This window comes from Oncorhynchus kisutch, linkage group LG19, assembly GCF_002021735.2.
Source record: "Oncorhynchus kisutch isolate 150728-3 linkage group LG19, Okis_V2, whole genome shotgun sequence".
Classification (NCBI taxonomy): Eukaryota; Metazoa; Chordata; class Actinopteri; order Salmoniformes; family Salmonidae; genus Oncorhynchus; species Oncorhynchus kisutch.
In genome coordinates, this window is record NC_034192.2 from 52271340 (window position 1) to 52343428 (window position 72089).

The following is a 72089-nucleotide window of genomic DNA, read 5'->3' on the forward strand; positions in this document are numbered from 1 at the left end:
GATTTTTCACACACATGTCAAAGCATCACAAGACAGATGACAGTCACAGTGAAACAAATAAAGCATCTTTCTTTCTTTCTCTTTTTATCCCTCTCCCCCTCTCTGTCTCTCGTTTTCTCTCTCTCTCATCTCTCTGACTCTCTGTCTCTCTCTCTCCCTCCCCTCTTTCTCTCTCTGTTAAATAGTTTGGTCTGTTCTCAGCAGCTCAGAGGGCGTCATGGCGACGACAGATTTATTAATCACATCCATCATCTCTAACTTCATGGCGACCAGAGAACTCTAATCTCTCCTGAAGGGCTCTCTACTGTCTGCATTAGCCTGACGTGGTGACCAGAGTGTGTGAGAGAATCGGCTTGCCTGTCAGAGTATTCAATGTTTGTGGGGAATCCAACAGGAAAGGCAAGTAGTTTTCCTGAACTTGTTTATTTGAATTTGTCCCCTAAACTTTGTTAGTCTTGAAAGTTTGTCTTGAAGGATCTGTTTCACCATGTCCTCAGAGTTTTGCAAGCCAGGGATGTTTTGCTGAAGATGAACAAAAAGTACAATTATCACTGAATAAACTGTGCTCTCATAACTAACTAATTATCAATTAATGTAAGAGAAATCAAAACTAAACATGCGACATTTGAGCTGAGCAAGCATATGGCTAATGATTAGTTAATCAAGAGGAATACAGTGAGATGTGCTGTTAGAAGATCTGTGGTGTATCTGTGACAGTGATGAGGTCAATACAGTCATTCACACTGGATTGTAGACACATGCACACAGATGGTGTTTCTTCCTCATGCCCCTAGTGGAGTCTTCAGAGGTTCCCAACTATGATTCCCGGCTATGGTTCCCGACCATGGTTCCAGGCTATGGTTCTAGGCTATGGTTCCTGACTATGGTTCCCGTATATGGTTCCTGACTCATTCTTTCCTCTCGTAATATCTCTTCCTCCTTCCCCCTTTCACTGTAAAAGGTCTTCTCTGACTGATTTTCCTCTCTCCTAGTGAACTATCTAATCTTTTAGCCCACTCTGATTTGTCCTAAATCGCGCCATGTTCCCTTTATAGTGCACTACTTTCCCCCCAGGGCCCATAGGGATTTGGGACAAGTAGTGCACTATATTGGGAAAAGGGTGCCATTTGGGTTGGAGACTAAGCCATTCTTGTGTTCCTATTGTCGTTTCTCTATTAACCATCTCTCTCTTTCCATGGCCTTTTATAGTTTATTTTCTCTTAAGTGGCTCTTCATGCACACTTCCTCTTCTTAAAATCATCCTCTCTTCTCTTTTCTCAAATACATTTTCTACCAGTCATTATGCATCTCTACTTTTCCATAGTCTATTGTTGTCTTTTTCCCCTTGGCTCCCTCTCTGGATTTTAGCTACAGTATTTCACTCTTCACTAACTGATTCTGTCTTTCGTCAGTTCTCTCCATCTTGTAATATACCACTTTCTAGTGTCCTCCCTAGCTTTCTCTTTCTAGTCTCATCCCTAGCTTTCTCTTTCTAGTCTCATCCCTAGCTTTCTCTTTCTAGTGTCCTCCCTAGCTTTCTCTTTCTAGTCTCATCCCTAGCTTTCTCTTTCTAGTGTCATCCCTAGCTTTCTCTTTCTAGTCTCATCCCCTATTTCTCTTTCTAGTCTCATCCTTAGCTTTCTCTTTCTAGTGTCCTCCCTAGCTTTCTCTTTCTAATGTCATCCCTAGCTTTCTCTTTCTAGTCTCATCCCTAGCTTTCTCTTTCTAGTGTCATCCCTAGCTTTCTCTTTCTAGTGTCATCCCTAGCTTTCTCTTTCTAGTCTCATCCCTAGCTTTCTCTTTCTAGTCTCATCCCTAGATTTCTATTTCTAGTCTCATCCCTAGTTCTCTTTCTAGTATCATCCCTAGCTTTCTCTTTCTAGTGTCATCCCTAGCTTTCTCTTTCTAGTCTCATCCCTAGCTTTCTCTTTCTAGTGTCATCCCTAGCTTTCTCTTTCTAGTCTCATCCATAGCTTTCTCTTTCTAGTCTCATCCCTAGCTTTCTCTTTCTAGTCTCATCCCTAGTTCTCTTTCTAGTCTCATCCCTAGCTTTCTCTTTCTAGTGTCATCCCTAGCTTTCTCTTTCTAGTCTCATCCCTAGTTCTCTTTCTAGACTCATCCCTAGCTTTCTCTTTCTAGTCTCATCCCTAGCTTTCTCTTTCTAGTCTCATCCCTAGCTTTCTCTTTCTAGTCTCATCCCTAGTTTTCTCTTTCTAGTGTCATCCCTAGCTTTTTCTTTCTAGTCTCATCCCTAGCTTTCTCTTTCTAGTCTCATCCCTAGCTTTCTCTTTCTAGTCTCATCCCTAGCTTTCTCTTTCTAGTCTCATCCCTAGCTTTCTCTTTCTAGTCTCATCCCTAGCTTTCTCTTTCTAGTCTCATCCCTAGCTTTCTCTTTCTAGACTCATCCCTAGCTTTCTCTTTCTAGTCTCATCCCTAGATTTCTATTTCTAGTCTCATCCCTAGTTCTCTTTCTAGTATCATCCCTAGCTTTCTCTTTCTAGTGTCATCCCTAGCTTTCTCTTTCTAGTCTCATCCCTAGCTTTCTCTTTCTAGTCTCATCCCTAGCTTTCTCTTTCTAGTCTCATCCCTAGCTTTCTCTTTCTAGACTCATCCCTAGCTTTCTCTTTCTAGTCTCATCCCTAGATTTCTATTTCTAGTCTCATCCCTAGTTCTCTTTCTAGTATCATCCCTAGCTTTCTCTTTCTAGTGTCATCCCTAGCTTTCTCTTTCTAGTCTCATCCCTAGCTTTCTCTTTCTAGTGTCATCCCTAGTTCTCTTTCTAGTCTCATCCCTAGCTTTCTCTTTCTAGTGTCATCCCTAGCTTTCTCTTTCTAGTCTCATCCCTAGTTCTCTTTCTAGACTCATCCCTAGCTTTCTCTTTCTAGTCTCATCCCTAGCTTTCTCTTTCTAGTCTCATCCCTAGCTTTCTCTTTCTAGTCTCATCCCTAGTTTTCTCTTTCTAGTCTCATCCCTAGCTTTCTCTTTCTAGTCTCATCCCTAGCTTTCTCTTTCTAGTCTCATCCCTAGCTTTCTCTTTCTAGTCGCATCCCTAGCTTTCTCTTTCTAGTCTCATCCCTAGTTTTCTCTTTCTAGTGTCATCCCTAGCTTTCTCTTTCTAGTCTCATCCCTAGCTTTCTCTTTCTAGTCTCATCCCTAGCTTTCTCTTTCTAGTCTCATCCCTAGCTTTCTCTTTCTAGTCTCATCCCTAGCTTTCTCTTTCTAGTCTCATCCCTAGCTTTCTCTTTCTAGTCTCATCCCTAGCTTTCTCTTTCTAGACTCATCCCTAGCTTTCTCTTTCTGTCTCTAAACCCTGCTCTGCCTTTCCTTCTCAGTTCATCCTTTACTTCCTCCACTCCCTCTTTCTTCTGTCGTCGTTTGCTATTTCCTCTTCCTCTCTCCTCTTTTTTCTCCATCTTTCCTTCCCTTCCACTTACTCTCTGCCCTCCACTCCTCTTTCCCCTCTCATCTCTTCCATCACTCTCTTCTCTCCTCCGCAGCCATCACTCTCTTCTCTCCTCACACAGTTTGGTAAACTATTACTTGGGCAGTTATATCAGCCATTTTGAAACTCTATCTGGTTGGGCCAACAGTCAACATATTTCACTGTCATCTCACCACGCTATGGACAACAAGCTCTCACACTCTCACTTCAGAATTAGACATACATCCATGTTTCTCAAACATCACATTGAGAAGTTGTCCCAACCGCGTGTTTAAGGTTAAGTTTAGGCATTTACTCTGAATGGTTAAGGTAAAAGGGTTAAGGTTTGGATAGGCTTAAAACAAAAATCGCAAAAATAACTTTCTATCGCTGGACTGAAACTTTGGAATCAGAGGCAGATGCTTACTGCACTCATTGTTGCCCCTAGTGGCCAGTTTCTATATAATCTCCCAACGTCCTCAGACATGGATGGACGTCAAATACTGACTTGTATCATGGGTGAACTGGCTGGCTATGGAACTGAACAGCATGAACTTCCATTGGTAGGCTACTTAATAGTGTACTCTCTCCTCTCTTTCTCTCTCTCTCTTCCCCTCTCCCTCCCATTTCTCTCTCCCTCTCATTTGGTACAGATACAGAGGGTTTCTATTAACGATCTTATCAGTCTTTCCAGGCAGCAATTTGTCTTGGTCATCCCCCCTGTGGCTAGCCAGCCGCTATCAGGCGACAGGCTTTGTCCTTCCTGACACACCAACCAGGGTTGGCTAATGAAGGTTAGGAGGCCAACAGTTCTCCTGTGCACACACACACACACACACAAATCCCGTTCCACCAGATCTCTCTGAAGGCACACAGTGGATTCCTTCATTTTCATTATTCTCAATGTCCGCCTCATGTTCAGTTGAACCAAAGCTCCTTGGGACATGGTCAACTTGATGCTAATATGTTGCAACATTCTATTCTTGGTAACGCTACGCTCTTTTATTTTTGTGTCAGTGGAGAGGTGGATTACTGCTAAAAGGGAGTGAATGTGTGGTGTATGTTGGGTTTCTGCTTGTGTTAGTAATGATTTGTATCTATTAAATGATATATTGTGTTAGTAGTAGTAAGGATTTGTATCTATTACAGTTTTTCCCCAATTGGTAAAACACAATTTTGCAAACTAGGCTGGTTTTATCAAAATACTTAACACAATTCACAAAACAACACCCCCAAACTGCAAAAAACCTCATATATCCTGCAAAATGAAGCCATGCAACCAAAACTACATATAGCATTATCGAAATCAAACGTTTGCATGAAATGGCACACACTTCATTCATATAACCAGATTTTAGTCTAACCAACTACACACTGTTGGGCATAATGAAAAGCACTCTCATCTTCAGTATGCTTTGCCATACTACAAAAAATTTTGAAAATTCTTCAGATGCACAGAAATATTTGCAGATACACACACATGCTGTTGAAACATTTGATTTTTTATATTTCACCAAACAAGTCAGTGCAACATATGCACAGCAGATATATTTACATTGGACTGAACAAAAATATGCTCACAAAAAACAGTAAACTGAAAGAAATTTGCAGAAAATATATATAGAAAAAAAGAGGCAAGAAAAATAATTAGGCAGCATCTTGTCGCACAGCTGGTTCTGGCCACAATGCCTCGTCCACATCACAGGCAATATCTTCCCTTGCCAGACATTGAGGGAAGAAGCGCCTTGAGTGCCTTATCCATCCCTGAATCGCACCCACATCAATCTCATCACATGCCTCTTCCATAGCCTGCACAAGAGGCATGCTCACAAAGGGCTGCCGGTCGTATACGTTCCACCGCCATGCCGAAAATAACTTTTCTATGGGGTTCAGAAATGGTGAGTATGGTGGGAGATATTGCATGAGAAATGGTGGGTGGTCAACAAACCAGTTTTGGACTGGGGCTGCACGATGAAAGCTCATGTTGTCCCATACTACAACGTACCGGGTACTTTGATGATCTACATCATTAATACGCTCTGGTGGTATGAGAACGTTGTGGAGTCTGTCCAGAAATGTGAGAATATGGGCTGTGTTGTATGGTCCAAGGTTGGCATGACGGTGGAGGACACCATGCGTATTGGAGATGGCAGCGCACATTGTGATGTTCCCACCACGTCGGCCAGGAACATCTATAATGGCTCTGTGGCCAATGACGTTTCTCCCACTTCTTCTGGTCTTTGCTAGGTTGAACCCAGCCTCATCTATAAAGATGAACTCATGTGGGATTGCATGAGCATCCATTTCCAGTACTCCCTGAAAACAAAGAACAAAAGCAGTCAATATGGTGTTATCCAGTACACTGGGAAACAATGTTGTGTGTAGTGTACTGCAGTCAATATGGTGTTATCCAGTACACTGGGAAACAATGTTGTGTGTAGTGTACTGCAGTCAATATGGTGTTATCCAGTACACTGGGAAACAATGTTGTGTGTAGTGTACTGCAGTCAATATGGTGTTATCCAATACACTGGGAAACAATGTTGTGTGTAGTGTACTGCAGTCAATATGGTGTTATCCAATACACTGGGAAACAATGTTGTGTGTTGTGTACTGCAGTCAATATGGTGTTATCCAATACACTGGGAAACAATGTTGTGTGTAGTGTACTGCAGTCAATATGGTGTTATCCAGTACACTGGGAAACAATGTTGTGTGTAGTGTACTGCAGTCAATATGGTGTTATCCAGTACACTGGGAAACAATGTTGTGTGTAGTGTACTGCAGTCAATATGGTGTTATCCAATACACTGGGAAACAATGTTGTGTGTAGTGTACTGCAGTCAATATTGTACTTACCTTCACATATGCTCGTCTGACCTCTTTGTTTCTTTGAGAGTTTCTCTCAAATGACACCTTATAAAGTTGTTTCATTCTGATTTGGTTTCGCTTGAGAATGCGAGCCAATGTGGACAGACTGACTCGTTGAATGTTGTTGAATATGGTGTTGTCTTGGATGATGTGGCTTTGAATTTATCGTAATCTGATTTCATTATTTTCCAAAACCAAGTTTACAATGGCAGCTTCCTGTACCCCGGTGAACATTTGGCCCCTTCCTCCACCATGGTTGGCCCCTTCCTCCACCATGGTTGCTTCTCTCAGTCCTTTAGAAAAACAGAAAAACTAAAATATAGGGCTTGTACCATGCAGCCTAAAGATATTTCCCCCACAGTAGAGTAAATTCTACAGGAAATTTGTGCAGTTAGTGTATGACATCAGCCATTCATGAAGTAAACAGGTGTCACCCAACTGATACACTATGACATGGGGTGTACTACATAGTGTGAAAGAAATGTTGGTTAAATACCTGTACTCCAGTCTAAATGTCCGGATGACACAGGCGACAGTAAAACGGCTCAAGTTAGGCTGCACTCTCTGTCCAGCCTCTCGCATTGTCAGCCCATGGTTGATTTGAAAGTTGTTGTCTTCTTTGGCCATGAACTCCTTTACCAGCTCTACCCCTACCTCTCACTCTTCCTCCCCCTCTCATTCTCAACCTCCCTCTTCCTCTTCCTCTCTCTGCAACGGCTTCCATTGTTGTTGTAAAACAAAAGGTGCTCACCTGTGGTCTTTTCATAGTGCTTACTTCCTGATTGAAGTGGTAACATTTAACCAGAGGTGTTTGGCCAGGTGGCACATGTGTTGGCCAATTAGCTCATGTAGTGTCATTTTGAATGGCTGTGTTTTGAAATGGCAAACATGTGACTTTATGTCAGATTGTTGTGTCTTATGCAGAGAACTGTGTGCAGTGCATTTAAAAAGTGCCATTTTGAATTGCAAAATGTGTGTAAAGCAGAAAATGTGTTTAGACTTTTGGAGACTTGAGAAGAGGTTTTGCTCTCTGTGTGTCAGTTTAAATAATTGTGCTGTGCATGTCATTTTAGTGTGTTAGCAATTGGAAAAAACTGTAAATTATATATTGTTTTAACATTGTTTATGTTTGAAAATGACTTTTAAAACATTGGGATGATGTGTGTACTGCTGGAGTGTGCAGACGGTATACAGTCTTATAGCAGGTCTTCTAAGGGAAAGGAGAAACCAACATACAATCATTTGGGCCAAGTCCCAATTGGCATACTATATAGTATATAGGGACTCAGTCATTTGTTCACTCTCCTGTGTAATCAGATGATCTTAATTAATTTACAATGGTGTCGATGCGGCGTAACCGCCTCTTTCACTTAATTGTTATAATGCAAATGAAAACACAAATTACAGAGCCTTAATGTGGGCTTCCTGTTACTTACTGTTCAACTGGGGGGAGGAGGCTGGGTTCTGTTCAGTAGGGTACAATGTAAAAAAAACTGTTTGCAACAAAAACATGTCATGGAAATCTAAGAGAGGAGAGTGGAGGAGGAGAGAGAGGGATAGGAGAGGAGAGAGAGAGTGAGGAGAGGAGGAGAGAGAGAGGGAGAGAGAGAGAGAGAGAGAGAGAGAGAGAGAGAGAGAGAGAGAGAGAGAGAAGAGAGAGAGAGAGAGAGAGAGAGGAGAAAACATTTGAAAGAGAGAGAAGTCATGCAGAAGAACAGCTCCTGACTTGTTATAACTTTCTGGTTGTTAAGAGTGAGATTGACATGATTCAATTAGCAATACATGTATAGGTAATCATATTGTACAACTGAAGATAAACACAGGAGGAAAAGATTGACAGAGAGTGAGATAAAATAGCAATCTTAATCGTGCTAGCTAGCCAAATTCAAATCTGTTAGCTAGCTTACCATCTAGCTCCAACTGTTTACTGGTGGTAACCATAGCAACATGGCCACTGAGGCTTTTGGAATTTACAGCAGAAATCAAATCAGAGAAAGGAAGAATCCATTTTAAACATAGAATTCAACATTTGTTTGCTGACTGCTCACAAAACAGGACTATTAGAGACCTGTTATTTTACACAGACCACACTACTGCCTGGCATACAGCTGTAAACAGGCATTTCAGCTATACCACAAAGAAAGGCATCTTTTTTATTTATTTTTTATTTTACTAGGCAAGTCAGTTAAGAACAAATTTTTATTTTCAATGACGGCCTAGGAACAGTGGGTTAACTGCCGGTTTGTAACGGGATTCTTCCGTTGAAGGAGAGGAGGGCCAAAATGCAGCGCGGTAATTGTCCATGGTTTTTAATGAGAAAAAACTGAACATGAACACATTTTTTATTTTTTTATTTCACCTTTATTTAACCAGGTAGGCAAGTTGAGAACAAGTTCTCATTTACAATTGCGACCTGGCCAAGATAAAGCAAAGCAGTTCGACACATACAACAACACAGAGTTACACATGGAGTAAAACAAACATACAGTCAATAATACAGTATAAACAAGTCTATATACGATGTGAGCAAATGAAGTGAGATAAGGGAGGTAAAGGCAAAAAAGGCCATGGTGGCAAAGTAAATACAATATAGCAAGTAAAACACTGGAATGGTAGATTTGCAATGGAAGAATGTGCAAAGTAGAAATAAAAATAATGGGGTGCAAAGGAGCAAAATAAATAAATACATTAAATACAGTAGGGAAAGAGGTAGTTGTTTGGGCTAAATTATAGGTGGGCTATGTACAGGTGCAGTAATCTGTGAGCTGCTCTGACAGTTGGTGCTTAAAGCTAGTGAGGGAGATAAGTGTTTCCAGTTTCAGAGATTTTTGTAGTTCGTTCCAGTCATTGGCAGCAGAGAACTGGAAGAAGAGGCGGCCAAAGAAATAATTGGTTTTGGGGGTGACTAGAGAGATATACCTGCTGGAGCGTGTGCTACAGGTGGGAGATGCTATGGTGACCAGCGAGCTGAGATAAGGGGGGACTTTACCTAGCAGGGTCTTGTAGATGACATGGAGCCAGTGGGTTTGGCGACGAGTATGAAGCGAGGGCCAGCCAACGAGAGCGTACAGGTCGCAATGGTGGGTAGTATATGGGGCTTTGGTGACAAAACGGATTGCACTGTGATAGACCGCATCCAATTTGTTGAGTAGGGTATTGGAGGCTATTTTGTAAATGACATCGCCAAAGTCGAGGATTGGTAGGATGGTCAGTTTTACAAGGGTATGTTTGGCAGCATGAGTGAAGGATGCTTTGTTGCGAAATAGGAAGCCAATTCTAGATTTAACTTTGGATTGGAGATGTTTGATATGGGTCTGGAAGGAGAGTTTACAGTCTAACCAGACACCTAAGTATTTGTAGTTGTCCACGTATTCTAAGTCAGAGCCGTCCAGAGTAGTGATGTTGGACAGGCGGGCAGGTGCAGTTAGCGATCGGTTGAAGAGCATGCATTTAGTTTTACTTGTATTTAAGAGCAATTGGAGGCCACGGAAGGAGAGTTGTATGGCATTGAAGCTTGCCTGGAGGGTTGTTAACACAGTGTCCAAAGAAGGGCCAGAAGTATACAGAATGGTGTCGTCTACGTAGAGGTGGGTCAGAGACTCACCAGCAGCAAGAGCGACCTCGTTGATGTATACAGAGAAGAGAGTCGGTCCAAGAATTGAACCCTGTGGCACCCCCATAGAGACTGCCAGAGGTCCGGACAGCAGACCCTCCGATTTGACACACTGAACTCTATCAGAGAAGTAGTTGGTGAACCAGGCGAGGCAATCATTTGAGAAACCAAGGCTGTCGATTCTGCCGATGAGGATGTGGTGATTGACAGAGTCGAAAGCCTTGGCCAGATCAATGAATACGGCTGCACAGTAATGTTTCTTATCGATGGCGGTTAAGATATCATTTAGGACCTTGAGCGTGGCTGAGGTGCACCCATGACCAGCTCTGAAACCAGATTGCATAGCAGAGAAGGTATGGTGAGATTCGAAATGGACATAACCAAAGTAACAAAGTGAAAACCCGAAAACAGTCCCGTGTGGCACAAACACTAACACAGTAAACACACAAAAACTATGGTCAGAACGTGTTCAGGGGAAGAACGACAGATTTGTACCTTGTCAGGTCGGGGATTTGAACTTGCAACCTTCCGGTTACTAGTCCAACGCTCTAACTACTAGGCTACCCTGCCGCCCCATCTGCAAGGGAAGGCAAATCCACATTTTTGAGGACAACGAGAAGGACCAGGAAAACAGGTTTCTGATGGTAAACATGTATCAGAACGGCACTGTCATGGTCCAGGGCAGTGGGGCTGCACTCAGCTCTTTGTGCAGGACTTCCTCACCCTAACGAAGATAGCAGAAACAGAAAAAAGACAAGGACAGCACCCCGACCTCTCCCCTCACCTCAGACACGCCAACAACAGGACCATCCTCCCCCTGCCTGCCTACAACCACCAGAGCCAAGACCACACTACCATCAGCCTGCTGAGAGACAGGCTGGCTGTGACATAGGTATGGGTTACTGAGCTGAAGGAGCATCCACCCAGCTACAGTACCATCAGCCTGCTGAGAGACAGGCTGGCTCTGTTAGAGGTATGGGTTACTGAGCTGAAGGAGCAGCCCCCAGCTACACTACCATCAGCCTGTTGAGAGACAGGCTGGCTCTGTTAGACGTATGGGTTACTGAGCTGAAGGAGCAGCCACCCAGCTACACTATCATCAGCCTGCTGAGAGACAGGCTGTTTCTGTTAGAGGTATGGGTTACTGAGCTGAAGGAGCAGCCCCCAGCTACACTACTATCAGCCTGCTTAGAGACAGGCTGGCTCTGTTAGAGGTATGGGTTACTGAGCTGAAGGAGCAGCCCCCCAGCTACACTACCATCAACAGGCTGGCTCTGTTAGAGGTATGGGTTACTGAGCTGAAGGAGCAGCCTCCCAGCTACACCACCACCAGCCCAGACACAGAGATTCTATAGGACCAGATCAACCAGTGCAGGATCCAGCTGAATAACTCTGGCCAGGAGCTGCGAGAGAGCCTTACCACAGCACTTGAGGAGGTTAAGTACACCATGAAGAGAGAGCCTTACTACAGGTCTTGAGAAGGTTAAGGTTACCATGAGGAGAGAGCCTTACCACAGCACTTGAGGAGGTTAAGTACACCATGAGGAGAGAGCCTTACCACAGTTCTTGAGGAGGTTAAGGTTACCATGAGGAGAGAGCCTTACCACAGCTCTTGAGGAGGTTAAGGTTACCATGAGGAGAGAGCCTTACCACAGCTCTTGAGGAGGTTAAGGTTACCATGAGGAGAGAGCCTTACCACAGCTCTTGAGGAGGTTAAGGTTACCACGAGGAGAGAGCCTTACCACAGCTCTTGAGGAGGTTAAGGTTACCATGAGGAGAGAGCCTTACCACAGCTCTTGAGGAGGTTAAGGTTACCATGAGGAGAGAGCCTTACCACAGCTCTTGAGGAGGTTAAGGTTACCATGAGGAGAGAGCCTTACCACAGCTCTTGAGGAGGTTAAGGTTACCATGAGGAGAGAGCCTTACCACAGCTCTTGAGGAGGTTAAGGTTACCATGAGGAGAGAGCCTTACCACAGCTCTTGAGGAGGTTAAGGTTACCACGAGGAGAGAGCCTTACCACAGCTCTTGAGGAGGTTAAGGTTACCATGAGGAGAGAGCCTTACCACAGCTCTTGAGGAGGTTAAGGTTACCATGAGGAGAGAGCCTTACCACAGCTCTTGAGGAGGTTAAGGTTACCATGAGGAGAGAGCCTTACCACAGCTCTTGAGGAGGTTAAGGTTACCATGAGGAGAGAGCCTTACCACAGCTCTTGAGGAGGTTAAGGTTACCATGAGGAGAGAGCCTTACCACAGCTTTTGAGGAGGTTAAGGTTACCATGAGGAGAGAGCCTTACCACAGCGCTTGAGGAGGTTAAGGTCACCATGAGGACAGAGCCTTACTACAGCTCTTGAGGAGGTTAAGGTTACCATGAGGAGAGAGCCTTACCACAGCTCTTGAGGAGGTGAGGTGGCCATCCAAGAAGATAAACTCTTCCCCCACCACAAAGTGTCCAAAATATGGTGCCCAAAAACACAGGATGCACTCCACATCCTGTCCCAGCCTGACTTTGGCACACCAGGCCACATTATTATTCACACCGGCACCAACAACCTGCAAGAGGAGCAGGAGAGAGTAGGCAGCCTGGTCAACAGAGTAGCAGAGAGGGCCTCTGAGTGGTTCCCCAACTCCCACATCACCATCTCCACTCTGCTGCCCCGCAAAGACTTTCCTCCCCGTACCATTCAGAAAGTCAACGCTGACATCAGAGGGTGTGGCCTACTCCCGAACGTGCACGTTGCTCACCACCCAACAATCACCCCAGAGCATCTGCAGGACCACTCCCACCTGAGGAAGCAGACAGTAGGGATGTTAGCTAAGTCTCTAAAGGACGTGACACAAACACCCCATGCCACACTGGACAGAGGACCACCCAGAGACCCCTACCAGACCACTGCACCACCAAGGAGCCCCAGGCCCCCACAATGCCACACCACACCCAGCGCACCCCACAGGCCCCACCAACCACCAAATCATCACCACTTCCATCGGCTTAGCCAGACTGGACCAGGCCCAGTCTACACCACGCCCTCTACCAGACCAGAGAGGAAGCCCCATTGCCCAGACCTGGCCCTCCTCCACTCCATAGGGCCCAACAGCAGGACCAGCGCAGCTACGCGGAGGTCGTCAGAGGACAGGAGAACCCTGTAGGATTGAGTGAGATTAAACAGCTCCTCCAATACATCTGCACTAAACTGCACTAAACACACACACACACACACACACACACACACACACACACACACACACACACACACACACACACACACACACACACACACACACACACACACACACACACACACACACACACACACACACACACACACACACACACACACACACACCTATTGTACTGAAAGTTTACTTGTTCAATGAATAGGAATACAGGTATATATAAATATATATAAATATATATATATACATATATATATACATATAAATATATATGTATATATATAAACTGAAAAAATGTTAGCTGTTATCCGTTTGATCTCACTCTTAAAAACCCCTCTGGGGTATGTGGGACGCTAGAGTCGGAATACAAATAATAAGCCTTCATAAAATATACAAGTGTTATACATCGGTTTAAAGATGAACTTCTTGTTAATCTAGCCGCTGTGTTAGATTTCAAAAAGGCTTTATGGTGAAAGCATTATCTGAGGACAGCGCCCATGTAAAAAAGCATACAAACATTTACCAGCCAAGTAGAGTAGTCACTAAAGTCAGAAATAGCGGTAAAATTAATCACTTACCTTTGATGATCTTCATATGGTTGCACTCACAAGACTCCCAGTTACACAGTAAATGTTCGTTTTGTTCGATAAAGTCCCTCTTTATGTCCCAAAAACTCTGTTTTGTTGGCGCGTTTTGTTCAGTAATCCAATGGCTCCAAGACGGTCACAACAGGTAGACGAATACATACTAAAAATACTGGTAAAGTTTGCCGAAACATGTCAAATTATGTTTATAATTAATCCTCAGGTTGTTTATTGTCTTTATAATCAATAATATTTCAACCGGACAATACTGTTTTCAACAGAAAGGAAAAAAAAAAAAACGGCGCGGAATCAGGTCTGCAAAGTTCCAGTTCTCTGACCAATATGGCTATTTACTCGTTGTTTTTCAAATTAAAGCCTGAAACCATGCCCAATTACTGTTGACATCTAGTGGAAGCCATAGGAACTGCAATCTGATTCCTAATCCATTGGATTCTCTATAGGCATTGAGTTGAAAAACAGCCACATGAAAATAATTCCACTTCCTGGATGGATCTTTTTCAGGTTTTCGCCTACCATATCAGTTATGTTATACTCACAGACATTATTTGAACAGTTTTGGAAACTTTAGAGTGTTTTCTATCCAAATCTATCAATATATATGCATAACCTAGCTTCTGGGCCTGAGTAGCAGGCAGTTTACTTTGGGCACGCTTTTCATACGGTGGTGAAAATATTGCCCCCTACCCAAGAGAGGTTAACTTTTTGACGCTACTCAGCCCTGTCGCGGGATCATTTTCGTCAGCAACCGCTGAATAGCATAGCGCAACAGTCAAATAATATTACAAAAAAATATTCATATTCATGAAATCACAAGTGCAATATTGCAAAACACAGTTTAGCCTTTTGTTAATCCACCTGTCGTCTCAGATTTTGAAATTATGCTTTACAGCGAAAGCAATCCAAGCGTTTGTGTAAATTTATCGATAGCCTAGCATAGCATTATGTACACTTAGCATCAGGAAGCTTGGTCACGAAAATCAGAAAAGCAATCAAATGAACCGTTTACCTTTGATGATCTTCGGATGTTTTCACTCCCAGTTACACAACAAATGTTCCTTTAGTTCCATAAAGATTATTTTTATACCCAAAATTCTCAGTTTGCTTGTCGCATTATGTTCAGAAATCCACAGGAAAGAGCGGTCACGACAACGCAGACGGAAATTCCAAATAGTCTCCATAATGTCCACAGAAACATGTCAAATGTTTTTTATAATCATTCCTCAGGTAGTTTTAATAATATATCGATATATATATATAATCGATAATATATCAACCGAGTGTGTAGGTTTTTCAATAACAGCGGGAGGAACAATGGCCGCTGTTACTGCATTTCTGACTGCTATTCTTTCTTTTTGCAACAGAAAGTCACTATCAGTTAGCATGTGGAATATTCAGGGCCTAAACTCATCAACAAAAATCTTAAAGATGTTGACGTCATCATTCTGCAGGAGACATGGTGTAAGGCAGACATTGTCCGCTGCAACAGCCCTAAAACATCACTGCTCTAGAGGAGATCTGCATGGAGGAATGGGCCAAAATACCAGCAACAGTGTGTGAAAACCTTGTGAAGACTTACAGAAAACGTTTGACCTGTCATTGCCAACAAAGGGTATATAACAAAGTATTGAGATTAACTTTTGTTATTGACCAAATACTTATTTTCCACCATAATTTGCAAATAAATTCATTAAACATCCTACAATGTGATTTTCTGGATTTTTTTTCTCATTTTGTCTGTCATAGTTGAAGTGTACCTATGATGAAAATGACAGGCCTCTCTCATCTTTTTAAGTGGGAGAACTTGCACAATTGGTGGCTGACTAAATACTTTTTTGCCCCACTGTAATTGTGCCATCCCAGAAATAGAGCTCTGTCAATAGAGGCAGAGACTCTGGAAGACTGATCAACTGGTACACATCCGAACTGAAAAATCTAATTCATCCCCTCAAAATTGGTAAATATCACAGAAAAGGATGTGTTCCTTATATCCCCCCTCAGAATCCCCATATTACTCAGAGGAGATTTTCCCCACCCTTGAGGAAGAGACGTGCCATTTCCAGGCCCAGGGAAATGTGCTCATCTGTGGGGACACAAATGTGCGCACAGGAACACTACCTGATCTAACGACCACACGAGGGGACAGCTTTATTACAGGCCATACTGTTTCTAACTGACTTAATCTCTCCCACAGTGACAGCACCATCAACAAAAACGGAAGGGATCTGTTGCAGCTCTGTCGAAGCCTGGGTCTGTACTTTGTCAATGGTAGGTTAAGACTCTTTGGGGAGATTCACCTACTGCTCACCTCTTGGCCACAGCACAGTAGACTATATGATTACAGACATGGACCCTTTCTCTCTCAGCTCATTCACTGTCAAGCAACTAAAACCTCTGTCTGATCACAGCCAAATGACGTTGTTCCTCAAAAGAACAGACATGGAAACAACCACACATTCACAGCCCAGAAAGCTGTAGAACATCAGCAATTCATACAGATGCGCCCAAAACAAACACAGAAGAATAGCAGAAAGCAACCTGTAACCAAAATATCCAAACACTCTTAGATAACTTTCTGGATGCCACATTCACTCAAAGTAAAGAAGGCATCAATCTAGCAGTAAAACATCAACTATATATTCAGACCAACGGAAAAAGAAGCACAACTGAAATTGATAAAAAACAAAACAAAAAAGACCACAGATGACAACTGGGTTGATGCAGATTGTAAAATTATAAGGAAAAAAATTTGAACACTATCCAACCAAAAGCAAAGAGACCCAAATAATTACTGTGAGATTTTAAAACTCTTTGAACGTACACTCAGAACCAAAAAAGCGCAGTACAACAGTAAGCAGCTGACACTAATTGAGGTGTCCATAAACACAAACAACTTCTGGCAAAATTGGAAAAAACTAAAAATATTGAAGCAAGGAATTAGCGATACAAAATGGTGACATATGGACAACCCATTTTAAAACACTCTACAACACCGTTCAAATTGACACAAACGCAGAGCAATGCTAATTCATGAGAAGTTTAATGGATTAGAAAACGCTATAAAGGACAATCAAAATCCATTGGAATCTTTAAGAACAGAGACGAATTTTACCCAACAATTACAGAGGCATTTGTGTGAACAGTAACCTGGGGAAGGTTTTCTGTTGTATTATAAATGTAAGAGTTCTAAACTTCCTTAATAAGCACACTGTCTTGAGTAAAAGCCAAATTGGATTTATATTAAAACATCGCACTACTGATCATATTTACACCCTACACAACCTGATAGATAAACATGTCCACCAAAATAATACCAATATATAAGCTTGCTTTATCGACTTCCAAAAAGCTTTTGATTCTATTTGGCATACAGGACTGTTCTGCAAAGTTATTGAAAGTGGTGTAGGGGGTAAAACATATGACATAATTATATCAATGTATACTGGCAATATGTGCAGCATTATAATTGGCAAGAAAATAACAGAATTCTTTAACCGGCCTTCGCCAGGGTTGCAATCTGAGCCCTGCACTCTTCAATATTTACATCAACAAATTGGCCATAATTCTAGAAAACTTCTCAGCCGCTGGTGTTAGTCTCCACAATTCAGAGGTTAAATGCCTACTCTTCACAGATTACCTATGCCTGCTGTCACCCACAGCACATGGCCTACAGCAGAGCCTGGACCTGCTAGAACAGTACTGCCAGACCTGGGCCCTGACAGTAAACCCTAAAAAGACTAAAATAATGATTTTCCAGAGAAGATCCAGATCTCAGGGAATTATATCAAAGTTAAAATTTGGTACAACATATAAAGAGTACTGCACACACTACAATTACTTATGTTTAAAAATAAACACAACTGGACACCTTAATGATGCAGTGAATGAACTGAGGGAGAAGGCACGCGGGTCATTCTACGCATTTAAAAAACTAATTCAAATTGAAATACCTATTAAAAGTTGGCTAAAACTAATTGAATGTGTCATTGAAACAATTACACTTTATGCCAGCGAGGTGTGGGGTCCACTTGCAAAACAAGATTTCACCAAATAGGACAAACACCCAATTGAAACCCTGCATGCAGAGTTCTGTAAGATTCTCCTACATGTCCAGAGGAAAACTACAAACAATGTATGCAGGGCAAAATTAGGCCAATATCCACTAATAATAAAAACTCAAAAAAGAGAAATTAAGATTTGGAAACATCTAAATTACAGTGACCCCCTCTCATATCATTACCAAGCCATGCAATGCCAAGAGCTGAGCAAAGAAAATAGTCCCCTCATCCAGTTGGTCTTGGGGCTGAGTTCATAAACCTGTTCGACTAACACACGGAAGCCTCAGGACCAGAACATTCAATCAATCAGAATAAAATAACATTGCTTATTGGGAAGCACAAGCACAAAGCAAAATGCAGTGCTATCTGGCCCCTAAATCGACAGTACACCGTAGCTAACTATTTGACCATGGTTACTGATCAAAACCTTAGAAAAACCTTGACAAAGTACAGGCTCAGTGAGCACAGCCTTGCCATTGAGAAGGGTATGCACAGGAAAACCTGGCTCCCTGTAGAGGAAAGGCTGTGCAACCACTGCACCACAGCAGAACCTGAGAGAGAGAGCTGCATTTCCTGACAAAATGTCAAAAATATAAAACAATTAGAGAATGTCATTTTCCCAAATTTGAAACCCTTATTCAATGTTTCATAGACCTCTCTGATGAGAAAAAGCTACCCGTCCTGTTGGGGGAGGACGCAGAGAGCTGTGGGTAGGCAGCGCACTACAATACTGCCGGCCATAAGATCAGGGACAGTGTCTGACAGACCAATCAACCTGCACATGTCATCTACTGTATGGTTATTGTTATTGTTCAATGTGTGGTTATTTTGACCCTTGGTTATTGTTTTTACTGTTGTTCCATTGACAATTTTGATACTTATTATCTTAATATCTTAATATCCAAAGTAAGCTTTGGCAATATGTACATTGTTACGTCATGCCAATAAAGCAAATTTAATTGAATAGAATTGAATTGTGAGAGAGCGGTAGAGAGAGAGAGAGGATAAGAGAGAGACAAAGACAGAGAGTGGTAGAGAGAGCGGTAGAGAGAGAGAGAGAGAGCGAGGAGAAGAGAGCGAGAGACAGAGACAGAGAGAGAGGGAGAGAGAGAGAGGAGAATAGAGAAAGAGAGAGACAGAGAGAGACAGAGAGAGAGAGGAGAAGAGAGACAGAGAGAGACAGAGAGAGAGATAGGAGAAGAGAGAAAGAGAGAGACAGAGAGAGAGAGGAGAAGAGAGAAAGAGAGAGACAGAGAGAGAGAGAGGAGAAGAGAGAAAGAGAGAGACAGAGAGAGACAGAGAGAGAGAGGAGAATAGAGAAAGAGAGAGACAGAGAGAGACAGAGAGAGAGAGGAGAAGAGAGAAAGAGAGAGACAGAGAGAGAGAGAGGAGAAGAGAGAAAGAGAGAGACAGAGGAGAAGAGAGAAAGAGAGAGACAGAGAGAGAGAGAGGAGAAGAGAGAAAGAGAGAGACAGAGAGAGACAGAGAGAGAGAGGAGAATAGAGAAAGAGAGAGACAGAGAGAGACAGAGAGAGAGAGGAGAAGAGAGAAAGAGAGAGACAGAGACAGAGAGAGGAGAAGAGAGAAAGAGAGAGACAGAGAGAGAGAGAGGAGAAGAGAGAAAGAGAGAGACAGAGAGAGAGAGGTAGAGAGGGAGGAGAAATGTATTAGCTAAACAAATCAATAGAACATTAAGGCCTCCTAAAGAAGAGTGATTCCCAGACTCTCTCTCACACACACACACACACACACACACACACACACACACACACACACACACACACACACACACACACACACACACACACACACACACACACACACACACACACACACACACACACACACACACACACACACACACACACACACACACACACACAGCACCCGGCCATCCCCTGCCCTGTTCTATAGTCCACTCTGCCAGGCGCTTGCTGAGTAAATCTATGAAGTCTGGGGGCGATCCATTACTGTGCTGATGGGGAATTTTATTACCAGAGCAATGAGAGGAACGGTAGATGACTACTGTGGGCCAGTCACCTCTCTGCCAGGCTCTAGTGGATGTGCCCAGGGAGAAACTGAGAGACCATGAGGGATCCTAGGGTTCCACTCCTTCTAACAGCCAGCTTAGGCATCTGGCTTGAGTGTTGTGGATCATTCTTAACCCAAGGGGCCAATACAGTAGCTTTAGCAACACTCAAACCTCACCAGCTAGGTTGCATGCGCAGGCATTGTAAAATAAATGTACACATACATGCTATTCAATCATTTCACCCGAACTGCTCGCATGCATGAACAGGCATCTCTGTAGCAAAGCGCTAAAATATACCTCTGTCCCCTCCTTATTGGGTGTCAGGATACAAGGATACAAACCCATGTGGATGCTTAAAAGATTATTTAAAGACAACTAAAAACGGACTAGGTTTCCATTTTTATCTATGGATTAATAATTGGAGTAGAGAAACACACGATTTTGTATGACTCCAGGTCAAAATTCAACAACAACAAAAAGCTAAAAAGAAAACGTCAGGTAAAATGACAACCCCATGTTCATCTCCCAGGACAGCTAAATGTCCGTGAACGTTTTGACCTGCCCCCAAAGGAATGTCGTTGGTGGGGGGGTTAAGGTGAGGAGGATTATTTAAGATACTGTTTGAAGAGGTAGGGTTTCAGATGTTTTCGGAAGATGGGCAGGGACTCTGCTGTCCTAGCTTCAGGGGGAAGATGGGCAGGGACTCTGCTGTCCTAGCTTCAGGGGGAATATGGGCAGGGACACTGCTGTCCTAGCTTCAGGGGGAAGATGGGCAGGGACACTGCTGTTCTAGCTACAGGAGGAAGCTGGTTCCACCATTGGGGTGCCCGGATAGAGAAGAGCTTGGACTGGGCTGAGCGGGAACCACCCTCCCGTAGGGGTGGGTTTACCAAGGGACCAGAGGTGACAGAAAAGAGTGCTCGGGTTGGGGTGTATGGTTTGAGCATAGCCTGAAGGTAGGGAGTGGCAGTTCCTCTTGTTGTTTCCATAGGTTAGCACAATGGTCTTATAGGGGATGCGAGCTTTGACTGGAAGCCGGTGGAGTGTGTGGAAGAGCGTGGTGACATGAGAGAACTTAGGAAGGTTGAACACCAGGCGGGCTGCAGCGTTCTGGATAAGTTGCAAGGGTTTGATGGCACAAGCGGGGAGCCTAGAGAACAGGGAGTTGCGGTAGTCCAGACAGGAGATGACAAGTGCCTGGATTAGAACCTGCGCTGCTTCCTGTGTGAGGTAGGGTCGTACTCGCCACCTCTGGTCTCTACGGATGTTGTAGAGCATAAAGAGGAGCGAGTCAATCGGTATTTGCAGAGAACAACAGGGTCCAGGGTCACGCCAAGGTTCTTTGCACCCTGGTAGGGCGACACTGTGGAGTTGTCAACCATGATGGAGAGGTCTAAATAGGAAACAGGGTGCCATTTTGGGACGCAGGCTCAGGCTTGATTTAGAGGGAGTTTAAAGAACTGCTTCCTTGTCTCTTGAAGAGAAGACAATTCAGCTGAGTTATTGCCTTCTACAGACCCACAGGTCAGTGAACACTAGCACTGCTCTATTAACTAAGGTAATCCATGGCCATTCATTCAGGGACCGGAGTGGTGATCTAGGTTCAGGTCCCCCCCTCTTATTCATTATAATGTTAATAACTTGAGCTGTGAAAAAGGATGACCGTGTCCACCAGCATCCAGGAACAAGATCTTCAGATGGAGCCTTGAAACTACTGAGTGTATGATGACCAAAAGATAATCTGTCAAGCCATTTCTAAACACCTAGTAACCCATGAGCCATCAGGGAATCATCCATTCCTCTCCAATGTCACCAAACGTTTGTGGCGGGAGAATCAGAATTAGCTCGGTAACATAGATAATTAAGATGTCTTATCTGCTTGATATGCTTATATGATTAAAACTGTTGATCTCTTGTTATTAGAATATATTCCTTCGGACTCTGGTGTTGGCAGTTGCACTTCCTCCCTCATATGGGCCTCAGTCACCTGGGGCCCAAAGAGGGGAGAAGTCAGGCTTGTCTATCACATGTCCCTGTTGCTATGCAGAATATCAGAAAGAGAAGAGGACAGGAGGGAACATTGTCTTCATTTGTTGATATGTATCTTTACCTATTCTTAAACCATGTGAAGGGATGGCGTGATTAATGGAGAACCAATTACTTGTCTCCACAATGTCTGTGCGCCAGTCACGCCCTCCGGTTTTTGGGGAGATAAGGTCTGAGACAGGATTTGTGGGGTAGTGTCTGGAACCATTGTACGTCATCTCTGATGTTGCACTTATCCTGGGATAGTGTATGACCTAGAGACTCACTCCCCTCAGTGAGCTTGTCCAGGCGTGTGGCCAAGGACATGGGTTTTTACTTGAGATAGGGGTATCTGGAGTTGACAATTAATGAGTTGGTGTTTCTGTACTATGAAGTATCAGGGATGAGATCGGAGCCTTGTTTTAGGGACCAAACTCTGTACAACAAGATCAGTCTACATAGCAAATGCTATCTGGCTGGGTGATACTCCTTTCTCATGTATCAAGTCTCACCTTGTGACCCATTCCACATATCTGTTGTTTGTCATATAGACTAAGGGGGTGGAACTTTGCAAAAAATATATTTGTATCCTTTGTGTCGGGGGTCTCAATGAATCATCTGAGGGTGGTTCGTTGACCAGCCATCACTATTGCAGAGCTCTCACGAATAAAGATTCAGTTCAAGTATAACTCTGACTTGTGTGATAAATGTGTCTCTCCTCATTTGATAATACAGAAATGAACCACTACACGTTACAGAAATAAGTTATTGAATACAGGTGATCCTAGTGGGAATTATCAAGCTATTCTATTATAGTGATTAGCGAAGAATACTCCGAGACTTTTGATTTCAGTGTGCCCCACATCGCTATTAATGAATTGTTCCTGTTGCAGCTGAGAGAGAGTGAGAGAGTGAGAGAGCTGGGCAGAAAGGGAAACACCCCCTGAGACAGCTGCAGGAGGAAGAGAGGAAGAATTAGGCAATTACCAGAGTTTAGAGCCCTTTTCTGACAAGCTGCCAGTACTTCACAAAGCTTATCAAAGTAGGAGTGCTGATAAACAAAACGTTGACACACGTGTCATGAACGCACCTTGTCTGTACTACGTCAGTTGGATGTTCAGGACACTATACCACAGGCATAATCTGTGTAATTTTAATTGTTCTAGGTAGTCACTGATTCAACTCAACCATAACAAGCCTTCATTTGGTTACACAAACTTCTCGCCACCCCAAATCAATAGCAGAGCTTTTCTACACTGATGAATGTCTTGGGCGGCAGAAACATACACAACCTATCACTGCTACTGTTACTGATCCCCTTCCTATCCCCTAACCTATCACTGCTACTGTTACTGATCCCCTTCCTATCCCCTAACCTATCACTGCTACTGTTACCGATCCCCTTCCTATCCCCTAACCTATCACTGCTACTGTTACTGATCCCCTTTCTATCCCACAACTGCAGCTTCACTATCTTAAGTGGAATCCTGTGGGGTTATATGGAACCACATTCTGAATGCTAGAAGCATTTCTATTGATGTAATTACAGGGATTCTAGAAGACAGCGACACATTCGGAATCCCATTAACCCCTATTGAAGAAGGACCCCCCCCCCCAACCCCAGCATGCGCTTATTTCACTTTAGTTTATTGTCTTTATTCACTTGCTTTGGCAATGTTAACATATGTTTCCCATGCCAATAAAGACCTTGAATTGAATAGAATTGAATTATTTACTCCTGTGATTAACATAGTGGGGAACGGGGATGGGGGGTAGGAGGGGTAGAGGGAGAAGAGGGCGGAGGTGTTAGGGGAAAAGAAGGACGGATTTTGTATTTTTTAAATTTGACATAGAGAGGAATAGAGAAGGGAGGGAGGGGGAGAAGAGAGAGAGATATCCTGGAAAGGAGAGGGAGAGGAGGAGAGAGGGAGAGAGGGAGAGGAGGAGAGAGGAAGATGATGGGAAGGGAGAGCCAGGAGAATTCTGTATGAAGAGGGCCTGGGGGTGATTGTAATCAGCTCTCCTACACCACTGCATAATGCAGGCAGAGGAGGAATCTATAAACAGACTTCTTCTGTGTTCAGATAGAGAGGGGAGATAGGAGGGAGAGTGAAAGAGAAAGAGAGAGAGGGAGAGAGAGAGAAAGGGGGGAGTCAGAGAGTTAGAGAGTGAGAGATAGAAAGGCAGGGAATAAGGGATTGAGAATGAAAGAGAGAGAGGGAGAGAGGGAGAAAAGAGAGAGAGAAAGAGGTAGCTGCTGTTTGAGTCCAGATTATTTTGAAACCATGTTCATTCTATTACCAGGAGAAAGAAAGAGCATTGAGAAGAAGTGAGAATCCATGTTCTTCTAGGATGACATCACCTTTCTCCTCCACTCAAATTCTGATTTATATTGTCCAACATGTACAGAAACAGTCAGTCCTGTCATATTTATTAATGTATGTTTTCTCTGGGGGCTATTTTGAGTGCATATAGGTTGGAGATTGTTTTGTGCTATAAGGTTAGGAAGGACAATGCTAGCCAAAGGCAGTGTGTGTATGGTATGTTAGTTATATTCCATAATTATAATTGAGGTGATATGTCACACTGTACTGTTTGGTTCAATGGTAAAACAAGCTTCATCAGAGTAGCACTGTGTATGTATGTATGTATGTGTGTGTGTGTGTGTGTGTGTGTGTGTGTGTGTGTGTGTGTGTGTGTGTGTGTGTGTGTGTGTGTGTGTGTGTGTGTGTGTGTGTGTGTGTGTGTGTGTGTGTGTGTGTGTGTGTGAGAGAGCGATAGTGTGTGTGTGAATTCAGTCATTTATAGTGCCTACAGGTTTATGGCAGGCGCTAAGATTAGAGCGTCGACTTTCCTCCACCTTAGTAGAAGTCAGGCTCTCTGCAGAGCGTAATAAAGGCCTGTCTGGGAACGGGAAATCTTGATGTGCTGACAGTTCCAGAGACAAAGATAATGGAAATTTAGATCAAAGGGGAAAAAGAAACATACCAAGATAAGTATTCCAATTTGGCTATCACACATTTAATAAAAAATGTCCCTATTTGATCTGACAGGAAGAAGGGAAGAAGGGATTTTGAGGGTAAGGTAATGCAACAAGGTCAGTCTGAAATTCATCCAACGCCCATCTCTCTCTCACCTACATAAATTATCAGTGGTCAAAGTCAAAAGGAAATACTAAGATAAGATGGAGGGATGGAGGGTATTAGGGATCTCGCTCCTGTAAAAAATAAAGACAGTCACAGACCAAAACATTTATTAAAATAAAATAAACTTCTTCAAGTGGAAATAAAAGCACCACTCGACTTCTCCTTCATAATGGTACTGGGTAAATGAACAATGGGCCGTTTCAGCAATGGAGTGAGAATGTAGTTTATTACGACATGAGAGCTTTTGTCAGGAACACTGGGGGGGGGATAGAAAGAGTGAGCCTTCGTGTAAGAACACATGGGCACGGGCACACACACACAGACGCATGCACACACACACACACACAGACGCATGCACACACACACACACACAGACACATGCATGCACACACATACACACACATCAACACACACACACACACACACACACACAGAATGGTGGTTCTGTACAGATGAATAGCAGAGACAACATGCTGTGTTGCGAGTGTCTGAGCAGCGGGGAAACAAACAAGTTTAACAGATTACTGTTACTTTTGGGGGAAATATGCTAATTGCGCATAAACAGTGTCACATTTGTTTTAAGAATAGCCTCAGATGATGGAATCAAGGAACGATGGTTTCTTCAAAAATATATAGAATAATGTTGGAATTATTTATAGATTTTTTAAAACCTTTATTTAACTAGGCAAGTCAGTTAAGAACAAATTCTTATTTACAATGACGGCCTACCAAAAGGCAAAAGGCCTCCTGCGGGGACGGGGGCTGGGATTAAAAGTTAAAATACAGGACACATCACGACAAGAGAGACACCACAACACTACATAAAGAGAGACCTAAGACGACAACATAGCATGGCAGCAACACATGAAAACACAACATGGTAGCAACACAACATGGTAGCAACACAGCATGGTAGCAACACAACATGGCAGTAACACATGAAAACACAACATGGTAGCAACACAACATGGTAGCAACACAACATGGCAGCAACACATGAAAACACAACATGGTAGCAACACAACATGGTAGCAACACAACATGGTAGCAACACAACATGGTAGCAACACAAAACATGCTACAAACGTTATTGGGCACAGACAACAGCACAAAGAGCAAGAAGGTCGAGACAACACTACGCAAAAACAAAACGCGAAGCAGCCACAACTGTCAGTAAGAGTGTCCATGATTGAGTATTTGAATGAAGAGATGGAGATAAAACTGTCCAGTTTGAGTGATTGTTGCAGCTCATTCCAGTCGCTAGCTGCTGTGAACTGAAAAGAGAAGCAACCCAGGGATGTGTGTGCTTTGGGGACCTTTAACAGAATGTTACTGGCAGAACGGGTGTTGTATGTGGAGGATGAGGGCTGCAGTAGATATCTCAGATGGGTGGGAGTGAGGCCTAAGAGAGTTTTATAAATAAGCATCAACCAGTGGGTCTTGCGACGGGTATACAGAAATGCCAGTTTACAGAGGAGTATAGAGTGCAGTGATGTGTCCTAAAACTTCTTATGGCTGGGGGGCATATATATATGCCCCCCAGCCAAAATAATGTATGCATATTATTATTAGTATGGATAGAAAACACTCTAAAGTTTCCAAAACTGTCAAAATATTGTCTGTGAGTAACAGAACTGATATTGCAGGCGAAACCCTGAGGAAAATCAAACTAGGAAGTGGCTTCTATTTTGAAAACTCCATGTTCCATAGCATGCCTTTGCTCCATTTAAAGGGATATCAACCAGATTCCTTTTCCTATCGCTTCCTCAAGGTGTCAACAGTCTTTAGACATAGTTTCAGGCTTTTATTTTGAAAAATGAGCGAGAAAGATAACATTGCGTCATTGTATGACCGGGTGCCAGCAGCGTTTTGTATGCGTAACAGAGTTTGGGCAGCCATTGCTTTTCCCTCCCCGACTGAAAAAGACAGTTGCGGTTGATATATTATCGATTACATATTTTTAAAACAACCTGAGGATTGATTATAAAAAACGTTTGACATGTTTCTGTGGACATTACGGATACTATTTGGAATTTGATGGCCGAATGGTAAAGAATACCTATCTGCCCAAGAGCACCCTTACCTTCCTATCTATAAATTACGTCTCCGTAATGTAGCATGGGTAGGATGGTCCTCTGAATCAGGGTTAGTTTGGCAGCTGGGGTGAAAGAGGAGCTATTATGATAGAGGAAACCAAGTCTAGATTTAACCTTAGCCTGCAGCTTTGATATGTGCTGAGAGAAGGACAGTGTACCATACTCTAGCCATACTCCCAAGTACTTGTATGAGGAGACTACCTCAAGCTCTAAACCCTCAGAGGTAGCAATCACACCGGTGGTGAGAGGGGCATTCTTCTTACCAAACCACATGACCTTTGTTTTGGAGGTGTTCAGAACAAGGTTAAGGGCAGAGAAAGCTTGTTGGACACTAAGAAAGCTTTGTAGTAGAGCCTTTAACACAAAATCAGGGGAGTGGCTGTATAAGTATAAGACTGAGTATAAGGCTGTATCATCTGCATATAAATGGATGAGAGAGCTTTCTACTGCCTGAGCTATGTTGTTGATGTAAATTGAGAAGAGCGTGGGGCCTAGGTTGGAGCCTTGGGGTACTCCCTTGTTGACAGGCAGTGGCTGAGACAGCAGATGTTCTGACTTTACACACTGCACTCTTTGAGAGAGGTAGTTAACAAACCAGACCAAAGACCCCTCAGAGACACCAATACTCCTTAGCCGGCCCACACGAGTGGAATGGTCTACCGTGTCAAAAGCTTTGGCCAAGTCAATAAAAATAGCAGCACAACAACGAACAGCCCTGTAAGGTGCAACACAACACTAAACAGAAAATAACCACCCACAACACACAATGGAAAACAGGCTACCTAAATATGTTTCTCAATCAGGGACAACGATTGACAGCTGCCTCTGATTGAGAACCATACCAGGCCAAACACAGAAATAGAAAATCATAGACAAACTAACATAGACAACCCACCCAACTCACGCCCTGACCATAGTAAAACAAAAGACAAAACAAAGGAACTAAGGTCAGAATGTGACACCACCTGCAGGGAGAAACTTTGTAGCGGGGCATGGGGGAAAGAGGGAGGAGCATCAGAGCTAGTCGCATTAGAAGGGCTGCTGGGAGATGAGGAAATGTTGGACGGGCAATGAGCCACGGCTGAATCAAATAGGAATCCTGACTTAATGAAGTGGTAATTAAAGAGCTCAGCCATGTGCTCCTTGTCAGTAAAAACCACATCATCAACATTAAGGGACATGGGCAGCTGTGAGGAGGAGGGTTTATTCTCCAGGTCTTTAACCGTTTCCAGAACTTCTTGGGGTTAGACCCACAGAGAGAGAACTGGAAGTATTAACAAGTATTTGTGTGGTAGAATAAAATAAAATAAACTTTTAACAATACTGATTGCCCTTTTATGTATCCCAGATAGGGAATAGGTCACCCAGATAGGGAATAGGTTACCAATTGGGGTATAACTACTTTATTTCTTGGTCTAGGGCTGTTGCCATGACCATATTACCGCCACACCGGCAGTCATGACCACAGTAAAATTCAAAATGACCGTTGAGTCAAGTTTATCTTCTTTTATGCACTCTGGACATGCTTTGGTATTACCCAACTAGCTAATGACCTGGTACCATCAGATCGCTAATGACCTGGTACTCAGGTTCCTCTGACCACTCTGACATCAATGCAAATATAATCGAAAATCACATCAAACACTTGTCATCAAAACAGTAGGCCTATTGTACTTTTAAAACTCACATCACTGCGATGATCAATTTGAAGAAAGACGTTCAACAGTAGGTTGAAACAATGTAAAACATGGTTGTTATAGATGTTGTTTCAGCCTAACACAACGAAACGGACAGAGTTTCCTAAAGTGAGGATTAATTCAAAACATCCATACGCGTATTAGAGTTTATGCATAGGCTTATGAGCCCTAAAAACTCAGTTAATACTATGATTGTGCCCTTATACAATACATAGCCTACTGAATATTACCCATGCCAGAAAAACATCAAACAAAACTGATGGTACATAATTATGTACTTTGGTACATAAGTGTTCTAGCCTATACTCCAAAATTAAACACATTAGAGTAACCTTCTTTGAGTGTGGACAGTAATTATTATGCATTAATAATTATTAATAATTATTATAATTATTATGCATTATGGATATTATGCATACTGGACGCTACAACATGTCTATCCATGAGTCTAGGAGAGAACGTATAGTCCGATGCTGTTAGTTCATTGATTGTGTAGGGCGGTTTACAGTTAGCCTACAATTTGTACATTTGTATTTGATTTTGAATAGCCTTATAATAGGGATTTTTCATAATTAATTGAGTGACACATTACCTTTAGCTATACAGAATATCTCACCACCATGCGTTTCCATCTCCTCTCTCTCTCTCCTTTATTCCTTTCTCGAGCAGCGCAGGCGGGCTGTCAACAGTTTAGTGAAATATGTTTCGCTGCGAAAACATGTTACTGTTGATGTTCCTGAACAGATTTCACTTGGTTTCCCAAATGAAGCACTGGGTAGCTGCAGGAACAAGGTTGGGGAGCCCATAGCATACAGAGTGTGGGTGGAATATCACCTGTCGCGCAGCAAGAGCATGCTCCTTAAACAGTGGCGTGAAATAAGTGTTCTTATATTAATTTCTCAGCTGCTCATATTTATCACATGCTTTGCTATAAAAACGGACCAGCGGGAAAGCGCTTGGCCTCCATTCGCTATTCGAGTGCATACACATGACATGTATTTTTCCCCCTGCCCATTTGATAATGGTCCATTCTAAATCGAAACTAAAACAAGATTAAATTGAGGATATTCTCATGTGAACATATGATAAGAGAACGGCTGTACAGCCTGAGACAAGGAACAGTGCACAAGCCTTTTTTGCTACTTTTTCAAATCATCAAAAGCCTCTAGTCGCATCATGCCCCCCATATACAGTGCCTTCAGAAAGTATTCAGACCTCATTTTGTTATGTTACAGCCTTAATTTAAAATTGATTCAATGGTTTTGTTGTCATCAATCTACACACAATTCCCCATAAATGACAAAGCAAAAACATTGTATTAGAAATGTTTGCTAATTTACTAGAAATAAAAATTGGAAATATCACAGTTACATAAGTATTCAGACCCTTCACTCAGTACTTTGTTGAAGCACCTTTGGCAGTGATTACAGCATTGATTCTTCTTGGGTATGACACTACAAGCTTGGCACATCTGTACTTGGGGAGTTTCTCCTATTCTTCTCTGCTGATCCTCTCAAGCTCTGTCAAGTTGGATGGGGAGCGTTGCTGCATAGCTATTTTCAGGTCTCTCCAGAGATGTTCGATCAGATTCTGGCTCAGCCACTCAAGGACATTCAGAGACTTATCTCGAAGCCACTCCTGCATTGTCTTGGCTGTGTGCCTAGGGTCGTTATCCTGTTGGAAGGAGAACCTTAGCTCCCAGTCTGAGGTCCTGAGCACTCTGGAGGAGGTTTTCATCAATCTTTCCCTCGATCCTGACTAGTCTCCCAGTCCCTGTCGCTGAAAAAATTCCCCACAGCCTGATGCTGCCACCATAATGCTTCATAACGCCAGATTTCCTCCTGACATGACACTTGGAATTCAGGCCAAAGAGTTCAATCTTGGTTCCATCACACGATCAAATCTTGTTTCTCATGGTCTGAGAGTCTTTAGGTGCCTTTTAGCAAACTCCAAGCGGGCTGTCATGTGCCTTTTACTGAGGAGTGGCTTCCATCTGGCCACTCTACCATAGAGGCCTGATTGGTGGAGTGCTGCAGAGATGGTTGTCCTCCCATCTCCACATAGGAACTCTAGAGGTCTGTCAGAGTGACCATTGGGTTCTGGATCACCTCCCTGACCCTGAAGTCTTTCTTCCTTGATTGTTCAGTTTGGCCAGGCGGCCAGCTCTAGGAAGAGTTTTGGTGGTTCCAAACTTCTTCCATTTAAGAATGATGGAGGCCACTGTGTTCTTGGGGACAATCAATGCTGCAGATATTTTTTGGTACCCATGCCCAGATCTGCGGCTCTGCACAATCCTGTCTCGGAGGGTAGAAATAGATAACGACCCTAGGCACACAGCCAAGACAATGCAGGAGTGGCTTTGAGATAAGTCTCTGACAATTCCTTTGACCACATTGCTTGGTTTTTGCTCTAACATGCACTGTCAACTGTGTGACCTTACATAGACAGGTGTGTGCATTTCCAAATTATGTCCAATCAATTGAATTTACCACAGGGGTCTCCAATCATGTTGTAGAAACATCTCAAGGATGATCAATGGTAACAGGATGCACCGAGCTCAATTTCGAGTCTCATAGCAAAGGGTCTGAATATGTATGTAGACAAGGTATTTCTGTTTTTTATTTGTAATAAATGCGCAAAAATTTCTAAAAATCTGTTTCGCTTTGTCAATATGGGGTATTGATGAGGATTTTTAAAAATATGTCACAGATCCTTCCGGAACTTTCATTACGCACACCTATCCCCTGTTCCCACTGATTAGTATGTGTACAAGTGTGCCCTTTGGTTTCCATTGGGCTGTCGATTATTGTTACAATGTCCGTTGGTGCGTGTGACTACCTGTTCTGTGTGTTTTGGTTTTCGTGCCATTGTGGATTGTGCAGCATGACAATATAATCTCTTTTAGAATAAGTCTGTAACATAACAAAATGCGGAAAAGGGGAAGGGGTCTGAATACTTTCCGAATGTACTGTATATTCTTCTTACTATCAAATCATATAAAATAAAATAATGGCACAGCATATCTTGTCGGCTAAATGAACAAGCCTACAATCTATGGCAGGAAGCATCATCAAATAAGAAAGGCCTACATTTTCTTCATATCATAATGTTTCTTTTGACATGACTAAAACAAATAATGTATTTATTGTGACTGTGTATGTTAAATTGATTTATTAGACTTTTTAAAATGTAGATGAGTGGAGGTGTGGAGATGCTAAACGTGTTTATGTTAATTAACAGTCAATTACTTTAGACCAACAGTCTTTTGCATGACAATAACCAGTGGACAAAATGTCATGACAGCCACAGGCCTAGCTGGGTCTCTAGTAAACTCTCCTAATTATCTCCTCCCCCAGAGAGCTCTCTCCTCTCCTCCAGATGTAACAGGTGTTTATTCAGCTATAAATGCTTTGCATTTAGTGCAGTTAGCTTAGTTTAGCGTATTACGGCCTGTCGCAGGGCAGGTCCTCCCTGTTTCCTTGTTTCCCTGCCCCTTTCATGGTCCTGTGTGATCAGCCAGGCCTTTGATTCTAGCCCAGAGTTCCTGGTTCTCCTGCCAACGCATGTACGGACCCACATGCAAATGCATGCATGCGCACAAGCGCACACACACACACACAAACAAACACAAACTCCTGGTTTTCTTGTTCTCCTGCCAACAGAACAGTAAATAATTAAAGACCTTCTGGATTGATCATTAGCAGGCCGAGGCCCTCCGCTTCACACAACACAATCAGTAGGGATGGTGTGTGTGTGTTTCAATGGCAACATCCCACCATTTTGTTACCTTGTCAGGATTTACTCATTTTCTAGAATAAAATAGGACAGGACTTTATCAGATATGGAAAACTGTTACCTCATGACCAAAAATTGCCAGAAAAATCAATACATGAAAATTATATTGTTTGGCATATGTTAAACCTGTGTACTGATAAACATCAGCCAATAGTGTGAATTGTTTAATCTTCGACATGCCCAGATGTGTCCTCTCCCACCAGGAAGAGACAGACAGACATGCCCAGATGTGTCCTCTCCCTCCAGGAAGAGACAGACAGACATGCCCAGATGTGTCCTCTCCCTCCAGGAAGAGACAGACATAAGCATGCCCAGATGTGTCCTCTCCCTCCAAGAAGAGACAGACATAGACATGCCCAGATGTGTCCTCTCCCACCAGAAAGAGACAGACAGACATGCCCAGATGTGTCCTCTCCCACCAGGAAGAGACAGACAGACATGCCCAGATGTGTCCTCTCCCACCAGAAAGAGACAGACAGACATGCCCAGATGTGTCCTCTCCCTCCAGGAAGAGACAGACATAGACATGCCCAGATGTGTCCTCTCCCTCCAGGAAGAGACAGTGTGTACAATAACCAAGTCAGCACATAGCCATATGTTTCTTGCCAGCATGTGTGTGTATATGATGCTGTATGGTAGCATCAGAGTATGGCTGACTGGAGGCAGTGGATGCTGACTTCTGTCAGAGTGTCACGCCCTGGCCATAGAGAGGCTTTTATTCTCTATTTTGGGTAGGCCAGGGTGTGACTAGGGTGGGCATTCTAGTTCCTTTATTTCTTTATTTCTGTTTCTATGTTCTGGCCGGGTATGGTTCTCAATCAGGGACAGCTGTCTATCGTTGTCTCTGATGGAGAATCATACTTAGGCAGCCATTTTTCCTTTGTATTTTGTGGGTAGTTATCTTTGTTAGTGGCCCTATAGCCCTAGTAAGCTTCAATGCTGTTTCTTTGTTTCTTGTTTTGTTGGCGACATTTACATAAATAAAGGAAAATGTATGCTCACCACGCTGCACCTTGGTCTGGTCATTTCCACGATGTCTGTGACACAGAGACTAAATCTATGACCTTGGTAACGTGGGTGTTGTTTTTGTTGTAACTCCCCAAAGATTTTGGTCGGTTGGTTGTGGGTATTATCTCTCTCTCTCTCGCTCTCTCGCTCTCTCGCTCTCTCGCTCGCTCTGTTCCATTAGTGTTCCCTAACCAGTGTTTATCTCAGTGACATCCCAGGTCTGCACGGTCAAGTGTCTTCAATGACTCAAACAAATGTGTTTTCCCCAGAAGAATGCTCTCTGTGTGTATGTGTGTGTGCTTGTGTATGTGCGTGTCTAGTGGTGGAAAAAGTATCCAATTGTCATACTTGAGTTAAAGTAAAGATACTTTAATATAAAATGACTCAAGTAAAAGGGAAAGTCACCCACTGAAATACTACTTGAGTAAAAGTAAAAAGTATTTGGTTTTAAATATACTTCATCAGTAAAAGTGTAAATAATTTCAAAATCCTTTTGGGACAATTTTATATATATATTTTTTACCGTTAGCCAGCGGCACACTCTAACATAATTTTACAAACTAAGCATTTGTGTTTAGTGTGTCCACTTGATTAGCGATAGTAGGGATGACCAGGGATGTTCTCTTGATAAGTGTATGAATTAGACCATTTCCCTGCATGCAAAATGTAACGTACTTTTGGGTGTCAGGGAAAATGTATGGAATGAAAAGTACATTATTTTCATTAAGAATGTAGTGGAGTAAAAGTAAAAGTTGTCAAAAATATAATTAGTAAAGTACAGATACCCCCAAAAACACTTCAGTAGGCTTTCAAGTATATTTACTTAAGTACTTTACAGCATTGTGCGTGTGCACGTGTATGTGTGTCTCATCATATGACTGACCGGCTCAATTTGAAATTGTGTTTTTTTACATTGGATAAAGTAGAGACTGAGAGCTAGAAAATGGTACAATGGGAAAGTAATTCTGCTTTGAAAGTTGATAAACTTGTAACCTCACTTTTGAGAAAATGGCCCTTGACACCTATTCAGCATTGTTCACACCCTCTTAAGCCTTAGCCCCACCCATCTCTTTAAGGATTCACGTGAGGCCATGTATTAGCCTCTTGAATCTAGGGGGCACTATTTTCATTTTTGGAAAAATAAAGTCCCCAAAGTAAACGGCTATTTTGTCAGGACAAGATGCTAGAATATAAATATAATTGACAGCTTAGGATAGAAAACACTCTAAAGTTTCCAAAACTGTAAAAATATTGTATGTGAGTATAACAGAACTGATATTGCAGGCGAGAGCCTGAGAAAAATCCGATCAGGAAGGGACTCTTATTTAGAAAGCTCTGCGTTCCTATGCGTCCCTATTGAGCAGTGAATGAGATATCAACCAGATTCCTTTTTCTATGGATTCCCTAATGTGTCTAGTGTCACAATACATCGTTTCAGGCTTTTGTTTTGAAAAATGAGCCTGAACGTCAACATTGCGTCAGTGGTCAGCTGAAGTCTCTCAGAGTGTTTTGTGCGTAAAGGACAAATGCGGCCATTGTTTCTCTCTATCCTACTAAGAAGCCACCAGTCCCGGTTGATATATTATCGAATAGATATTTGAAAAACACCTTGGGGATTGATTATAAACAACGTTTGCCATGTTTCTGTCGTTATTATGGAGCTAATTTGGAATATTTTTCGGAGTTGTAGTGACCGCAATTTCCGGTCGATTTCTTAGCCAAACGTGAAGAACAAACTGAGCTATTTCGCCTACAAAAATAATATTTTTGGAAGAAAGGAACATTCGCTATCTAACTGGGAGTGTCGTGAGTGAAAACATCCGAAGCTCATCAAAGGTAAACGATTTAATTTGATTGCTTTTCTGATTTTCGTGACCAGGTTGCCTGCTGCTAGCTAGTCATAATGCTATGCTAGGCTATCGATAAACTTACACAAATGCTTGTCTTGCTTTGGCTGTAAAGCATATTTTCAAAATCTGAGATGACAGACAGAGATCTGATATTTCACTTGTGATTTCATGAATAGGAATATTTTCTAGTAATATTTATGTCCGTTGTGTTATGCTAATTAGTGTCAGTTGATGATTACGCTCCCGGACCCGGGATGGGTAGTATCTAGTTAAACAACCAAAGATTAAGACTAAAGACCGGTTTATACTATGTCTGTCGACAGTTGTCGCAGTGACATCATGAACATTCTATTGTCATCAAACTTGTCTTTGTCGTTATGAAAAAGTATAAACACTAAACTACAGACTGCATGATATCAGCAGCCTGGAGGTCCAAATTAGCATAACTAGTGTATTTTAACACCAATAAACCCATCCGTTTAAAAATGAATTTAGTAAATGTCAATCTAGCAAACCAGGCAACCAAAAGCAAATGTCTAAACAATGATTTGGTTCGTTTGTAGCTTGTTAGCTAGCTACCTAATGTTATGTTAGCTGGCTAGCCAGTTCAAATAATGATCATATCATATTGCTGACAATCTTCACTTTAGCTCATTTGCCTTCATTATTACAGGAAAATAAACTCACAACAAGATAATTATTTACAAGTTAATAGCGAGCTAATTGTATAAAATAGATTGCGGGTTGTGAGTGTGATGAAATAAAAGCAGGGCGTTCTACCAGAGAATTTTAGAACTTGGACACTGTCTCATTGGCCTAATGTTATATCCTAAATTGACTTTCGTGCAGGTCATGTACTTCACATTACCGTCTCTGGTAAGCACATACTAACTAGTTAAACAATGAACCATAATCCCAACTCATAATGTTACACCCTGGATGAATCTGCAGGTAGCTAACCAATCAAGTTCAATTTTAGCTAGCTAACATTAGGCTATAATTAACAATGCAAATGGCTCTGAGATATGAATAATATTACTCCACAGATCATACCCATAACAATAGCTAGTGAACCAGCCAGGTAACGTTACTTAGCTAGCTAACAGTACTCTTTAACTTGAAATGAAAACAACTTAGAAACGTATAATATCTAAAAATGTAGCTAGCTAGACTATTTTACCCGTATACATGAATGCACGCTTCTCCCTCTCTGTCACGGATGCCATAGTTGCCCTGAGTTTGAAGATGTAATCTGGAGACAGGTGTTTTATACAACAGCCTTCTGTGTGTTCTCTTTTCGACTCCCTCTGCATATTTGCTATCAAATGCCAGAGAGAGAGAAAGAGAGAGAGAGAGAGAGAGAGAGGGAGGGAGGAGTTATTGAATCTGGAGGTAGTCAGCAGGGGAGTCCATGACTCTCTCTCTCCCTTTCACTCTCTCCCGCTCTCTGGCTGCATCTGAAATGGCACCCTATTCCTTATATAGTGTATTACTTTTGACCATGGCTCACAGCGACGTACCCTCCGTCTCTGTGCTCACGCTAGCAGCAAGATGTGTGTCTGGTGAACTCAAATCTGTCCATGTGTATTTAGATGCTGCTTTCAGAACTTCTGCATAGATTCACAATTGTCAGTGTCTGGCCACATACCATATGCTTCTATTAACAGAAACTGTTACCTCCTCACAAGCATAGAAACCTATTGCAAAATAGCCATTGTAATTATGTCTTTACGGTAACATGTACAAATGTCTTGAGGACACTGGAATGTATTCTAGAGACTCTACGCAGATGGAGCTTTAGGGAACATGTGCTGTGCTGTGAACATGTGCATGCTCACGGCATGTGAGGTTTTGCCGGCATCCCAAATGGCACACTGTTCCCTTATAATGAAATACTTTTCACCTGGGGCCCAGGGTCAAAAGTAGTGCACAATATAGGGAATAGGGCGCCATTTGGGATGCATTCTTTATATCTGTCTCTGTCCTCTCTGTGCATATGGCCCTGGCTCTGCTCCTGAGCAGCACTGATCCATCCAGACAGAGCCTGGGGCACACAGAAGTGCCCCCAGATGGGAGGTCCAAGGCTGGGCACAGAGACAAGCATACCCTGCCTCTCTGATGGAAGAACCAGAATGGGGGATTCATCACCATGATGTGGTCAGCATAATACTGGAAGTATGCACACATGCATGCAAACACACATAGACACATATATTTATTATACAGGACACACACACCATACTGACACCAACACACACTTATACCGACAGCGACACACACATACATACCGACACGACACACACATATACTGACACACACATATACCGACACACACATAAACTGACACCGACACACACATATACCGACACCGAGACACACATATACCGACACCGAGACACATATATACCGACACACACATATACTGACACCGAGACTCACTTTTACCGACACCGACACACACATACATACCGACACGACACACACATATACTGACACACACATATACCGACACACACACAAACTGACACCGACACACACATATACCGACACACACATATACAGACAAACACAAATACTGACACCGAGACACACATACCAAGACCGACACACACATATATCGACACCGAGACACACATATACTCACACACATAAATACCGACACCGACACACACTTATATAGACACACACATACATACCAACACCGACACACACATATATCGACACACACATACTGTATATTGAAACAGACACACACATACATACCGACACCGACACACACATGTACTGACACACATATACCGACACCAACCCACACATATACTAACACCGACACACATATATATTGACACCAACACACACCTATCCTTCCTGTTTGGCCCTGTCCGGGGGTATCATCGGATGGGGCCACAGTGTCTCCTGACCCCTCCTGTCTCAGCCTCCAGTATTTATGCTGCAGTAGTTTATGTGTCTGGGGGCTAGGATCAGTTTGTTATATCTGGAGTACTTCTCCTGTCTTACCCGGGGTCCTGTGTGAATTTAAGTATGCTCTCTCTAATTCTCTCTTTCTCTCTTTCTTTCTCTCTCTTGGAGGACCTGAGCCCTAGGACCATGCCTCAGGACTACCTGGCATGATGACTCCTTGCTGTCCCCAGTCCACCTGGCCGTGCTGCTGCTCCAGTTTCAACTGTTCTGCCTGCGGCTATGGAATCCTGACCTGTTCACCGGACGTGATACTTGTCCCAGACCTGCTGTTTTCAACTCTCTAGAGACAGCAGGAGTGGTAGAGATACTCTTAATGATCGGCTATGAAAACTGTATATCACAGTGCAGGCGCATTTATACGGAGACTTGATTACACACAGGTGGATTGTATTTATCATCATTAGTCATTTAGGTCAACATTGGATCATTCAGAGATCCTCACTGAACTTCTGGAGAGAGTTTGCTGCACTGAAAGTAAAGGGGCTGAATAATTTTGCACGCCCAATTTTTCAGTTTTTGATTTGTTAAAAAAGTTTGAAATATCCAATAAATGTGCTGAATACTTTCGCAAGCCACTGTATATACCGACACCAACACATATATATACCGACACCGACACACATATATACCGACACCGACACACATATATACCGACACTGAGACACATATATACCGACACCGACACACATATATATCGACACACATATATACCGACACCGACACACATATATATCGACACACATATATACCGACACCGACACACATATATACCGACACCGACACACATATATACCGACACACATATATACCGACACCGACACACATATATATCGACACACATATATACCGACACCGACACACATATATACTGACACACATATATACCGACACCGACACACATATATACCGACACCGACACACATATATACCGACACTGAGACACATATATACCGACACCGACACACATATATACCGACACCGACACACATATATACTGACACACATATATACTGACACACATATATACCGACACACATTTATACCGACACCGACACACATATACCGACACACATTTATACCGACACCGACACACATATATACTGACACACATATATACCGACACCGACACACATATATACCGACACCGACACACATATACCGACACTGACACACATATATACCGACACACATATATACCGACACCGACACACATATTTACCGACACCGACACACATATATACCGACACCGACACACACACATATATACCGACACACATATATACCGACACACATATATACCGACACACATATATATCGACACCGACACACACATATACCGACACACATATATACCAACACCGACACACATATATACCGACACAGACACACATATATACTGACACCGACACACATATATACCGACACCGACACACATATATACCGACACACATATATACCGACACCGACACACATATATATCGACACCGACACACATATATATCGACACCGACACACATATATACCGACACACATATATACCGACACCGACACACATATATATCGACACCGACACACATATATACCGACACACATATATACTGACACCGACACACATATATACCGACACCGACACACACATATACCGACACACATATATACTGACACCGACACACATATATACCGACAGCGACACACATATATACTGACACCGACACACATATATACCGACACCGACACACATATATACCGACACTGAGACACATATATACCGACACCGACACACATATATATCGACACACATATATACCAACACCGACACACATATATACCGACACCGACACACATATATACCGACACACATATATACAGACACCGACACACATATATATCGACACCGACACACATATATACCGACACACATATATACTGACACCGACACACATATATACCGACACCGACACACACATATACCGACACACATATATACTGACACCGACACACATATATACCGACAGCGACACACATATATACTGACACCGACACACATATATACCGACACCGACACACATATATACCGACACTGAGACACATATATACCGACACCGACACACATATATATCGACACACATATATACCAACACCGACACACATATATACCGACACCGACACACATATATACCGACACACATATATACCGACACCGACACACATATATATCGACACACATATATACCGACACCGACACACATATATACCGACACCGACACACATATATACCGACACCGACACACATATATACCGACACCGACACACATATATATCGACACCGACACACATATATATCGACACCAACACACACATATACCGACACCGACACACATATATACCGACACCGACACACATATACCGACCCCGACACATATATACCGACACACATATATACCGACACACGTATACTGACACTGATACCGAGACACATACATACCGTCACGACACACACCTATACCAACACCGAGACACACATGGGCGGTGCAGCACATCACTGTTCTCTAACATCTCACTTGCTTCTTCATCTGTGAGACGTCCATCTGTCACCGCTGACAGGTCCTAGCACCACATCCATCCTGCCTTTACCCCTGCCCTGCTCAGACATCTCTCTCTCTCTCTCTCTCTCTCTCTCTCTCTCTCTCCCACTCAGAGGTTTCTACTGTAGCTAATACAGGACTATGTTCTAGTGTTGTAGAGTAAAACCAGGCAACATGTTGAATCCCCATCCAGGTGACAGATCCACTGCAGTATTAGACATTTGTCCAGCTCCCCAGAACATTGGGAGGTGCCTTCAATACTAGGGGCATCCTGAGCGCCTATTTTTTATGGATGTCAAATAGCACCCTATTCCATCTATAGTGCTTTTGACAAGGGTCCAATTGATTTCACTGCTCTCTAATTGGACCTGTATGATGATAATGGATCTTTGCTGGCAGGCAGAGCCAGAGGTTCTTAAAAAGTGAATTTATGTGGAGGAGAGTCTCTCCATATTCACAACACTTGTACGGGTTACACGGATTCACAACATAATCCACTTTTTTTTATTTTGCCGGAGCTCCTTATCCTCAAATAAACCTAACTGGATACAAGCACACACAAGAAAGCACACACACACAGCACTGCCACCTCAGTGCACAAAGTGTCTCGGGTAACAGAGATGCATTTAATCTGAACGGAAACCTCTCCAGTCTGTGTTGTGTGAGTCACAGCTCTCCATTTGAAGCCTGCATGCTGTGAGTCACGATATGGGATGTAGAATGCTTCAGTAGCACTTCACAAAGGAACCTGGGGTGAGTCCAAAATGGAACCAAATTTCCTATGTAGTGCACTACTTTTGAGCAGGGCCATAGGGAATTGTATGGAATAGGGTGTCATTTGGGATGCACTAGCTCTATGTCTACACTACAGTCAGGCTTTGGTCTAATTCCTTTCTTTTGGACATTTCAGGTCCTCGCGGCAGTACTGCCTTCATTATGGAAAGTAACGTGATGCCTACTGTGTCGAAGTGATTTAGAGTTGTTAAACGGGAGTGACGAGTGTGTTGATATAGTGGTAATTATTGTCAAAATTCTGCTTTTAAGAACCATCAGAAAAAGTTATGCATGCTAACATATTAGGCAATAATTAAGAGTAGGTAAAGTGATCGTGTCAGGCGAAAACTATATCAAACGTGGAATTACAACATTTGATGTGCAGTCACATGGTTGTCTGAAGCAACGTGTGCTATAGATTTCACAGCTGGCGATGCCTCATCACGAGTCACTATTCAACAATTTGCAACAATGTTAATGAGTGTCGTCACGATCATTCCTTTGCGGTACCTCAAACTGTCGTGATTACCAGCTGAGATAAACTTTTATGAGTTTAATCCTGGCTTAGAGTTTGTCTGGACAGTGTCTTAACATCATCCTAAAACCTTTCAATTAGGTGGTTTTTGGTTGTTGTTTTAAAACCGGTTTAATCAGGATTGCTAAGACCTTTTCTGAGATGGTTTGTGGATACGGCCCTGATGGTGTTGTTAGGTTCTAATTTTCAGAGGTAAAACTCAACTCTTCCCAGAGGATCCAGAGGATCCATACAGCTGCATTAGACAAAGACCTCTTCACACAACCACTGATATGTAACCCTTCCTCCTAGGCTGAGTCTCCTCCTACACATCTGTACAAACATTGTATCTTTACTGCTAGGCCCGTAAGTGATACGGGCCATAAACTTTTATTTCTCCCTTAACGTGACCAGACCTGACCTCAACCCCCATCATCCCTATATACCTTCCCCCTACAGACTTCTGGTGTAGACCCTCTAAACCTAAGCACTCAATATTTCAATAGGATACCTGATAATTAACCTTATCCCAAGTTTAGGAGTTAGTACCTAGAAACCGTGTATATAAACAGTACATTCGGAAATTATTCAGACCCTTTGACTTTTTTCACATTTTCTTACGTTTCAGCCGTATTCTAAAATTGATTAAATCTTTTTTTTTCTTCTCTTCAATCTACACACAATACCCCATAATGACAAAGCAAAATTAGTTATTACATTTTTTTTTTAAATTTGAAACTGAAATATCACATTTACATAAGTCTTCAGACCCTTTACTCAGTACTTTATTGAAGTACCTTTGGCAGCGATTAGAGCCTCAAGTCTTGTTGAATATGATGCTACAAACTTGGCACACTTGTATTGGGAAGTTTCTCACATTCTTCTCTGCAGATCCTTTCAAGCTCTGTGAGGTTGGATGGGGAGTGTCGCTGCACAGCTATTTTCAGGTTTCTCCTGAGATGTTTGATCTGGTTCAAGTCCGGGCTCTGGCTGGGCCACTCGAGGACATTCAGAGACTCTTGCGTTGTCTTGGCTGTGTGCTTAGGGTCGTTGTCTTGTTGGAAGATGAACATTCGCCCCAGTTGTCCTGAGCACCCTGGAGCATGTTTTCATTAAGGATTTCTCTGTACTTTTCTCCATTCATCTTTCCTTCGATCCTGACCAGTCTCCGAGTCCCTGCCGCTGAAAAACATTTTCAGCAAAAAAAGATTTTTTTGTACCCTTCCGCAGATCTGTGCCTCAACACAATAGATGTACCAAAACATTCAAGGGCCATTCTCTCAAAAGTCAGGTTACAAGTTTACCTTTGAGTCATTTAGCAGACACTCTTTTCCAGAGTGACTGACATAGTGAGTGCATACATTTTCATATTTTGGTTGTACTGGTCCCCCGTGGGATTTGAACCCACAACCCTATCGTTGCAAGTGCCATGCTCTATCAACTGAGCCACAACTTTCAAAACATTTTCTATACCAGTGTTCCTCAACTGCAGTGTATCATATACCATTTTGTAGCTGTGAGTCCTTACTTTTGTCCAACGTTTAAAAAAAATACATTTCACACTTTTTCTACATAAGACCCATCGAGGTGGTCGGTCACATATAGAGAGAGTTGGGTTAAAGGACACATTGTCTAACCAAAGTCCTGGGGTATATAGAGAGAGTTAGGCTAAATGCTAGATTGTCTCACTGAAGTCCTGGTATATATTGCATATGTACTGAACAGAAATATAAACGCAACATACAACAATTTCATACATTTTACTGAGTTATAGTTCACATGAGGAAACCAGTCAATTTAAATACATTGATTAGGCCCGAATAAATGGTTTTCCCATGACTGGGAATACAGATATGCATCTGTTGGTCACAGATACCTGGGCCTCTCAATGGGCCTCAGGATCTCTTCACAGCTTTTTTGCAATTGTGTCCGTTGTCCGTAGCTTATGCTTCCTGCTCATACCATAACCACACCATGGGACACTCTGTTCACAACGTTGACATCAGCAAACCTCTCGCCCACATGATGCAATACACGTGGTATGCGGTTGTGAGGCCTGTTGGATGTACTGCCAAATTCTCTAAAACGACATTGTAGGCGGCTTAGAGAAATTAACATTCAGTTATCTGGCAACAGCTCTGGTGGACATTCCTGCAGTCAGCATGCAGATTGCACGCTCCCTCAAAACTTGAGATATCCGTGGTATTGTGTTGTGTTACAAAACTGCACACTTTAGAGCGGCCTATTTTCCCCAGCACAAGGTGCACCTGTGTAATTATCATGCTGTTGAATCAGCTTCATGATATGCCACACCTGTCAGGTGGATTATTTTGGCAAAAGAGACTAACAGGGATGTAAACAAATTTGTGCACATGGAAAAGAGAGTTAGGCTAAAGGCTAGATTGACTGACTGAAGTCCTGGTGTATATATAGAGAGAGTTAGACTAAAGGTGTGACGATCGTCTGAAGAAGTAGACCAAGGTGCAGCGTGGTAAGTGTTCATGATCTTTAATACTCAGAACAAACAAAAACAACAAAAGGAATAACGAACGTCACGTTCTGCCGGCTTTACAGAGCTAACAAAAAAAACAAGATCCCACAATTGGTGGGAAAACAGGCTACCTAAGTATGATTCTCAGAGACAACGATAGACAGCTGCCTTTGATTGGGAACCACACTCGGCCAAACACAAAGAAATACAAAACATAGAATGCCCTCCCCACATCACACCCTGACTTCACCAAATAGAGATATAAAATGGCTCTAAGGTCAGGGCATGACAAAAGGCTACATTGTCTAACTGAAATCCTGGTATATATATATATATATATAGAGAGAGTTAGACAAAAGGCTAGATTGTCTAACTGAAGTCCTGGTGTATATACTTTATATAGAGAGTTAGACTAAAGGCTACACTGTTGTAACGGCTTTCTTGTGGTGAAGGAGAGTCGGACCAAAATGCAGCGTTGTGATGATTCATGTTATTTTAATGAAGGAAAACCTATACATGAAAAAACTACCAAAATAATGAAAATGTGAAAACCGAAACAGTCCTATCTGGTGCAAACACAGAGACAGGAACAATCACAAACCCACAGTGAAACCCAGGCTACCTAAATATGGTTCCCAATCAGAGACAATGACTAACACCTGCCTCTGATTGAGAACCATATCAGGCCAGACATAGAAATAGACAAACAAGACATCCAACATAGAATGCCCACTCAGATCACACCCTGACCAACCAAAACATAGAAACATACAAAGCAAACTATGGTCAGGGTGTGACAACTGTCTAACTGAAATCCTGGTGTATATACTCTATATAGAGAGTTAGGCTAAAGGCTAGATTGTCTAACTGAAGTCCTGGTGTATATATAGAGAGAGCTAGACTAAAGGCTAGATTGTCTAACTGAAGTCCTGGTGTATATATAGAGAGAGTTAGACTAAAGGCTAGATTGTCTAACTGAAGTCCTGGTGTATATATAGAGAGAGCTAGACTAAAGGCTAGATTGTCTAACTGAAGTCCTGGTGTATATACTCTATATAGAGAGTTAGGCTAAAGGCTTGGTTGTCTAACTGAAGTCCTGGTGTATATACTCTATATAGAGAGTTAGGCTAAAGGCTTGGTTGTCTAACTGAAGTCCTGGTGTATATATAGAGAGAGTTAGACTAAAGGCTAGATTGTCTAACTGAAGTCCTGGTGTATATATAGAGAGAGTTAGACTAAAGGCTACATTGACTGACTGAAGTCCTGGTGTATATATAGAGAGAGTTAGACTAAAGGCTTGATTGACTAACTGAAGTCCTGGTGTATATACTCTATATAGAGAGTTAGGCTAAAGGCTTGGTTGTCTAACTGCTCACTTCCAGTAAGGCATCTATTTACCCTCCCTTGCCTGTTAACGTCAACAACACTCGGACAGATCTGTGATGGATATCTGTGTGTGTGCCTGTATGACTGTGTCGTCTGTGTCAGTGATAATACCACACAAGATCTAAATACTGTATTGTTTTGGCAGTCCTGACTAGAGGTCGACTGATTAATCGGAATGGCCGATTAATTAGGGCCGATTTCAAGTTTTCATAACAATCGGAAATCGGTATTTTTGGACACCGATTTGGCCAATAAAAAAAAAAGTCAGTCAAGAACACATTTTTATTTTCAATGACGGCCTAGTTAACTGCCTTATTCAGGGTCAGAACGACATATAATCTTGCAACCTTACAGTTAACTAGACCAACACCCTAACCACCTGCCTCTCATTGCACTCCACGGGGAGCCTGTCTGTTACACGAATGCAGTAAGCCAAGGTAAGTTGCTAGCTAGTATTACATTTATATTATAAAAAACAATCAATCAATCAATCAATCATAATGACTAGTTAACTACACATGGTTGATGATATTACTAGTTTATCTAGCATGTCCTGCGTACTGTCCTTGCTCCAACGTGTACCTAACCAGAAAACATCAATGCCTTTCTTAAATCAATACACAGAAGTATATATTTTTAAACCTGCATATTTAGCTAAAAGAAATCCAAGGTTAACAGACAATATTAACCAGGTGAAATTGTGTCACTTCTCTTGCGTTCATTGCATGCAGAGTCAGTGTATATGCAACAGTTTGGGCCGCCTAATTTGCCAGAATTTGACGTAATTATGACATAACATTAAAGGTTTGTGATAAGGTGCATCTAGGTGGTAGGAGTCAGGCGCAGGAGAGCAGGGATCTCTGAGAAGCGTGTTTTAATAAGACCGTCCACCAACACAGGAATGGCACAATCGAAAAGGACAACGCCCTCGTTAACAGAGAACCTGTGCAAAACACACGGAGGAACAAACAAAGTTCTGACACTCATACACTTTACGTAACCGTGAAAACCAATAACGTAAATCCAACCGAGCACATCACAATAAAATACTAATCCCGCACAAATTTAGGCAGGCAACAGGTTACAATTATACACACAGAAATTAACGCAAATGAAACCAGGTGTGAAAAAGAACCAAAGACAAAACAAACAGAAAAGGAAAAAGGGATCGGTGATGGCTAGTAGACCGTCGGTAGAAGTCGTGACAAGGTTGTGCAATGTAACAGGAATATTTAGATTTATGGATGCCACCCGTTAGATAAAATACGGAACAGTTCCGTATTTCACTGAAAAAATAAACGTCTTGTTTTCGAGATGATAGTTTCCGGATTCGACCATAATAATGACCTAAGGCTTGTATTTATATGTGTTATTATGTTATAATTAAGTCTATGATTTGATAGAGCAGTCTGACTGAGCGGTGGTCGGCACCAGCAGGCTCGTAAGCATTCATTCAAACAGCACGTTCGTGCGTTTTGCCAGCAGCTCTTTGCTATGCTTCAAGCATTGCGCTGTTTATGACTTCAAGCCTATCAACTCCCGAGATTAGGCTCGTGTAACTGATGTGAAATAGCTAGCTAGTTAGCAGGGTGCGCGCTAATAGCGTTTCAAACGTCACTCGCTCTGAGACTTGGAGTAGTTGTTCCCCTTGCTCTGCATGGGTAAAGCTGCTTCGAGGGTGGCTGTTGTCGATGTGTTCCTGGTTCGAGCCCAGGTAGGGGCGAGGAGAGGGACGGAAGCTATACTGTTACACTGGCAATGCTAAAGTGCCTATAAGAACATCCAATAGTCAAAGGTATATGGGGCGGCAGGGTAGCCTAGTGGTTAGAGCGTTGGACTAGTGACCGGAAGGTTGCAAGTTCAAACCCCCAAGGTACAAATCTGTCGTTCTGCCCCTGAACAGGCAGTTAACCCACTGTTCCTAGGCTGTCATTGAAAATAAGAATTTGTTCTTAACTGACTTGCCTGGTTAAATAAAGGTAAAAAAAATATATATATATATATATGAAATACAAATGGTATAAAGAGAAATATTCCTATAATAACTACAACCTAAAACCTCTTACTTGGGAATATGGAAGACTCATGTTAAAAAGAACCACTAGCTTTCATATGTTCTCATGTTCTAAGCAAGGAACTTAAACATTAGCTGTCTTACATGGCACATATTGGCACACTTTTACTTTCTTCTCCAAAACTTTGTTTTTGCATTATTCAACCAAATTGTTTCATTATTTGTTTGAGGCTATATTGTTTTATTGATGTATTATATTAAGTTCAAATAAGTGTTCATTCAGTATTGTTGTAATTGTCATTATTCCCCCCCAAAATTTGTCAGATTAATCGGTATCGGCTATTTTGGTCCTCCAATAATCAGTATCGGTATGCGTTGAAAAATCATAATCGGTCGACCTCTAGTCCTGACTGTAATATTCACTGTAGTGTTTTGGCAACCCTGACTGTAATATTCACTGTAGTGTTTTGGCAGTCGTGACTGTAGTATACACTGTAGTGTTTTGGCAGTCGCGACTGTAGTATTCACTGTAGTGTTTTGGCAGTCGTGACTGTAGTATTCACTGTAGTGTTTTGGCAACCCTGACTGTAGTATTCACTGTAGTCTTTTGGCAACCCTGACGGTAGTATTCACTGTAGTCTTTTGGCAACCCTGACGGTAGTATTCACTGTAGTCTTTTGGCAACCCTGACTGTAGTATTCACTGTAGTCTTTTGGCAACCCTGACTGTAGTATTCACTGTAGTGTTTTGGCAACCCTGACTGTAGTATTCACTGTAGTGTTTTGGCAACCCTGACTGTAGTATTCACTGTAGTGTTTTGGAAACCCTGACTGTAGTATTCACTGTAGTCTTTTGGCAACCCTGACTGTAATATTCACTGTAGTCTTTTGGCAACCCTGACTGTAGTATTCACTGTAGTGTTTTGGCAACCCTGACTGTAGTATTCACTGTAGTGTTTTGGCAACCCTGACTGTAGTATTCACTGTAGTGTTTTGGCAACCCTGACTGTAGTATTCACTGTAGTGTTTTGGCAACCCTGACTGTAGTATTCACTGTAGTGTTTTGGCAACCCTGACTGTAGTATTCACTGTAGTGTTTTGGCAACCCTGACTGTAGTATTCACTGTAGTGTTTTGGCAACCCTGACTGTAGTATTCACTGTAGTGTTTTGGCAACCCTGACTGTAGTATTCACTGTAGTGTTTTGGCAACCCTGACTGTAGTATTCACTGTAGTGTTTTGGCAACCCTGACTGTAGTATTCACTGTAGTCTTTTGGCAGTCGTGACTGTAGTATTCACTGTAGTGTTTTGGCAGTCGTGACTGTAGTATTCACTGTAGTGTTTTGGCAGTCGTGACTGTAGTATTCACTGTAGTGTTTTGGCAGTCGTGACTGTAGTATTCACTGTAGTGTTTTGGCAGTCGTGACTGTAGTATTCACTGTAGTGTTTTGGCAGTGCTCAATGTAGTATTCATTGTAGTACTTTTACCGTCATGAATGTAGTATACTATGGTATTCATGGTAGTGTTTTTGCGGACTTTGCTGTAGAATATTTGAGGACATGACCAATGCTCCCTTCAAAATGTTTCGCCACTGAACAAATTTCACGTCTGCTGAGTGCAAACTTGAATGCTGTGAAAATTCTGTGCATCTTCCACATTTACTGGGAACACTGAGGCTGTACCAGCTTTAAGTTACAGTTTCATACAGTGGTCTAGTAGGCTACTGTGGCTATTTGATCATAATGTATGCCTACCAGAGTGGTCTACCATCAAAAACATTGGCAAAAATGCATCCCATAACATTTATAATGGGAATACGTAGCTGTGCTATCATTCAGCCTACAGAAGCAGCCAAAGGCCTACATTCCATGAGTCTAGACTTGCCAGTTAATGCAGCTTTAGTATTCTGATCATAGAGTTCTGTTCATGAAATTCTGAATGTGCCATGCATCTACACCTACATTTAAATATATTTATTATATTTAGTATTTCCTCCAACGTTATAATGAATAGGTGCCTCTCATTCCCAAAACATATGTTTTCTGGAGACTAGCGGGAGGTGTGCTGTTGACGTCGCCCACCGGTAGCCTGATTGCATCCAAACTGAGGAGAAATCCTGACATGGAAATACTGAGAGAGACTTTGTCATTTTTTCAAACAATCATCTTTATTTAATATAGATTAATTATTGCAATAATGAGACTAGTCAACCCAACACTCTTGACTGTTGGGCCGAGCACCTCTCCCATGCAGATTGGGGGGCACCACAAGCCATCCTGGGTTCATCCTGTGGTCATCTAAATCTGGTTCCGTTTTAACCTGACAAAGGCTTAGTTTCCCAGATGCCAGGATGAAGATGAGACAATAAGGGATTGTTCTAAACTCTTCCAGGCTATCTCTATCTCGGATCACACACACCACATCTTGTCTATAGAATGCCGGCTTTAGGTTTTTAATCACACAGTCATAGCTTGTCAGTTCAAGCTATCTCTAGCAAAACCCATTTACTTGACCATACGCCCAGACTAACTGCAGGAAGCTGGAGTGGAAACCATCATTTTACACAAACACAGCATTTAATAGAACAGAAATGTCTCACTGTTATGTCTCACTGTTATGTCTCACTGTTAGTTAACTATATAATTGTATATAACTATTAATATCAAACAAATCAGGTAAATACATCATTTTCTATCACATTCCCCCGTTTTGACTTAAAATAAAAATTCCATGGTTTAAAAAGACATTACAATATCGCTAAGAAATTCTCAGCAATCTAAGTCAGAGTGCATTTTTCATCAGTACGAAACAAATCATCATGTTGATACTGAGCACTGACCATTGGTCAGCATGATAGAAATAATCATTTTCATCCCTATAGAACCATCTTTAGATACTAAAATTAACATATCTTGTTGGACAAATCCAGGTAGTGATTCCCGGTTTAACTAAAAATGTATTCAGTTTAGTGCCTAGTGAACATGACCCAGGACAAGCATCCTGATTCCGCTATCTATAAGGCAGCATCTATGGACTCTAGCTAGTGGAAACCATCCCTTTACAGAAACACAGCATTTAATAGAAGAGAAATGTCTTACCATTAGTGAAGTATATAATCGTTAACTATTAATGTCAAACAAATCAGGTAAATACATCATTTTGATATCACAAACCACACACAATGCATCCCTGACCATCTCCTGAAGTGGTCAAACAGATCTCAACACAATCAGACCCATCTAGACCGGTCTTTTGAATGCAATCTTTGTATTCTGATCGAATTTGCATGTAAGTGTCAAGTGTAGACATGACCAAAGATGTCTAGAAATGTACACGTTTTGTGCTCTTGTCGGAAGCAATCACTCCCCCTTTGCTGACCACAAATGATATATAACTGGGCTAATAACTCACTAACTAGCAAAGTGAATGAACAAATGTGCAAACATGGCTGCATGCAGCTCTTGCCTTCATCTCAAAACAAGCGCATCTACTCACCACTCATGCTGTAAACACAGTACAGTTCAAAGCGAATGTCATGGATCCATATACAGTTGAAGTCAGAAGTTTACATACACTTTAGCCAAATACATTTAACTCATTTTTTTACAATTTAATCCTCGATATTTTGGGTCCATGGCCCGGAAACTCCCCAGACCTTAATCCCATTGAGAGCTTGTGGTCAATCTTCAAGAGGTGGGTGGACAAACAAAAATCCAAATATTCTGACAGAATAATGGGCTGCCATCAGTCAGGATGTGGCCCAGAAGTTAATTGACAGCATGCCAGGGCGGATTGCAGAGGTCTTGAAAAAGAAGGGTCACCACTGCAAATATTGGCTCTTTGCATCAACTTCATGTAATTGTCATTAAAAGCCTTTGACACGTATGAAATGCTTGTAATTATACTTCATTATTCCATAGTAACATCTGACAAAAATATCTAAAGACACTGAAGCAGCAAACTTTGTGGAAATTAATATTCGTGTCATTCTCAAACCTTTTGGCCACGACTGTAGATGTCCTAACCGACTTGCCAAAACTATAGTTTGTTAACAAGAAATTTGTGAAGTGATTGAAAAATGAGTTTTTATGACTCCAACCTAAGTGTATGTCCCTTTAAGAGTGTGTTCCTAATCTCAGCTCGTTACCTGTATAAAAGACACCTGGGAGCCAGAAATCTTTCTGATTGAGAGGGGTCAAATACTTATTTCCCTCATTAAAAGTTCAATCTCGTGCTTCTTTGCACAGGCTGATATACAGTGCCTTGCGAAAGTATTCGGCCCCCTTGAACTTTGCGACCTTTTGCCACATTTCAGGCTTCAAACATAAAGATATAAAACTGTATTTTTTTGTGAAGAATCAACAACAAGTGGGACACAATCATGAAGTGGAACGACATTTATTGGATATTTCAAACTTTTTTAACAAATCAAAAACTGAAAAATTGGGCGTGCAAAATTATTCAGCCCCTTTACTTTCAGTGCAGCAAACTCTCTCCAGAAGTTCAGTGAGGATCTCTGAATGATCCAATGTTGACCTAAATGACTAATGATGATAAATACAATCCACCTGTGTGTAATCAAGTCTCCGTATAAATGCACCTGCACTGTGATAGTCTCAGAGGTCCGTTAAAAGCGCAGAGAGCATCATGAAGAACAAGGAACACACCAGGCAGGTCCGAGATACTGTTGTGAAGAAGTTTAAAGCTGGATTTGGATACAACATTTTTTTCCCAAGCTTTAAACATCCCAAGGAGCACTGTGCAAGCGATAATATTGAAATGGAAGGAGTATCAGACCACTGCAAATCTACCAAGACCTGGCCGTCCCTCTAAACTTTCAGCTCATACAAGGAGAAGACTGATCAGAGATGCAGCCAAGAGGCCCATGATCACTCTGGATGAACTGCAGAGATCTACAGCTGAGGTGGGAGACTCTGTCCATAGGACAACAATCAGTCGTATCTTGCACAAATCTGGCCTTTATGGAAGAGTGGCAAGAAGAAAGCCATTTCTTAAAGATATCCATAAAAAGTGTTGTTTAAAGTTTGCCACAAGCCACCTGGGAGACACACCAAACATGTGGAAGAAGGTGCTCTGGTCAGATGAAACCAAAATTGAACTTTTTGGCAACAATGCAAAACGTTATGTTTGGCGTAAAAGCAACACAGCTCATCACCCTAAACACACCATCCCCACTGTCAAACATGGAGGTGGCAGCATCATGGTTTGGGCCTGCTTTTCTTCAGCAGGGACAGGGAAGATGGTTAAAATTGATGGGAAGATGGATGGAGCCAAATACAGGACCATTCTGGAAGAAAACCTGATGGAGTCTGCAAAAGACCTGAGACTGGGATGGAGATTTGTCTTCCAACAAGACAATGATCCAAAACATAAAGCAAAATCTACAATGGAATGGTTCAAAAATAAACATATCCAGGTGTTAGAATGGCCAAGTCAAAGTCCAGACCTGAATCCAATCGAGAATCTGTGGAAAGAACTGAAAACTGCTGTTCACAAATGCTCTCCATCCAACCTCACTGAGCTCGAGCTGTTTTGCAAGGAGAAATTGGAAAAAATTTCAGTCTCTCGATGTGCAAAACTGATAGAGACATACCCCAAGCGACTTACAGCGGTAATCGCAGCAAAAGGTGGCGCTACAAAGTATTAACTTAAGGGGGCTGAATAATTTTGCATGCCCAATTTTTCAGTTTTTGATTTGTTAAAAAAGTTTGAAATATCCAATAAATGTCGTTCCACTTCATGATTGTGTCCCACTTGTTGTTGATTCTTCACAAAAAAATGCAGTTTTATATCTTTATGTTTGAAGCCTGAAATGTGGCAAAAGGTCGCAAAGTTCAAGGGGGCCGAATACTTTCGCAAGGCACTGTATATTCTGCATGGCAGTCCTGGGGTAGCAGCGTGCACGCGTGCAGCTTAGAGGGAGCATTGGACATGACTACTATTCACTGTATTTGCCGACTAGGATTACTATAGTTGAGATGATTGTCCCACCTAGCCATCTTAAGATAAATGTACTAAATCAAATCTAAATGTTATTGGTCACATACACGTGTTTAGCAGATGTTATTGCGGATGTAGCGAAATGCTTGTGTTTGTAGCTCCAACAGTGCAGTAATATCTAATAAGTGATATCTAACAATTTCACAACATATTCCCAATACTCACAAATTTAAAGGAATGGAATGGAATATATAAATATGTAAATGAGCAATGTCAGAGCGGCATAGACTAAGATACAGTAGAATAGTATAGAATACAGTATATACATATGAGATGAGTAATGCAAGATATGTAAACATTATTAAAGTGACTAGTGTTCCATTACTTAAAGTGGCCCGTGATTTCAAGTCTATGTATATCGGCAGCATCCTCTATTTGCTAGTGATGGCCATTTAACAGTCTGATGGCCTTGAGATAGAAGCTGTTTTTCAGTCTCTCGGTCCCAGCTTTGATACACCTGTAGTGACCTCGACTTCTGGATGATAGCGGGGGGAACAGGCAGTGGCTCGGGTGGTTGTTGTCCTTGATGATCTTTATGGACTTCCTGTGACATCGGGTGCTGATGGTGTCCTGGAGGGCAGGTAGTGATGCATTTGGCGGACAGCACAACCCTCTGGAGAGCCCTGCGGTTGCGGGCGGTGCAGTTGCCCTACTAAACGGTGATACAGCCCGACAGGATGCTCTTAATTGTGCTTGAAATGGCCATTGGTACCCCCGGCTCCCATGGGGAATGGCATTATGGGGGAAGTAGTTTTATGGCTAATGTCCACTTTATTTTATTCTTACCTCTCAATTTATGGAACGGAAATTGACTGCTACAGAACTGTTCTCTCTCTCTGCCTCTGCCGAGCATGGAATTGCATTAGTCCCGTCTTTAACTCTGCGGCTCTCCTGGCTCATGTCATGGCTCACATACAGCTAATGGAAGCTTTTAGTCAGGGAGGCATTCAGATGGCCGACCCAGGACCCTAACCAGACTCAGACCCAGACCAGAAGGGTCTCTGAACACACACATACGCACACACTCCTCTCTGGTACAACATTTTAGGAGATAACCACTCAGGAGAGGGTCAACCCTGACCTCGCATCAGAGATTCGATCAACTCAGGCTGGGGAGACTACAGGTCAAACAGGGCCTAAGCTGTTGGAAGAAACACGGGTTGGGTTAGGCTAACTTTAATGGGTGCAACTCGTTTGAAAGTGGCTTAGAGTATGTCTGTACAGCATTGGATCATTTTGTGGACTTTAATGGACTAACGTTTGTCTTTGCAGATGAGGTTATTCCAGAGTTACTGAAAGTCAAGCCTTTATATGCAGAACAGATAAGATTATCAGATGCTCAACAACAAAGTTAACGTAAGCATACTTTTTCAAAATAATATGCATGTCAAAACATCAAGCAAATGACTTTACCACACGACCGTTATCCTTCTAATGTACACAAATGCCTAATGGGAAAGCCCTTGAGCACATTTATACAAGAAATCCATTATAGATTTAATGTTTGTGTTTAGTGTACAGCACAGGACAGCACAGGACAGCACCTGCCCATTGAGAACATGCATCATTGGATCCCCTCACTGTAATCATTATCAATCACTGCTGTGGGTGGATGAGTAGGTGTACATTAATATCCTTCTCTGTGTTTTAGCCTCCAGAGGTTTTTAATAGTACAATATCAGAGAGAGAGAGAGAGAGAGAGAGAGAGAGAGAGAGAGAGAGAGAGAGAGAGAGAGAGAGAGAGAGAGAGACAGACAGAGAGAGAGAGAGAGAGAGAGAGAGAGAGAGACAGAGAGAGAGACAGAGAGAGAGAGAGAGAGGGAGAGAGAGAGAGAGAGAGAGAGAGAGACAGAGAGAGAGAGAGAGAGAGAGAGAGAGAGAGAGAGAGAGACAGAGAGAGAGAGAGAGAAAGAGAGCGAGAGAGAGAGAGAGAGAGAGAGAGAGAGAGAGGGAGAGAGAGAGAGAGAAAGAGAGCGAGAGAGAGAGAGAGAGAGAGAGAGAGAGAGAGAGAGAGAGAGAGAGGGCGAGAGAGAGAGAGAAAGAGAGCGAGAGAGAGAGAGAGAGAGAGAGAGAGAGAGAGAGAGAGAGAGAGAGAGAGAGAGAGAGAGAGAGAGAGAGTTAGTAAAGCTGAAGGGTTAACAGGGTGAGGGATCTCCTATTATGACAGCAGAGTAGAGAATACGTCCCAAATGGCATCCTATTCCCTATATAGTGGACTACTATTGACCAAAGCCCAAAAGGTAGTAGTGCCCTATATAGGGGATAGCGTGCCATTTGGGAAGCATACAGAGAGAGGGAGCAGCCATTCTCTTGTAGCTGTAATGTGATGTGTATTGAATTGAGTCATTGGTCCCACGTCCAGCTGGTAGCGATAGATAAGAGCTCACACACTGAACCTGTGAACTCTCCAGCATCCATCAAAACCTGCCCAGCCAGCCAGCCACACAGCTAGCCAGCCAGCCACACAGCTAGCCAGCCAGCCACACAGCCAGCCAGCCAGCCACACAGCTAGCCAGCCAGCCACACAGCCAGCCAGCCAGCCACACAGCTAGCCAGCCAGCCACACAGCTAGCCAGCCAGCCACACAGCTAGCCAGCAAGCCACACAGCCAGCCAGCCAGCCACACAGCTAGCCAGCCAGCCACACAGCTAGCCAGCCAGCCACACAGCCAGCCAGCCAGCCACACAGCTAGCCAGCCAGCCACACAGCCAGCCAGCCAGCCACACAGCTAGCCAGCCAGCCACACAGCCAGCCAGCCAGCCAGCCACACAGCTAGCCAGCCAGCCACACAGCTAGCCAGCCAGCCACACAGCTAGCCAGCCAGCCACACAGCGAGCCATCCATGGTGCCAGCTAGTCAAACAAGAAATGACAGCCAGCCAGCCAGCCAATGAGTTAGACAGCCAGCCGGCTAGCCACACAGACTGACAGACAGCTAACTAACCAACCAGCCACTCATCCAGCCAGCCAACCAGACAGACAGACAGTCAGCAAGCCTTCTAGCCAGCAAGGTTTTATAAAACAACCCAGATCAGTTGATATTTTAGCACCTACAGGGAGACAAGACATGGAAAACAGTCATATGGAGAGAATGAGGTTGCTGAACTTTTAACGTTGATTACTATAATACAGTAAACACAGCTGTTTACAGATCCAGTCAGATCTTCAATTCAGTTTTTCACCTATGTTTTTGTAGAAGATGGTGGCTATTTAATTTCTCCAGTTTCAAAATGGTAAAATATATATTTCTCTTCATACCTGGTTGCGGTGGTATGTTAGGTCCTTTACTATGACCCTAGCCTTTGTATCCGCAGAGTATAGGGTGCTCACCCACTCTGCTCAAAGTGGGAGAAAATGTGCTTTGCTGATGACATTTCACTTCCTCAAGACAAATATGATTCTTCATGTTCTGAATTATTCAGTGGGGTCTTTCTCTAACATATCATTAACATTATATCTAAAAAGTCTTATTTCGTAACCTAATACTGTACATCCAATAATGTTGGAATGACTGGCCACTTTAATAATGGAACACTATTCACTTTAATAATGTTTATATACTGCTTTACTCATCTGCTTTACTCATCTCATATGTATTTACTGTATTCTATTCAACTGTATTTTAGTCAATGCCATACCGACATTGCTCAATCTAATAATTATATAATTTTTAATTCCATTCTTTTACTTTTAGATTTGTGTGTATTGTTGTGAATTGTTAAATACTACTGCACTTTTGGAGCTACACCCGCACTAACAACTGCTAAATATGTGTATGTGACCAATAAAATTGGATTTGATTTGATAATAGACACCAAGCTCTTTATGAAGAGCACTGCTGCTTTCTCGCTGCAACTTCTGAGGATTTTACATGTTGTGGTGGATGTCTGCGAAGTTGTTTCTGTGGGTTGCATGAAGCTAAATTAACATGACACGAGCTGAATTAAATGTAAAAGGCTTTGAAAATAAAAAGCCCGCGGTACACTCAGCGCTCCGATGACATTTCACAGAGTTACCAAAATAACAGGAACTTTGCATTAATATGAAAAGCGTATACTAAAATATGAAAATACTACATGTCATGTTTCAAAATCAATATCTATCTTGCCTCTAGTGTTTTATGTCCTCCGTATTGGAGAAGAAAGATGGCGAGTTCAACGGTGAGCCTGTCAGTTAGCCTTAATTCTCCCTCAGCATTCAGCCCAGCTGACAATTCTATTTCCTGATTGTTCAACACTTTTTCCTCTCTGGCCTCCAGTGATTAAGCCACCCTAATCTTGGCCATCCTACAAGGCTAAAACCTCCAATAACTTTTGATCGGATTATGCCAGAGACATATTTATTCACCCAAGATAACAATGAACATGCTTTTCAAATAGCCAGAACCCCCTCCCATGTTTTTCAATGGTATGCTCCTCCACCATGATGCGCCTTTTAGTGGATCAAACCATTTGACAGTTAACTGACAGGGACCCTCCTCCTCTCCCTTGGCTACATTCAGGTCACATTACTGGAGTTGTCTAGCATTGGACTGCTTTGATCCTGGGGCTACACACAGTAAGACACAGTAATCTAGGTCTATCAGTTAATTGGCACTAATTAGGTAGATTAATAAAATTATGATGATGATATAGATTGTCACACATCTAGGAATATGTTACACACACACACACACACACACACACACACACACACACACACACACACACACACACACACACACACACACACACACACACACACACACACACACACACACACACACACACACACACACGCTGCTGCTACTCAGTTTATTATCTATCATGATTGCCTAGTCACTTTCACCCCTACCTGTCACGCCCTGATCTGTTTCACCTGTCCCTGTGGTTGTCTCCACCCCCTCCAAGTGTCGCTTATTTTCCCCAGTGTATTTATCCCTGTTTATCCTGTCTCTCTGTGCCAGTTTGTCTTGTATGTTAGTCAAGTCAACCAGTGTGTCCCCCCCCCAATTCTCCTTCTGCTATTCACTTTTTGATAGTCTTCCCGGTTTTATTCGGGAAGGTGTTCCTACTGTTTTGTACCCTCAGTGTATACTCAGTGTATATACAAAGGTTGCTGTTGAAATAATAACCCAGTATAATGTAGCAGCCATACTGTTGAAATAATAACCCAGTATAATGTAGCAGCCGTACTGTTGAAATAATAACCCAGTATAATGTAGCAGCTGTACTGTTGAAATAATAACCCAGTATAATGTAGCAGCTGTACTGTTGAAATAATAACCCAGTATAATGTAGCAGCTGTACTGTTGAAATAATAACCCAGTATAATGTAGCAGCTGTACTGTTGAAATAATAACCCAGTATAATGTAGGAGCTGTACTGTTGAAATAATAACCCAGTATAATGTAGCAGCCATACTGTTGAAATAATAACCCAGTATAATGTAGCAGCTGTACTGTTGAAATAATAACCCAGTATAATGTAGCAGCCTACTGTCTTGTCTTCATTGCAGATGTTTTCTCCCTGGTGTTACAGATTCTCAGGGGTATTGAGGCTCACAGTGGATAGCATGCTTTAAAAGCACACACACACACAGCTTGCTATAACCTCCCCTCTGACTGAAAATATAATGGGCCGGCAAGTCAAAACATCAAAAAGAATCCATTTTGTTTTTTAATTTCCATTTAGCTAACCATCTACAACGGTTCATCAGCTCTTTTGAAGTTAAATCCACCAATTACTGCTCTGCAGTTAGCGTTTAATATCCTTGACTGTTTCATGCTTGGAGGAAGGAAGAGGAATGTGCCTGTGGCCTATACCAAACAGTCTCAGGCCCTTGCTGTGTGATGCCTCCTGCTATGGCTGGTAGGTGGTAGATGCCTCCCCCTATGGCTGGTAGGTGGTAGATGCCTCCCCCTATGGCTGGTAGGTGGTAGATGCCTCCCCCTATGGCTAGTAGGTGGTAGATAACTCCCCCTATGGCTGGTAGGTGGTAGATGACGCCTTCTGCTATGTCTGGTAGGTGGTAGATGCCTCCCCCTATGGCTGGTAGGTTGTAGATGCCTCCTCCTATGGCTGGTAGGTGGTAGATGACGCCTTCTGCTATGGCTGGTAGGTGGTAGATGACTCCCCCTATGGCTGGTAGGTTGTAGATGCCTCCTCCTATGGCTGGTAGGTGGTAGATGACGCCTCCTATGGCTGGTAGGTGGTAGATGCCGCCTCCTATTGCTGGTAGGTGGTAGATGCCTCCTCCTATGGCTGGTAGGTGGTAGATGACGCCTCCTATGGCTGGTAGGTGGTAGATGCCTCCCCCTATGGCTGGTAGGTGGTTGATGACGCCTCCTATGGCTGGTAGGTGGTAGATGACGCCTCCTATGGCTGGTAGGTGGTAGATGCCTCCCCCTATGGCTGGTAGGTTGTAGATGCCTCCTCCTATGGCTGGTAGGTGGTAGATGACGCCTCCTATGGCTGGTAGGTGGTAGATGACGCCTCCTATTGCTGGTAGGTGGTAGATGCCTCCTCCTATGGCTGGTAGGTGGTAGATGACGCCTCCTATGGCTGGTAGGTGGTAGATGCCTCCCCCTATGGCTGGTAGGTGGTTGATGACGCCTCCTATGGCTGGTAGGTGGTAGATGACGCCTCCTATGGCTGGTAGGTGGTAGATGCCTCCCCCTATGGCTGGTAGGTGGTAGATGACGCCTCCTATGGCTGGTAGGTGGTAGATGCCTCCCCCTATGGCTGGTAGGTGGTAGATGACGCCTCCTATGGCTGGTAGGTGGTAGATGACGCCTCCTATGGCTGGTAGGTGGTAGATGCCTCCCCCTATGGCTGGTAGGTGGTAGATGACGCCTCCTATGGCTGGTAGGTGGTAGATGACGCCTCCTATGGCTGGTAGGTGGTAGATGACGCCTCCTATGGCTGGTAGGTGGTTGATGACGCCTCCTATGGCTGGTAGGTGGTAGATGCCTCCCCCTATGGCTGGTAGGTGGTAGATGCCTCCCCCTATGGCTGGTAGGTTGTAGATGCCTCCTCCTATGGCTGGTAGGTGGTAGATGACGCCTCCTATGGCTGGTAGGTGGTAGATGACGCCTCCTATGGCTGGTAGGTGGTAGATGACGCCTCCTATGGCTGGAAGGTGGTAGATGACGCCTCCTATGGCTGGTAGGTGGTAGATGCCTCCTCATATGGCTGGTAGGTGGTAGATGACGCCTCCTATGGCTGGTAGGTGGTAGATGACGCCTCCTATGGCTGGTAGGTGGTAGATGACGCCTCCTATGGCTGGAAGGTGGTAGATGACGCCTCCTATGGCTGGTAGGTGGTAGATGACTCCCCCTATGGCTGGTAGGTGGTAGATGCCTCCCCCTCTGGCTGGTAGGTGGTAGATGACGCCTCCTATGGCTGGTAGGTGGTAGATGACGCCTCCTATGGCTGGTAGGTGGTTGATGACGCCTCCTATGGCTGGTAGGTGGTAGATGACGCCTCCTATGGCTGGTAGGTGGTAGATGCCTCCTCATATGGCTGGTAAGTGGTAGATGACGCCTCCTATGGCTGGTAGGTGGTAGATGACGCCTCCTATGGCTGGAAGGTGGTAGATGCCTCCCCCTATGGCTGGTAGGTGGTTGATGACGCCTCCTATGGCTGGAAGGTGGTAGATGACGCCTCCTATGGCTGGTAGGTGGTAGATGCCTCCTCATATGGCTGGTAGGTGGTAGATGACGCCTCCTATGGCTGGTAGGTGGTAGATGACGCCTCCTATGGCTGGAAGGTGGTAGATGACGCCTCCTATGGCTGGTAGGTGGTAGATGCCTCCTCATATGGCTGGTAGGTGGTAGATGACGCCTCCTATGGCTGGTAGGTGGTAGATGACGCCTCCTATGGCTGGTAGGTGGTAGATGACGCCTCCTATGGCTGGAAGGTGGTAGATGACACCTCCTATGGCTGGTAGGTGGTAGATGACTCCCCCTATGGCTGGTAGGTGGTAGATGCCTCCCCCTCTGGCTGGTAGGTGGTAGATGACGCCTCCTATGGCTGGTAGGTGGTAGATGACGCCTCCTATGGCTGGTAGGTGGTTGATGACGCCTCCTATGGCTGGTAGGTGGTAGATGACACCTCCTATGGCTGGTAGGTGGTAGATGCCTCCTCATATGGCTGTTAAGTGGTAGATGACGCCTCCTATGGCTGGTAGGTGGTTGATGACGCCTCCTATGGCTGGAAGGTGGTAGATGACGCCTCCTATGGCTGGTAGGTGGTAGATGCCTCCTCATATGGCTGGTAGGTGGTAGATGACGCCTCCTATGGCTGGTAGGTGGTAGATGCCTCCCCCTATGGCTGGTAGGTTGTAGATGCCTCCTCCTATGGCTGGTAGGTGGTAGATGACGCCTCCTATGGCTGGTAGGTGGTAGATGACGCCTCCTATGGCTGGTAGGTGGTAGATGACGCCTCCTATGGCTGGTAGGTGGTAGATGACGCCTCCTATGGCTGGAAGGTGGTAGATGACGCCTCCTATGGCTGGTAGGTGGTAGATGACTCCCCCTATGGCTGGTAGGTGCTAGATGCCTCCCCCTCTGGCTGGTAGGTGGTAGATGACGCCTCCTATGGCTGGTAAGTGGTAGACGACGCCTCCTATGGCTGGTAGGTGGTAGATGACGCCTCCTATGGCTGGTAGGTGGTAGATGCCTCCCCCTCTGGCTGGTAGGTGGTAGATGACGCCTCCTATGGCTGGTAGGTGGTAGATGACGCCTCCTATGGCTGGTAGGTGGTAGATGACGCCTCCTATGGCTGGTAGGTGGTTGATGACGCCTCCTATGGCTGGTAGGTGGTAGATTACGCCTCCTATGGCTGGTAGGTTGTAGATGCCTCCTCCTATGGCTGGTAGGTGGTAGATGACACCTCCTATGGCTGGTAGGTGGTAGATGACGCCTCCTATGGCTGGTAGGTGGTAGATGACGCCTCCTATGGCTGGTAGGTGGTAGATGACGCCTCCTATGGCTGGTAGGTGGTAGATGCCTCCTCCTATGGCTGGTAGGTGGTAGATGACGCCTCCTATGGCTGGTAGGTGGTAGATGACGCCTCCTATGGCTGGTAGGTGGTTGATGACGCCTCCTATGGCTGGTAGGTGGTAGATGCCTCCTCATATGGCTGGTAGGTGGTAGATGCCTCCTATGGCTGGTAGGTGGTAGATGCCTCCTCATATGGCTGGTAGGTGGTAGATGCCACCTCCTATGGCTGGTAGGTGGTAGATGCCTCCCTTGCTATGCAATTTACTGTGAGACAGGCAGTTTACACAAGTGTGTGTGTGTGTGTGTGTGTGTGTGTGTGTGTGTGTGTGTGTGTGTGTGTGTGTGTGTGTGTGTGTGTGTGTGTGTGTGTGTGTGTGTGTGTGTGTGTGTGTGTGTGTAGATTTATGCAGTCAAGCTTATTGCTCCTAGTGGCGTATACAACAGCTGTTTTTCATAGAACCATCTCCATTTACAGAACCTAAATCTGATCTAAGCTGCAAGATAGACTTGAAGCTCTGATAATGGCATAGACATAGTTAAGGTCTCAGCTTAGCATTGGACAAAGTACAAGCTTGGTGTTAGGAAGGGATAGCCCGCGAGATAGCAGAGCTTAGGAGCTCACGTTACAGCTGTAATGATTTGTGGGTTGGTTTAGTAGTGAGAAGTTTGTCCCAAATGGCAGCATATTCCCTTTAAAAGTGCACTACTTTTGAACTGAGCCCAATGACTAGAGGCCAAAAGTAGTGAACTATAAAGGGAATAGGGTGCCATTAGGATGCCAGAATCTCTATAGCTGACGCATAGTATAGTAGCCTCCATGCCCTAATCAGAAACAGTACAGGGCTTCATTAAGCCTGTTCTCCATGTAAACACATGCCTGTTATTCTTTAAGCCTGTTCTCCATGTAAACCCAGGCCTGTTATTCAATAAGCCTGTTCTCCATGTTAACCCAGGCCTGTTATTCAATAAGCCTGTTCTCCATGTAAACCCAGGCCTGTTATTCAATAAGCCTGTTCTCCATGTAAACCCAGGCCTGTTATTCATTAAGCCTGTTCTCCATGTAAACCCAGGCCTGTTATTCAATAAGCCTGTTCTCCATGTTAACCCAGGCCTGTTATTAAATAAGCCTGTTCTCCATGTAAACCCAGGCCTGTTATTCAATAAGCCTGTTCTCCATGTAAACCCAGGCCTGTTATTCAATAAGCCTGTTCTCCATGTAAACCCAGGCCTGTTATTCAATAAGCCTGTTCTCCATGTAAACCCAGGCCTGTTATTCAATAAGCCTGTTATCCATGTTAACCCAGGCCTGTTATTCAATAAGCCTGTTCTCCATGTTAACCCAGGCCTGTTATTCAATAAGCCTGTTCTCCATGTAAACCCAGGCCTGTTATTCAATAAGCCTGTTCTCCATGTAAACCCAGGCCTGTTATTCATTAAGCCTGTTCTCCATGTAAACCCAGGCCTGTTATTCAATAAGCCTGTTCTCCATGTTAACCCAGGCCTGTTATTCAATAAGCCTGTTCTCCATGTAAACCCAGGCCTGTTATTCAATAAGCCTGTTCTCCATGTAAACCCAGGATGAACTAGTGATAAAAGCCTGTGAGTGCTACACACGCCCACGCAGCGTAAATGTTGCTTTACGTTGCTCTTCTGGCCTTGATAAGCTACAGAGCCTCCTGCCGTGGCAGAGGACTGAGGGGAATTTATTTTGTAAAAGTGTGTGCGTGTGTTTGTATGAGTGTGTGTGTTAAACAGCAGCTCATCTAAACAGCAGACTGACTGCTGAAACTGAATGAACTGAGAGCGAGAGATGAGCGAAGCTCAGTAAACCAAACCTCAATCTTCAACAGATTCTCGCACAGAATATTTCCTTTGAGTAGAAGCTATCAGCGGTTGAGACTGAGGGGCAATACATACTATACTGGGATCAGGGAGAGGAGACATGAGGGATGCATGGATGAACCTGGATGTAAAACTTGTGTTTGCACTCAGAAGCCAGACTGTTTTTGTCCATCTCCTGCACTTTGAGCTTGTATTGCATCTGCCACCCCTGTCCACAAAGCCTAGCGAAACCTACTTGATGGTAATAGCGCTTACCATTGCCCCTAGTGGCCGTTTTGAAGGCGTCTCCTGGGGACCCTGAGTGACGTGGAGTTACCTGCCTGTATATTTGCCTTATTAATGTATTTTTACGGTCCACTCACTCTATAGAGTTGATAGAATATATCACAAATATATTCTGATGGAGCCCAACACATAAACAACCACCCTGATGTGTTTAGAACTCATATCACCTGAGCTTTTAAAAAAAAGACTGTCTGGCTTCGGCTTGCGGTTCAGTTCACCTGAACAAAAGAAAGACATTGCGCATCCATACTCTCACGCACACACAGAGAGAGATGACCCACTTCTTGATGTGTTAATGTGCCACTTTAGTTGGCTGGAGCTAGCAGCTGTGCTCAGGTGTGAGAGGTATGGTGCCAGTGTGTGTGTGCCAGGCAGACAGACAGGTCAGAATGACATTTGACTCTCTCAGGCTCTTGTCTCTTACTCACACACAAACACACACATGCACACACACGCAGGCACACACACGCACGCACACGCACTGCACCTCGCACACCTGATGGTGATGTAAATGGCAGTGTTTTACTCTGAATCGTCAGTGGACGGGAATTCATGTTCATGGCTGTGCCCCAAAAGGTAAACTATTCCCTATTAAGTGCACTACTTTTGACCAGGGCCCATAGGGTGCACTAGATAGGGAATAGGGTTCCTGCCACGTTCGTTATACGGATCGGACCAAGGTGCAACGTGGTATGCGTACATTCTTATTTATTAAAAGAATGAACACTGAACACTGAACAAACAAACAAAATAACAAACCGTGAAGCTATACAAATGAGTGCTGACAGGCAACTACACATAGACAAGAACCCACAAACACAAAAGGGAAAATGGCTACCTAAATATGATCCCCAATCAGAGGCAACGATAAACAGCTGCCTCTGATTGGGAACCATATCAGGCCACCATAGACTACCTAGACCTACAAAACCACTAGACATACAAAAACCCTAGACAACACAAAAACTAGCATACCCACCCATGTCACACCCTGACCTAACCAAAATATAAAGAAAACAAAGATAACTAAGGTCAGGGTGTGACAGTACTAAAGGTGCGGACTCCCGACGGCAAACCTGAACTTATAGGGGAGGGTCCGGGTGGGCATCTACCCTCGGTGTCGGCTCCGGTTCTGGACGCAGTCCTCCCTCTTTACACTGATCCCTCTATTTTTACTATTTTCTACATTGTAGAATATTAGGGAAGACATCAAAACTATGAAATAACACATGGCTGAGAGAATTCCAAGAGTGTGCAAAGCTGTCATCAAGGCAAAGGGTGGCTACTTTGAACAATCTCAAATATAAAATGTATTTGAATTTGTTTATCACTTTTTTGTGGTTACTACATGTGTTATTTAATTGTTTTGATGTCTTCACTATTATTCTACAATGTAGACAATAGTACAAATAAAGAAACCCTTGAATGAGTCGATGTGTCCACACTGTTGACTGGGACTGTATGTTTATTGTTGCTTTGTTTAATCACCGGCTGTTGAATGGTCTATATGTTAATAAACCATGATACATTCCCCTCAGGATCTTGATAATGTGCTTTTACACACTCAAATATTTACAAATCAATATATTAAGTTTCACTGTGCTTATTTGCTTACTATACATGTTCCGTTTTTCAACAATGGTACAAACATTTCCCCTTCATCTATTCCATACATGCAAATATTTTGAGAATATTGGACAGGACTGCTTTAAACACTTTCCAGTGTGGCATGACCAATATTTACCAGCCGTCAATTTGTTTCGCTATAGTGTTGAATAAATTCCAGAACAAAAATGAATTGCAGAAGCTATGAGCAGAGGAAATAAGTGATATCCATAAAATCAATTTCCTTGTCAGGCCGTGTGTCGGCCTCATCACCAGACTGACACGTGAATCATTGTCATATTAGCAGATGATTCACTAAGCAATGCATTAGAAGCATCCCCGAGCTACTGTAGCAGACATGTAGAGTAGTGGAGAATAGTGGAAAGATATCCACAGATTGTGGGCTATGTTGATCCACAAATAACGTTGCACAATTCAGGTAATTTTCCTCCAAAATGTCAATTTCTGGTTGTAAAGTTCAAGGAATGAAGAGGAAATAAGTATGACTGGCATTTCTGGAAAACTCTATCCACAACTCTATCCACAACTCTATCCACAACTCTATCCACAACTGTATCCACAACTCTATCCACAACTCTATCCACAACTCTATCCACAACTCTATCCACAACTCTATCCACAACTCTATCCACAACTCTATCCACAACTGTATCCACAACTGTATCCACAACTCTATCCACAACTCTATCCACAAATGTGGAATGGGAGCTCCTTAAGACCTATCAAATGAATGATAGCTAGAGTACATTGCCTTTGGAAAGTATTCAGATCTTGAGTTTTTCCACATTTTGATACTTTACAGTCTTATTCTAAAATTGATTCAATTGATTTTCCCTCATCAATCTACACACAATGCACCATAATGACAAAGTAAAACCAAGTTTAGCAATGTTTGCTAATTTATTATAAATACAAAAACTGAAATATTACATTTACATTAGCATTCAGACCCTTTACTCAACACTTTGTTGAAGCACGTTTGGCAGCAATTACAGCATCGAGTCTTCTTGGGTATGACGCTTCAACTTGGCACAACTGTATTTGGGGAGTTTCTCCCATTCTTCTCTGTAGATCCTCTCAAGCTCTGTCAGGCTGGATGGGGAGCGTTGCTGCACAGCTTTTTTCAGGTCTCTCCAGAGATGTTCGATCGGGTCCAAGTCCAGGCTCTGGCCACTCAAGGATATTCAGAGACTTGTCTCGAAGCAAATCCTGCGTTGTCTTTTCTGTGTGCTTAGGATCATTGTACTGTTGGCAGGTGAACCTTCACCTCAGTCTGAGGACCTGAGCGCTCTGCAGAAGGTTTTCATCAAGGATCTCTCTGTGCTTTGCTTCGTTCATCTTGCCTCAATCCTGACTAGTCTTCAATTCCCTGCTGCTGAAAAACTTCCCCACAGCATGATGCTGCCACCACCATGCTTCACCGTAGGGATGGCGCCAGGTTTCCTCCAGATGTGAGGCTTGGCATTCAGGCCAAAGAGTTCAATCTTGGTTTCATCAGAGTTTCTTGTTTCTCATGGTCTGAGAGTCTTTAGGTGCCATTTGCCAAACTCCAAGTGGTCTGTCATGTGACTTTTCCTGAGTGGCTTCAGTCTGGCCACTCTACCATAAAGGCCTGATTGGTGGAGTGCTGCAGCGATGGTTGTCCTTCTGGAAGGGTCTATCATCTCCACAGAGGAACTCTGGAGCTCTGTCAGCATTACCATCGGGTTCTTGGTCACCTCCCTGACCAAGGCCCTTCTCCCACGATTGCTCTGTTTGGCCGGGCGGCCAGCTCTAGGAAGAGTCTTGGTGGTTCCAATCTTCTTCCATTTAAGAATGATGGAGGCCCCTGTGTTCTTGGGGATCTTCAATGCTGCAGGAATGGTTTGGTACCCTTCCCCAGATCTGTGCCTTGACACAATTCTGTCTCGGAGCTCTATGGACAATTCCTTTGACCTCATGGCTAGGTTTTTTCTCTGAAATGCATTGTCAACTGTGAGGCCTTACATCGACAAGTGTGGGTCTTTCCAAATCATGTCCAATCAATTGAATTTACCACAGGTGGACCAGTCAAGTTGTAGAAACATCGCAAGGATGATCAATGGAGACAGGATGCACCTCTGCTCAATTTTGAGTCTCATAGCAAAGGGTCTAAAAACATATAGAAATAAAGTATCTCAGCCTACAGATGAAATCTAAATCTAAACTAAGATGAGAAATGATTACAACCCTGTCGATGTGGATGGGGCTTGCTTGGCCCTCTGTTTCCTTTAGTCCATGATCAGCTCCTTTGTCTTGCTGACGTTGAATAAGAGGTCGTTGTCCTGGCACGACGCTGCCAGGTCTCTGACCTCCTGCCTATAGGCTGTCTCATTGTCAATGATCAGGCCTATCACCGTCGTGTTGTCAGCCAACTTAATGATGATGTTGTAGTTGTGCGCGGCCACTCAGTCATCAGTGAACAGGTAGTACAGGAGGGGACTAAGCACACACCCCTGAAGGGCCCCTGTGTTGAGGGCCAGCGTGGCGGATGTGTTCATTTCTACCCTCATCCCATGGGGACAACCTGTCAGGAAGTCTGTGGTTTGTTATCTGTGGTAGTTTGTAAGCCCTGCCACATTCGACGAGAGTCAGAGCTGGAGTAGCACGATTTAATATTTTGTATTTTTTTTCTCCCTTTTTCTCCCCAATTTTGTGGTATCCAATTGATAATTACAGTCTCGTCATGATGCTGCCTCGTTTGCCTCCCTTTCACGGCCACTTCCTCTTTCGAGTCCGGATCCCCTTTTGGATCAGAGCCTGGTCCTTAGTAAGCAGAACGTAAAGAGCTGCCGACTTGTTGAAGTGGAAATCTTCCTCCAAATGGAGGTTAGTGATCGCCGTTCAGATGTCCAGAAGATGTTTTTGGCCATAAGAAATGACAGCGGAAACATTATGTACCATCATAAAAAAAATGAATAGCAGAATTGGCCAGGAGCCCGTAAGCTGGCTGCCATCCACTGGAGCACCATCAGTAGTGTGGTAGAGTAGAACGAGACAGAGAGTGTAGGTTTTGAGGCAATAACTATAAAAGCATGTAGAGGAAGAAAGCAATGCGTAAAATAAGATTGTCGTGGACTAGAGAGAGAGATGAGGATGGCATTCATCCCATCTGTTTTAACCAGCCTTCTAAGAACTCAGCTACAATCATAGCACACAGAGATGAGCCAATGACTGCGTTGTTGCTGTGTTGTGTTGGATGTGTTGTTGCTCTGTGGTGTTGGATGTGTTGTTGCTGTGTTGTGTTGGATGTGTTGTTGCTGTGTTGTGTTGGATGTGTTGTTGCTGTGTTGTGTTGGATGTGTTGTTGCTGTGTTGTGTTGGATGTGTTGCTGTTTTGTTGCGTCTGTTGTTTGTTCAAAGCTAGATGTGGAGGTGATATTAAGGATCCGGTTGTGTTATGTTGTTGTTCAAAGCTAGATGTGGAGGTGATATTAAGGATCCGGTTGTGTTATGCTGTTGTTCAAAGCTAGATGTGGAGGTGATATTAAGGATCCGGTTGTGTTATGTTGTTGTTCAAAGCAAGATGTGGAGGTGATATTAAGGATCCGGTTGTGTTATGTTGTTGTTCAAAGCTAGATGTAGGTGGTATTAAGGAGCTGGTTGTGTTGTGTTGTTGTTCAAAGCTAGATGTAGGTGGTATTATTAAGGAGCTGGTTGTGTTGTTGTTCAAAGCTAGATGTAGGTGGTATTAAGGAGCTGGTTGTGTTGTTGTTCAAAGCTAGATGTAGGTGGTATTAAGGAGCTGGTTGTGTTGTTGTTCAAAGCTAGATGTAGGTGGTATTAAGGAGCTGGTTGTGTTGTTGTTCAAAGCTAGATGTGGGTGGTATTAAGGAGCTGGTTGTGTTGTTGTTCAAAGCTAGATGTGGGTGGTATTAAGGAGCTGGTTGTGTTGTTGTTCAAAGCTAGATGTGGGTGGTATTAAGGAGCTGGTTGTGTTGTTGTTCAAAGCTAGATGTGGGTGGTATTAAGGAGCTGGTTGTGTTGTTGTTCAAAGCTAGATGTGGGTGGTATTAAGGAGCTGGTTGTGTTGTTGTTCAAAGCTAGATGTGGGTGGTATTAAGGAGCTGGTTGTGTTGTTGTTCACAGCTAGATGTGGGTGGTATTAAGGAGCTGGTTGTGTTGTGCAAATGGCTGTCATCATCCTATTTATCTAGTTTCTTACATCTGTCAAGTGTTGAAGGTTCGCCACAGTTGAATAAATGGCATGACATTGCCATTTGAATTGTCTATGTGTGAGGGTGTGTGCTTGTTTCTGTCTGTTTGTGCATCCGTGTGTGCACCTGTATGTATGTACAAGGGTGTGTGCTTGTTTCTGTCTGTTTGTGCATCCGTGTGTGCGCATGTATGTATGTACAAGGGTGTGTGCTTGTTTTTTTTGTGAATGTTGTTGTTGGTGTGACAGTGAGTTATATCAATATTTCCATGGCTCCCTGTGAAATAGAGGTCTGTGGCCGAGGGAGAGAAGCATTGAGGAGATCTCATAAACAGACTACAGGGCTATAATGCAGTCATCAGCACACTGTGTGTGTGTTTGTGTAACCAGCTATCAGTCTCACATCAGAATTAGACGCTCATCCATGTTTCTCCATGTGTTTAAGGTTAAGTTTAGCCATTAAGTTAAGGGTTGAGGTTTGGTATTGGCTCAAATCCAAAATCTTAAAAACAACTTTCTATCACTGGATTCAAACATGCAACCTTTTGGAATCAGAGGCAGATGCTTACGCCCATCCGCCCTTCCCCGTCCACAAGACTGAAACCTACTTGAATGTAACAGAGCTCACTGTTGCCCCTAGTGGCCGGTTTCTATGTCATCTCCCAATGTCCTCAGATATGGATGGACATCAAATACTGACTTGTATCACGGATGACCTGGCTGGTGTGCGGTTGTTCTTGCAAACATATGTGTGTGTGTGTGGCTCTTAGTGAGGATGTGTGTTCTCCTGTACTACAACCGGTTTCTCAGTCCTAGATCCATGACACCATTTCTCCCTGTGGAACAGCGGGGGGGGGGGAGGGGGGGGGGGACGACGACACACAACATACACCCCTGTCACCGTGGAAACACCCTGTCACCGCTTCAAAGAGACCCACGGTTTCCATAGGAACTGCAATAAAAGTAATTAGATAGGATGTGGGGATGAGAGGCTTGATGAGCCATCATTCTAGAAAGCTACTCC